The 72,089-nt window shown below is 45.4% G+C and overlaps 1 long non-coding RNA gene across 1 annotated transcript; it reads right to left on the reverse strand.

Annotated features, from left to right (window-relative positions):
• Positions 1-26,657: 26,657 nt before the first annotated feature.
• Positions 26,658-31,802, reverse strand: LOC308059831. Its single transcript, XR_013926455.1, has 2 exons — positions 30,755-31,802; positions 26,658-28,244 (listed from the first exon to the last, which is right to left on the reverse strand). It is a non-coding gene; the product is annotated as an uncharacterized lncRNA (long non-coding RNA).
• Positions 31,803-72,089: the final 40,287 nt, after the last annotated feature.

Raw genomic sequence — 72,089 nt, forward strand, 5'->3', positions numbered from 1 at the left:
ACATGCTCATGGAGCAATATGGAAAGAAAGGGGACTGTTAAACTCCCAAGGAAAAATCATCAAACATGCGGAAGAAATTTTGAAACTCCTAAATGCGGTCCAGCTTCCTGAAAGGGTGGCAATTATGCACATCAAGGCACACCAGAAAGTGAGCACAGAATTAGAAAGAGGAAATGAACTGGCGGACAGGGAAGCAAAACAGGCAGCCAGAAAAGCAATCAAGGTAGAGGGTGCGCTAATACCCGATGGACAAATATCTCTAGAAGGTAAACCAGACTATACTAAAGAAGATCGCAAACTGATTTCTGACCTAGAGGGATCATATAATGAGGAAGGGTGGGCTGTAATCTCACATGGGAGAATAGTGATTCCTTCCTACATGGTATGGTCAGTAGTTTGGGAAGAACATAGAAAAAGGCACTGGGGGGCAGAAGCAAAAGATCTCACAAAAAACATAATAGCACGAAATTTGTATACTCCTATTAGACAAGTAACCCAACAATGTGATCTTTGTCTCCAGACTAATCCTAAGATTACCAAGGGGCCAAAGTTGGGAAAAATTGGGAAAGGAAATGTTCCAGGGCAACATTGGCAGATTGATTTCTCGGAACTTCCTAAAAAAGGGGGATATCGATATTTATTGGTACTAACAGATACCTTTTCAGGTTGGCCAGAAGCCTTCCCGTGCAGAACTGCTAAAGCCCGGGAAGTGACCAAAATACTGCTCCAAGAGATAATACCTAGGTTTGGAGTCCCAGCAGTAATGTCCTCGGATAGAGGACCACATTTTGTGTCCAGAATAATGCAACAGATCAGCCACCATCTAGGAATAGATTGGCAATTACATACCCCATACCGACCACAATCGAGTGGCCAGGTGAAAAGATGAATCATCTAATCAAACAACAGATTGTCAAGTTAGGTCAAGAAACAAATCTAACTTGGCCCCAGTCTTTGCCATTAGCTCTTACACGAATTCGAACTAGACCAAGAGCAAAAGAGGGGCTTAGCCCATTTGAAATTTTATATGGACGACCCTATGGGGTACAAAAGGGGACGTCTTCACAGATTGGTGAAGAAACAATGACTTCCTATATGGTGGCACTAAACAAACAATTAATAAGAATTGAGAAGCATGTGATGGGAACACGCAGTAGGGGTCTGGATGGACCTGTTCACGATATACAACCAGGGGACTATGTATACGTTAAGTGTTTTACAGATAAAACCCTGGAACCACAGTGGACCGGACCTTTTCAAGTCCTACTCACCACCTACACTGCAATCAAGGTTGAGGGACAGAATTCTTGGATTCACCATACCCGGATCAAGAAAGCCCCTGCAACTTCATGGAAAGTAACCCCAGATAAAAAAGAACTGAAAGTCAAATTTACTCGGACAAATGGGAACAATGTGGGTGACAAGTAAGCGAACCTAAGCGGTTGTGGATCCACCATATGGGAAGGGCACCACAACAAACAATATAGAACAAAAGAGTCTGGGACTGAGCCAGTGGCCAGTCTTGCCCAACTTGTTATCAGTAAGCCCCAACTCAAACAAAGATATTTTTGATCAAAACAGATTTTATATGTATATATGAGGAACGTTTAGATTCTTAAAATGATCAATAGTAGGTTTAAACCATTTGTGGTTTTTTGTACCCTCTCTCTTGCCTACAACCAAGAGCTGATAACTGGCCTTGGAATCATGCCCAGAAAAAACACACTGGAATAATGGGAAAGGTGGACTCAAAGACGAAGCTAGCTATGGTGTTTTTTTCTGAAAATGAGGTGTACCAAAGGAATCAATGGGATCAGGAGGATGTACGCAAAGTCGACCGATTATGGGGAAAATTAGGAGATAGGATAAAAGTAGGGTGTCAAACATATAATGAAAAAGATAACACCAAGATTTCAGGAGACACCCTGATTAATGTCAGAAAGGTAGATGAGGAATTTACCCTTCTAAATACAACCATGTGCTTTAATTCACGGGAATGTTGCCACAATTTTACCTTAACCGAGCCCATCTTTATAATATGCCTAGGAAAATATCCTTTTGAACATAGAACATGGGCCAGAAAGATAGGTGACAAGTGGCAAACAGTAGATTTAGAATCTTGTATTATGCGAGAACAGCAGGGCTTCCTCTGTGAAAGCAATACTATAATAGCTCAGGATACTTGTTTAGATACAGATCAGAAAATATGTCATTTCGAGGCCAGACCAAATGCAAACTTGAAAACAGTAATTATATATGCAGGGAAGGGATGTGCGTGTTTGAGAACTAAGTGTAACACAATAACCGTAGATGGGGAGGTAAAGGAGACTGCACAATATTCAAATTACTGTATCTGTAATTTTACTACTATAACAGGATGCGATTTTAGTTACTCAGCCCCAGTAGTGTCTCATCAATTCTTAAAATCTAACTTTACCCTATCACAGACGATAATTCCTACCCCCATAGGACTAATTATAAGCAGTATAAAAGAACTATTAAAACATGCAGTTTTACAACGTATACTGGAAGAAACCAAAGAAAAGGGACACAAAACTCTTCTTATGATCCATGATGTAGATGGGATCAAGAAAGTTTTAAAAAAAAAAAAAAAAGGTAGAACAGGATGGAAAGCATAATTGGTGGAATACTCTCTTTGTCTGGTCACCTTCTGCAACAGGAATTCTTAACACTATGGTACACCCCATTGTGATCTTATTGATCAGTTGAGGAATTTCCTTAATACTAACCATCATGTTATATTTGTGGGTTTGGAGAATGTTTAAAAGGGTAACACTTATGGATGATGCTTTATATCATTCGGGAAGATTGCTTAAGTAAAAGAAATTACTTAGTTTGATAGAAAAGGGGGGATTGATATGGAGAAATAGTGTGAAATGGGGACAATGGACATCGATTGTGATTGTATATGTCTGCTCAAGGAATGTGGGTATGGTGACTAGTCATGGGTGCGGTGTCTGGTCACATAGGCACACAGATTTGAGGAGACAACTACAGTTTTGAGGAGACGCCTGCCCTTCTTCCTCTAACAAAGGGGAGACGGGGAGACGCCTGCCCTTCTTCCTCTAACAAAGGGGCTATTTAAAAGAGAATGAGAGAAGATGAGAGACATTCAAATGCTATCTAGAGGGAGGGAGTGCTAAGTCTCCTTGCTGGAGAAGATTGGATGGTCACAAGGACATGAATCACCTTTCCTTGCTGAAGAAGATCAGATGGTCACAAGAACATGAATCACCTACAAACCTGCAAGACCACCACATTCCAGGAAACGGACTGATAAGCTAATTAACATACGAAGCGGGGTTTAGGTAACAAATATGTATAGGCGCTAATTGAATATTCATTTGTTTCATTGTATAAATGTGGGATGGTTCGTCACTTCGGGTATGCACGCTTGTGGAGGAGCGATCCCCCGTGCATCTGCGCGCAATAAACATACCTACTTTATAACTTTCGAGTTATAGAGTCTAATTCCGTACGTCAAAAGTACCGTATTTCTTTAAAGGACTTCTTTTTAATAGTCGGTGCTTCTCAGGGTAGGAATTGTGCATGTCTGCATTGCTGAATAGCATCTAGCATGGTAAGGCTTTAACTGGGGTTTATTTATACTCTTGCAGTATAAATAAAAACTATGTAAAAAGCTCCAATGTAAAAATGGTTATACTGATGAATTGGTTAGGCGGCTTTCCAAAATGGAGGTTTATTAGTATTACTCAATTAATAGGCACTTAGCTTTGTTTATTTACATTGCATGGCTTCTTTATTCAAGCAAGATTTATTCCTTAATGTTGGATTAAATCTGCACTTAGGCTCATTTTTATATTTAAAGAATTATTGGCGTTATCATCAAGCTTTAGGAGAAGGCAAATCATACAGGTTTTTTGAGCTTGTTTATGGCGCCACTTGTTACTTGTCTTTCTACTCCACACCAATGTTCACATTATAGGTAGATTTTTTTTTTACCTCTTAATTTTATACCCTAATACAGACATTTCCAACAAAACCTGTAGCTGTACAGTAGTTCTAATTGTCTGTTATTCATCTTTTCCTTCTTGTGAAGGAATTGATACTATTATCAGTAACACACTCCAGGAGTAAGTGGATAGTAGTTTTACAACAGTGTATCTGTTTCTCTGACTAGTCACCTAAAGATCTGTCCCTTTCTGTGCCATTCTTAGCTTTCCCTTCCCTGCCTCAGGAATGTTGCAAGTTAAATGTTCTAGTATGAGAGTTACCTGATCTGGTTTTAGAAGTTAAAATTAAAAGCATGTGCTGCTATGTTGTGTCTAGAAATTAACAGCAAGATTTAGGTTTTAAAGCAGAGAAATACTGTGCTTAGTTCTCAGAAATATCGACAAACTTGCTTCTGTATTTTTCATTAAGTATATTTAAACATGATATGATCTGTCTTTTTATGGCCTGTCCCAAAATTGTTTGAGGATCTTCAAAAGCTATTTAAAGTAGAAGAGGGGTGGTAGAAGGTGCTTTTGAAGTATAAAGATCCTGAAGTATTGTGGGTAGGAAGGTTAAAGTAAATTAGGTACAAAACAAATGGATCTTTGTGGTTCTTCCTGCATAATGGTTTTCCATGACAATTTGCAAGTGACACATTCACAGAAAAGCACCTTGAACGTGTGCCACTTATAATAAAGAGGCAACATTAATGTCCAAGATGTAAAGTATGAGAGTGTTCCTGTTTACTCCTGTCTCTGCTTAGAACAGTTTTCTACTTAGTCCTCCTTTGTATTTTAAGTTTCTTTCTATACAATGTCTTCAGAATGCTTGTAGCATTTAAACACATTTAAAATGTAAATACATTTAAGTTCCTTGTTACACTTCACAGGATTGTCTTGTGTTTGCTGCTAATAAAAAAGTATTAAAACAAAAGAAACAAAACCAAAAACCTTCTGAGGAAAATTTTTCATGGATTAAGGTTTTGTATAATGACTTTACATGTAGAACTAAATCATTTAAGCATAAAAGTGATGTCTGCTTTTTAGTTGTTTTTATGTAACCTGAAGATGTATTGCAGTATGCTGAACAAGTGTTGCAATTCAAACTCGGATATAAAATTTGCAAGTGAAATTTTTCTACAGTAAAGAAAGAAAAATTGTACTGCAGTGACTCAGATTTTTACAGGGTACTAACCTTTTTCAAGATTGCAAGTAATATATTTGAATTAAACTTTTGTTCCTCCTTCAGATTGCTTTGTGGAGGTGAAGAGGGATATTTTAAACGCATGCTGTGTGTGACTGCTGATTTATATGTGTACATACAATTGTGTTTTGGAATGTCTTCAGTAAAGCAATTTTTACAAATGGAAGTAAATCAGTTTTAGCTGGAACAATTCTATATTAAAATTTTTAAAACAGCACTCATAGATTTGATGTTATCTTTAGGAAATACACAGGCATAAAGTCATCAAACAATATGTTCTTGTGTCCTGATGTTTTTCCATATGATAATACTGAAACATGTCAGCTTCATTTGTTGCAGGAAACAGAGGGCTTGAAGGAACAGAGCACCGAAAGCAAAATCCCATCCCATAACTCTTCAAACTTACTTTCTCCTCTCTCATCCCCACCCCGCAATCATATTTCCTGGAGTTCCCATCCATATTTGCATTCTTCTGGTCTCTCTGTTCTTTTTTCTGAATCATACTTCTGTTTTTTTGTAGAGGAAGAGAACTGCTGAGAAAATGCCAAATAAGCAAAACTACTGTTTGTTGCCCTTGCAGTTCCTTCAACAGCCTTCAAAGTACTGAAGATTTCTTGGTTAAGAAGTGTTATACTACAAGGTTTATCAGCTGTGCAGTGTTCCCTGGCCAAGTTGGGAAAGGGTTTGTCAGAGGACTACATACTCTGCCTTATTTTATCTCAAAAGAAAAGTAGCTCTTCCTTGGTACCGTATTTGAACTGCCCAAACTGATTTGGGAATGGTAGACTACTGTGATGCTTAACTCTCCTCAAATGCTGCACAGCCTGGCTTCTGTTCCCATTTGATGTTTGCAGCTGGACGCTGAGTGTAGTCTTTCAGCTTCCAATGCTATTCATTTCCTTACTCCTTCCATATGTAAATAGCAATTGTATGGGTTCTATTCTCTTGTTTTCCCTTTTCAGTTTGATGATTGTACAATCCTTTTAAGGGGCTGTTGAAGGAAAAGAGTCTCTTATGGAGCCATCCAGCAACATGACTTGGTTATTTGGTACCATCAGAGACAGCTGAAATATGACTGAAACACATTTTGCAAGTAAAAAGTGACACTGTGGTTGGTGGAGGAATTTTGAAGAACAGTGTCCTAAATTTGTCTCCTCTGGAGGTTACAAGTCCACAATTAGTTACTTAGACTATTAACAAAACGTATTCTTGGATTAATTTATCTGATCTAGTGACATACGTAAGATCATATCTAGTTGACTAGGGAGAGTTGTGGTAGGTCATAGTGATCCTCTCATTCCTACTTCATCGCTTCTCAGCTTAACTGTGGCAGTTCAGTGTACGTGGCATGAAGTTACCAGCATTAAAGAAACGTCGGTTCTGTCATAGGTGTCCTGCTGTAGCACACTGGGTATCTATACAGAAATGATGATCTGTCTCCATCTATGTGGAGTCTAGAGAACATCTCTTCCAGAAACCACTTGAGAATTCTTCAGCGCCTGGTCCAACACTCCCAGTCTGTTGACCTTTACTTCTTAAAGAGATAAACATACAGCAGAGTGTATGCGTGAGATTATACACATGTGTAAACACACATTAGGTTATTTTTTTTAAAGAAAGGAAACCTGGTGGTGTGTGATCAATGTACTTGGATGCATATGCTTCTTTTGAGGGTGAAAGGTATTAGGTGTGTTTTTAATGATGATTACTACAAGCCTAGTTTAAGAGCTTGCATTAACTAGAATTCCTGGAACTCTTCAGCCATTTTACAGAGACTGGCATGTACTCAGCCTCTGTCAGGTGTAAATTCAGCATATGCAAGTGATGCAGCTGGTAACCTCCAGCACGCCTGCTACTAGAGATTTTTCACTTACTGATGTTTGCCTAGAGTCTAAAAATCTATATGACTAAAAATGTATGTTTTCAAATATGCTAGCCTATGATGTAACCTAGAAGTCACCATTATCACCTAAATCATACCTGATTTAATCTGCTCATTAGCTGTGTTTTCTTGCTCAGAATCTCTCACTGTCTTCATTTCCATCAAAACAGGCAGTTGAGTGGGAAACCTGGGACTCCAGTGTCTGCTTATTTTTACCAAAGGAACTTCTGTCATTTCATAAAAACTCTCATTTTTTGATTCAAGTACAGTTTTATTTCTCTTACTTATAACACTTATGTGTGTTTCTAAAACAGTGTATGTAGATTTGGAAAACAGGAGGAGAAGGGACGACAAGAGGTCACCTGCTCTATACACCAGCCTAAGGACAGGCTTATCTCTCTACATGGGTGCCAATATTTTCTGTTAAAACCTCTATGATTAAGGTTTTAAAACAGCCCCGGTCAACACCACTTGCAATACTTTACTGTCCTTACTACTAAAAAGGATTCCATAAAGGCTGAGTATCTTGTTTTGATATCTTCAGTACCTAATACAAATTTCCCTTAAGCTTATTAGTTGTCCTATCCACTGTGGACATGAAAATTGCTCTAATTTTATGCAGCAACCTTTTGCACATGTGGTACACATTTGCACATCACATCTCTCTCTAATTTTTTCCTTTCTTCAGATAAACTGGTTAAATTCAATTTATTTATTTATTCCTAAAGCTAGAAACCATGATCACCACTCCTGGTATTTCCCCTACCTCTATTTTGCTCAGAACTTTCTTGAAGGATAGAGCCCAAAACTATACTGGGCTTCTTTTCTAAAGCTGCTTTATAATATTGTTTACACAGATATCACAGTCAACTCGTCTAATAATTCCTCTAGAGCCTGTGAGACTCTATGCCTCTGCTGAACTTTGTTCCAGTCTCAAAACAAGCTGTGCAGTGACACCATCTGGTTTGGTTTTGCCTATAGAGTTCTTCTGCATTTAAATTGCTGTTTCAACCTAATTCAGTTTAAGCTGCTTTATAAAAACTCTCTCCTTTCCTTGTAATAGCTTTGTGTCCTCATTCGGTGCTGCCCACACAGGACTTCTCCTGTTTTCAGGAATAGAGTTGGCGTTTCTCCCACACGAAAAGTTTGTGGGGAGGGGGCAGTATATGTTATCAAACTAATTAATTTTGAAAACGCAGACAAGCTTTTTGGTACAAAAGACCTTTAGTTCTGAAATAGCTGAAAAGTTTGAAGATAAACCTGGGTTCAGAGCAGTCATTCTGACTTGAACATAATTAATTTAGTTTAAGAGAGTCTTTCTGCTGCTGAAGTTTGAAATTATGAATAGAAGAACCATGACAAGGATTTTTTCCCTTTTTTGTTATGATTCACTTGGAGATTCTCCATGATCGTGGTTTGTTTAGAAAAGCCTTGAAAACAATTCATTAATGCAATAAACATAAAGGACAAATCAGAGACAGGGCAGCTGTCTTCTCCTTTTTGATGTTCCAGCGTAGGCACTAGAAACGGGTAAGCTCTTGCTGAATGAGGAATGGGTGAGCTGCAGTTGCCTGTATTGTCTGTGACAACCATGAAATACTACATTCTTGAAATACAAATGTGAAAATCTGGTAACTCATTTCTTTTTTTCTCTATAAACCGACACCTTCCTACTGAAGTTCATCATTTTCATATTGACCATCTTTGTGATAATAGAACCATGAACTTGACCTGTCTTTGCCGTGTTTGATCACACAGTCTTATGATTGGATGAGAAGAAAAATCACGGTTACCTCAGTCATAACCAGTGAGGATTAATGAAAGGGGAAAAGATCAGGTTATTGTATTTTCTTGAAGAGAAAACTTGGGTCGTTCTCTGCTTTCTGTTGCAATACAAAGATGCCAGGAAAAAAAAAATCTCGGGAGAGGTGGAGAGAGGAAAACTTACAGCTCATGCAGTTGGTAGGACAGCTTGACCTACATACCACTGAATACTCCATTTGAAAACTCAGGAGAACCATCTATTGCTAGAATTCACAGTTATAGTAGCTGAAATACTTCTGTATTTTGTGACTCTGAAAATTATAAAATAATTCTTGAACATAAACCAGAATTTAGCTGAGAGAAGGAAAGATTTACATAGTTAATTTACTACTTCCGTTTATGATACCTGCTTGTATATCTTTTAGCTATGTAAGGGTACCAGAATGGATTTGATTTTTACATAGCAGCTGGGGGGGAGGCAGCGGTCTGTTTTGCCAGAACATATTTTTCATTGGTAAAGCTGCTCTGCTCAGTGAGAGACTATCACCAGAACTGTCCATTGTGTTGTTTTTTTTAAAGTGATTTATTAATCAAAGATGTATTGTCTGGCAATTTTTTTATAGTTATGTGTTGAATGCAGCAAGTGCTTTTGGACAAAAAAGGAACAAGAATATTTTTTCATTCTCCATTTTATTTTCAAGACTAGAATTCTTCAAAGCAAATTTTGGTATTTTTAATTTCAAATCAACATTTTCAGAGCAAATTAAGGTGTGTAAAATTAAGCAAACAGGAAAGCAAAACTGTCTGCAGTAGTTTGCTGCTTTTCTTGGTGTGGTTTTGGCTTTGGGTAGACTCAGAACTGTTTGGGTTTGGTTTGTATTGTTCTCTACCTCTTACTTTCCCCCAGACATACTCATTGAGCTTGGACAATCAGTGACTCATACTGCTCAAAGGCTGTTGTCTTACGCTAACAGCTTCTTTCTTACAGACTTCCATGAAACTCAATTTTATCTTTTTTTCTTTGTCAGTAATCCAGATTAAAAGGTTAACAGGAACTGTAGAGTTACATATAGTTTTACAAGCAAGAACTTAAATAGTTAGGCATACTGACTTCAAGGGTGAAGTCAGGATAAAAAAAAAAAAGTAAACCAAATAATACTGTGGCTAAGAGATGAAAAACATATTACTGTTACTGCCTTTGTGAAAATGGTAGCAATTTTATTGGTAAGTAATATTTTTTTCTCAAAGTGACTACAATTGAATGTGATTTACAGAAATGAGCTGTGGTGTTTTGTTGGGGTTTTTTCCCCTTTTCCCTATTAGTGGGCAGGAAAGAATCAAAGTGCAGGGAGTTTTTTATTGCTGCATTTGAGTATGGTCTTTTTGAACAACCTGCCCGCCAAGTTTGTTAGGAATCTTACTTAGATGGCACTGTTTGCTACACTTGCTAATAAAATATTGCCAAATAATAGCTTGAAATTTGTAGGTGAAGTTGCACAGATAGCTGAGCTGATTTAACAGCTCAACAGTGCCAAACAAAAATCTTCCTTTTTTCTACCTGTGTGCCTTCCACCTCCCCTTGTATAAGCTTCATTCAGAATGCTCTAAGATGCTGCAGCTCACTAAACTATTAGACCAAAGAAAAGTTCTTTGCCAGATTGTGGAGCTGGATCAGCTTAGCGGAAGGGCTAAAGAGCACCAAAAATGGCTTAATACTGGGAGGGATCATGGAACTAAAAGTTGGTGCGTGGGGACGAAGGAGGGGTTTAGGTTTTGAAGAGGATCTGATTCTTCATCCTTTAGTGGACATGAGCTATTAAGTTGGCTCCAAGGTATGTAATTCTACCATTTGAGAAGCTGAATTGTACAACATGTTTTTCAGGAAAAAATGTTGTGCCCAGAAGTTGTAGTAAATTCTTCTGAGTCCCTATCATGTGTCCGCCTGCCCCCCAGTCAAAACTAAATGCATGATTTGAGTAGATCTGTCCTCTTTAAGACTATACATATTTTCTTCTGATATGTTTCTGATATTTTTTTAGAAAGTCTTGTCTTTTTTGTTGTTGTTGTTGTTTGAATTGCTGATGCAGTAGCTACCAGACGGTGGAAGATGACCTCACCAAAAGCCAAGAAAGGCACAGCATCCAGAAGAGGAGTCCAGAAGTAAATTATAGATGGAACAACAGATTAAGTTGCTCTTTGGCTTACCTCTGGGTTGTCTTTTTTCAGTTTTTTTTTCAGTTACTGTAGCACTGGAATCTATTTCATTCCTTTTAAAGTGATAATCCTGATAAAGTGATAAAGTGATAAAGTGATGAATCCTGAAATGATGTTTGTACCTGTTTTGAAGAATACATGTTTTATTAAAATAGATGTTTATTAAATAACCATTTTATTAAAATATTTGCACAATTTATGAATACTTCAATACAAATGCAAAGTTTTGCCAACTTTGAAGTGAGGATGTGTTTTCTTTATATACACAAATTCATATCTTAAAGGCAAACTAAAGTGCTTTTTTCTGCTTTATAATGTAGAAATAAATCTTCATTTACTTTTGTTGTGGGTACTTTATAAAGAACAGTGGTGTTGCATCTGATTTCTTCTAATTTTGAGTAAGTCCTATTGAGGGCCACTTAGATGTACACCAAGAGGAAGTCTGAAATGGTAGAGACACCTTTTAAATATTTTTCAAGTGTTTGAATTAAAAAAAGAGAATGTAAGACAAAAATCACATCCTTGCATTCCAGTTTGTTTACAAAATATGTTTAAACAATTATTTGGAGAACAGGTAGTGAATGTTAGTTATTTTTTTCATAGTATTTGTGTTTGTGTCACTTTTCTAATTATTCAGATTTTCTCTGGAAAGGAGGAGACCAGAATTTCAGATATAGGGCCCAGGGCAAAGAAGAAAACAAACCAAAACCCAAGGTCCATTCTCAACCGCCCCCTCAGGTTTTCTTTTTATGTTAGTGAAAAGCTGTAATTATTAATAATTTTGTAAAGTGTCTAGTTCCAGTGGAAGCTTGACTCACATGTGCTTCTCATAACAAAATAATGGTTTACCTTTTTTTCATAGTTGAGAAGCATGTAACCTTCCATAACCTTTCTTAAAAGTACTTCCTTGCCTGGCTTTGAGTCTTGTTTTCAGAGCTGTAAGTAAAAAAATGCAGTGTTTAATTTTGGTGTGAAATACCACTACTTTACATTTAGATACTGAAAAAAAAAACCAAACCAGTTAGGGCATGAACATTATTCTTATCAGGGAGAGTGCTTTATGAAGCTTGGCAAACCAAAACGAATGCATATGAGCCAGTGGGTGGTGTATTTGTGTGGATGTCCAGTGCTCTGCTAGCTTGATTTTATGTCTGAATCGCTACTGAAATAAATATGTTGTAGCATAAAATGTTGAATGAATGCTGAGGTTATGTTTTGAAAACAAGGGAATCCATTGTTTTGAAATAAAACTGGAATAACATATTTAAAAGTTCGTTTCTACTCTGGCTGCTATACAGACTCAATCAGCAAAGTGTGGCTGGTGACTTTAAGCATAGCATGCTTTTCATTTCAGATGCAAAAATAGGACTGCTAAAGCCTCTCTCATATTTAAAACTCCTCAAACCAAACTATCATTTTAATGACTTCATTTAATCATTTTGTTCAAAAAGTATGTCACACTATTCCGAAGAACTGTTGTCAGGAAAGCATATTGTATTCTCTTGCTGTCTTGCATACTCAAAGTTAATGTCATTCTTTTGTACTTTAGTTGTTTGACATTTTAATTGTTTTAGAAACTTATTTACCAGTAAACTTTCTCTCTTTATTTTGAAGTTTACAAGGAGTGTGTTTTCTTTTGAGACTGCCAAAGCCAAATGCAGGAAACACAGATATTTCCATATATTTGAAAAGAATGTTCTGAGGTGCAGATTTTGTAAGCCATCCCTGCCTCTTCCCACCCCAAAAAACTTCTGGAAAAAGTTTGTACTGGCAAGTGTTCTGTGAAGAAAAGGGGTGCTTTCCATCCTAGGTGAATGTTGTTTCAGGGCTTGCCTTTGCTCACAAGAGACTGCAAAACTACAGCCTTGGCAAGCAAGAATGTCTTTGGCTCACTGTGACCTGCAATGATGTTTTAAAGTGTGGGATGGTCAGGATAAGCGAAGTGGAAGGCTGTGATAATCCTGTAGTACTACTGTACATACCGCGTACTGTATGTGCTTGCACACGTGTGTGTTGTTTTGCAGAACAGGGATAGGGAAACAGTAGGATTTTGTTGCCATGCCTGTTTGAAAGTAAAGCCCCCAACACAAAAGAAGCAAGCTGCCTTTAGACTGCTTCTACTGCTCTTGATGGCTCCAGGTGTGTGTAAATATTAGAGAACAGCAGGGTCCTGCATTCCCAGAGCCACTTGAGCAGTGCCGTGAAGACAAGTGTCCTTACTGGTATTGCAGTCATACTCCCAAGCTCTCCTGCTGTTTCCAATCTGTGAGCACAGCCGTGAAAAAAACGGACTGACATTTACAGGCACAGCAGGGACACTCTTGAGTAGGGAATGTTAAAGACTCCGCTACCTATGTTTCAAAGTGGCCACTAGGAGAACTAGTCGGCACTTCAGCTGATGGTGTAATGAGGCTATTGATAATGAAGCACAGAATGCTTCTTTTAGTGCTTGAACACTTTGCAGACAAATTGTTTCTATTTTTTTTCCTTAATCTAAAATATCTGGCGAAAGAACCAAATTCAGGATGGGTATAAGATATTTTTTAGATGGTGCTGCTTTGCTAAGTTTTACAGGAATATTTCCCAATAAGTTAATATAAAATGATAATGTAATTCCCGATGTCTGTTACAGCTAGCATTAAGAAGGGGGTCAGCTGCTTTCCTGAGTAGTTTGACAGACTTTACTCACTGTTTTATCCTAGTGAGCTGCCAGATTTGGGATGCCATAATAACAGTAGTGCAATTAGGTTTTCTGCACGTTGTCTGGTTGACTTCTTAGTTAAGAGTTTCTTTCCCTTTGGGAATAAGACTAGACAGACTGTCATTTGCTATTACTAATTCTGCTTAGCATTATCACTGGAGCTTTTTTGTAATTAGCTATCTTAGTTGGCTCTTAAATTTTCATAGCCAATTGAAGCTACATTTTAGCCAAGTTCCATATCTGAATTGCATTCAGTCCATTAACAAAGTTGGTTAAAAGGCTCTTAAAACAAAAGCCAATAGATGGTGGTTAGCACTTCCATGTTTGCAGCAGTAGCAGTACCAGCCTCCAATGAATATTCTCAAGAAATGGCACTTCCTTCTAGCAAAGGAAGTGAACAAAGAATGACCAAAGTTTGTTTTGGGAACAAAGGCTGATTATGCAGAATACTTGTAGAAAAAAAATAAAATTGAAGTGTGTCTTTTCTGGAAGAAGGTGGGGGAGATGCAGAAGGGGGAATTAATGGTTCTGCTCAGACTTGACAGGTTCTGGAAAAGCCAAATAAATGAAGTTATGTTTTTCTCCATTTCAGCTGATCAAAATTATTAGCAAAACCATCTGAAGCACCTTCTGGTGGAATTGTCATCTTGCTGAGTTTAGTTTGTAAAACAACCTGCCAGACATTAAAAAACCTGTAAGCATGCCAGCACATAGGCTCAGAGCACCGCTTCTCTAGTTGATAGACCCTATAATTTTCTTTTATACTGAAGACCATGGCTGGATACCTCAGCCTCCCAAATAATTTAATGTAACATCAGTCTGAATTTTTTATCCCTAATAACACTTGTTTAAATTAGATTTTTCTCCTCTTTTCTTTCTTTAAGGTGTAGGCAGGAGATTAACAGCTTTTGAATCATCCCATGACAAATAATGGCTTTCTCAGACTTTTCTACTTTTTAAAAAATAAATAAATCTTTACTGTTGTGAAGACATCAAATATTAATACTGCTACAGTTTTAATACAGAGTCTACTAGTTGCTGATGAGTTGTTTCAAGGATGGTTTGCAATGCCCTGTATGTGTGATGATAGGTAAGTATCAGTAGATTCATTGCAGGAGGTGTGAGGCAAACCCCAGATTATGTCTGAATAATCAGTGTGTGTGTGTGTATATGTATTTTTTTATTTTTTTATATATATATATATATATATGCTTTTACCAGCATATATAGTGGGACATCTAAATTAGTTTCCAGAGTGCACTGCTTCCATTGTTAAATAAGACGTAGAGCTGGAGCTCTTTGAACATGAGTTGGATCCTGTTGCTTGTAGCTGACCTGCAGTATCAAACCAACTGGAAATGCTCTGTGGCAGTAAGTGCCAGTTCCTTCATCTCTCTTGCTGTTTTGGGGTGCTGGGCTCTCTGTGATGATGCAGTACTCGAAGGGAGAAGGAATCTTATCTGTCTGAAGGCTGATTTTCATGATGTCCTTTCTCACAGGTAGGGAGAAAGCAGGTGTGGTGGGATCAGCTTCTTTGGAAATTCCTAGAGTCCTAGTTGATCTTATGGATAGCTTTATGCAACCGCATGCTAACTCACATGCATTTCAGTTTTCTTCCCCCATATTTTCAAGACTGAGCAACTGAAGATTTAGAAAGGTGATTCTATGAATTCTTGCTTCATTTTAGGCCTTCTTTATCTCTGTAGATGATACCTCTATAGCAACAGTTTTGGGGGTTTGTGTGTCTTGTTGTCTGGGTTTTTTTTTCCTTTTCTCCTGAAGTGATACATAAAAAAGGGAATATACTATTTTTGTGAACTGTTTTGCCTGGATGCAGAGTAAGCCGGACAGCTTAGAAAAATGCAGTAGCTCTAATTGGATGCTACAGACTAGTTTTTCTCTGCACTGATGTGCCATGTTTTTAAACATGAAGTCAACCAGCAGTATTGCACTTGTACTTCTTTCTAGTTGTCTGTGTTTCATCTTATCTCAATCAAAACCTGTCTTCTTTCAGACTAGAGCATATCCTGCTCATATAGGCTTTCATGCCAGATTTTAATGCCCTTGCATTTAGGTCTACTGCATACAAATAACTGAAGCATTTTCAAATGGACCTCAAGTTCCACAACTAAGCTGCTGACAAGTGAATCCTGACAGCTTTTTCTCCATCATTGTGAATGCTGCAACAAGCCAAAATTGAGGCTTTGCATTTTCTCAGCGATATCCCAAACAGTAAAAGGGTTGTGGAGGAACTGTTATTTGATGGGAGAACGATTGCCTCCCGTATTTCTGCCCCTTGTGTTGGAAGGTCAGCTTTCCAACCCTGCAGACCTTAGCTGCTGTGATGGGTTTTCATAAGTATACCCGAAAGAAAAGTGACAAGAGTACAGTGAGACAGCTGTGAAGTGTAGTAGAAGTGAAAAGAAAATAGACGTTTATGAACTTTCCTGAACTAATTCCTTTTGCCAAACCGCTCCAGACAGGAAGAAGCTGGCACAGTGGTAATCTGCATCTGCAGCTCCTGAGAGAAGGAAAATGCTTCTTTGGCAAATGAAGCAAGAAACCTAGAAAATTAAGGATTAATATGTTCATTTATAGAGAAGCAGTGAGAACACAGTAAGATGAAATACAACCAAGGAGGATGCATTTAGAAGACAAAAGAGCCCTGGAAGGGAAGGTACTTAGCTTTATTAGAATGCAAACTATAACACGCAGTCCTTGGAACTGGTGAGTTGCACAGCTGAATGTTAAAAGAAATTAGTTCATACCACAAGAAATACACAATCTGTGCCTTGAAAACCTGAAGGTACTTTTCTTTTCTGCCAGGAGAGGAGTGGAACACTGGATCTACTTGAAAGTAAGTAACCCTCCAGCTAATTTTGTCTATCTGCTGCTAAACTTCAAGAAAAATAGTCTTATTAATAAACTGAATTCCTTTCTGAAAACAGATATATCTATAAAAATGCCTTTATTCCTGCATTCTCACTAATCTGTCATTATGGAAATGTTTGCTTTGGAATGGTGAAGGTGGATCTGCACTAGCACATCTGCAGTCCCTGACTCACTTCTAATAATGCTTGGCGATAGCCATAGTGAAAGGTATAGAGTAAACGGCACCACATTCAGAAGACAATATGGTGCTGAAAATATCTGGACATGGTCTAACAACTAGTTCCTTTTGTCACCGATGGAGCTGATGATCAGTAATTTGTAGGATTTGGGGTTTTTTTAATCAGTGTTGTCAAACCTGGGATGAGGTGGAATTTAAAACTCTCTCTTATCCAGACCAAATGTTACTTGATATACCACTTTAGAGACTGACAACATTTTTTGCCTCTGTTATCTTCATACATTAGCTGGTTCCATGTGCGGCAGTGAGTTACCTCACTGATTGCTTATTTCCTTTCCTCAGGTCAAAGCCCTCCTAAAAACAGCTTTGAAACTTGTCATCCATTTCTGGTGTAAGTGCAACACAAGGTTTTCTTTAAATCTGACCAGAATACTTTTTTCTCTGTGTGGAAACTATTCTGTTTTGGGGATGAATTCCATTGTTTCTATGGAAAGCTTGAGGTTTCTGAGGTGGTAGTGCGCAAGATATCATTTGAAGCCAGTAAGAGCTGCAGTTATCCAGTATCACTGAAAATCAGGTTTATGTTCCTCTAAAAATATACCCCTTGCCTGCAAGAAAGATGATGATATTTTTGGCTGTTTAGCACACTGCTGAATTATCTTTAAGAGCAGTGATAGAAGCAAAATTGCAAGATAGGCCCTAACAAAGAATGAGCAATTTGTTAATGAAATTGCATGCTGCAAGACTGTAACTCTTAAGCTAACTCACAGAACTTATGCTTGAACTTGACATTCTGACATTCACGGTACTGTGAGCAAGGCAATGAGGAACCACAGGCATGAGAAACAAATGTATTGAAATGTGTCGTGTTTTTGCTGTGTTCTTCACAGTTTTTGCCTGTTGGCTTTGTTTTAAGCTCTTTCAAGAGGTGGTTGTCTTCTTACCCATGTGCATAGTACCTCGTGTACTAGAATGTGAGATGTTGAGTGCTGATGGTGAAGTGAATTTTCTTTTATCAGGTATTTTGCTTACTTCATGTCAACATACTTCCTCCTTCTGCCTTCCAAGATAATTTTTTGGTTATTCTAACCAGTAGTTTAGCTTTATTAGACTAATTATTTAGCCTCATTAAGCTAATTATTAGCTTTATTGAAATTGGCATTGCCCTGAAGAGCACTGAAAATGAGAGGAGCCATAGCAGACCTGAGGCACTGGCAGGCATTGAAACAGGCCAGGGCACACCAGAGCGTTGTGCTTAGAGCTGAGGAAATGGAATTGCTTTCCTGGACAGGCTCTCTGATTCTTGCCTAGGGTTGAAGTTCCAAGGTGTGGGCCTTTCCTACAACAATGGTTGCCTTGTTGCTTCCTCTTCACCACAAAACAAGACAGAGCCATCCACCTTGGGTCTTCCCTTCATCTCTGTCAGTTCTATTCAATCTGATTTCTTCCCCCTTTAAGTGCAGACAATGTTAACTGCTATTTGATGCACTTGTGATCATACAACTGATGTCTAATCAGGGCCGTGCTTGCAATGTTCAGAGCCCTGGGACCAGAAGTAAGAGTCCTGCACAGGTACTGGGGAACCCACTAGATCACTGTGGGTCAGCTGGGTTTTGCAGCTTGACAGGGGCTAAAATGTTTTGTTGTTGTAGTTTGTTTGTTGTTGTTTTGGGTGGAGGGTTTGTTTGTTTTTGGTCCCTGTGGAGTATCAGCCCAGTCCTAACACTGAAAAAAGGTGGAGAAATTAAACTTCAATATGTCTTTGATCATTCAGACTCTGAAGAAACTCAGAACAAATCATTGCTGCATCTTTCTGTTTTCAGAACAAGGTTTTTGAGAGCAGTCAAATTCAACAATTACTGTTCTGGAAATTTAAACAGATCACTAAAATACATCAATATTTTTGCTTCCTCCTCATCAAAGTATTTGATTACCATTTGATGATTAGAGGACTTCACAGTCAGAAACCTTTTGCCTCTCACTGTTGTATCCTTTGCAAAGAAAAAGTTGAGTTCAAGACCTGCCCCAGAATTCACGCCTACTTTCTAGCTCCTTTTGAGAGGTCGAGGGGTGTTAAGAGTAGCACATAGCCTACAGAGGGCATACACATAAGTGATACCAAATGGAATGTAAACTGTTTCTGAAATGTCTAAGAGCACCTCTGATGTGGAGCACAGTTCTGAGAATTAGGGCATGCTATTCCTCTACAGTTCTTTGCTGTGGAAGAAATGGACAAGTCAGTGGATTAATTATGTAAAACTTGTATTTAGTTTTGCTTCCCATTAATGATGAGGATAGCATGCATGGGAATTTATTTTTACATTCAGGATTTCTTACAGTTAGCCTATTTTACCAAAGTTAAGATTCAGTCCATTCTCCATCTGACTTTTCAGTTCTTATCAGCGATCCTGACACTTTATTGATGAGATATAAATATGAAATGGAAGACTCTACAAGCTCAAATGCAGCAAAAGAGCTTTTTATAGGGCTGTTTTCCCCCTTAAGCTGTTCTGTTCTGCCTACCCTAAAAAACAAGCAAGCACCAGAAGAGAAGAATTAACAGCAAACAAAATGATATAAAGAAAGACATTTTTCACCTGTCCTTTTTAGAGGGGTAATTGAAAGAGACAGAAGTCAACTAAATTTAGTACACTAAACCAATGTACAGTGCTGTGAGTTCCTCAACCTAATGGATCAAATACAGTTCTTTAAATCCTTCCCATTGCAAATGCAAGGAGAGAGAATAAAAAGAGGCTTTGTTTTCAGAGTTGTTATTCAGTTAACTGTAAAATAATTTCCAAAGATAAAAAGATGTCCTTAATGCTTTACACAGTGTGGATTCAGGTTGGAATCTTTTTGTTTTGCAAAAAGTCTTCATCACCAGAATCTCTTTTCTTCCTTGTTCAGGCATTTAGAACCCACATTCAGACCTGTCAAGTCTTACACTTGGAGAATGAGACTCATTCAGTTGATTCCTGTCTCACATGTTTCTACAGATAGCCTGGATATCAGTCAGAGAGCAGACTGGCTTTACAACAAAGTTAATCTAATGGGTTCATGGGGTCAGTAGCACAGTCCTGCTTCCTTTTGCGGCTCCCTAGTTACGTGTTCCTGCCCCCTTTACTGTGCCAGTGTTGCTCATTCAAGCCTGTGGTGAGCTGGCTAAACCTGCTGAGTGTACATCCCTTTTTTTAAACAGGGGTCGGGGGGGTGGTGGTGTTTGTTTTCAGAAGGAAATTTTAAAGCCCCTTTTTATCTAAGAAATAAATATTTTTCCCTGGCCCATAATACTTTAATGTCATCTGTTACTGGACTGGATGTGAATCATTCAGGTACTGGCCAAAAGTAGTTGTTGGGCAGCTCTGAATACATGTTCTGTCCTAAGAGCCCTACACTCTCTGAGAAATTCCAGTATGCCTTCAGACAGTAGAGAATTAGCCAAATACCTGATCAAGCTGCATCGTCGGCCCTCATCACTGGTATTTTCCTATTGAGAAATACACATCATAAGTTGCATGTGAAAGTCAATTATGGAAAGCAAACTTATGCAGGACGAAAGAACAAATTAAATCCCCTCAATTACCTCCATTTTCTGGCATTGCTTCTAGTACTGGAGCCTCAAGCATCACTAGGTGTTGCCACTCTCAGCATGGTACTTGCACCACACTTTGCTGCTCTTCTGCTAAGCAGGTCACAGGGTTAACTCCAGAATGTCCATTTCAAGCTATTAACTTTGTAATCAGAAGTGTTGAGGAATATGATGAACTGGTTTAGAATAATTTCCAGGGCTGTCAAGATGCACTTGGCTTGCCCCATGACTCCAAGAGACATGCAGTGGAAGCTGAATGATTGGGAGGGACAAATTGGAACCAGTTTGCTTCTAGGCTACCCTGTATGGGTTCTTGTATTATAATAAATGTATGCTTATACAGTGGGTGGATTTGATTTTTCATGAAATGGATTACCAGTAAGTCTATGAGGTGGTCATGACATTATCTTTTACTGTAACATTGAAAGGAAACAAAATACACATCCTTTCACAGAAAAGCAGTGGTCCCCAGGAAAGTCTTTTTGTGTTGGAAGGATAATGAGATCCTTCAGAATTTTAGGCCTTCACCTCAAATGTGCATGCCTGAAGCTTTGTGTGTTATAATTATGAAGGGAAGGTGTCACAACGGAGGGAAGACACAGTCACTCAATATGAGTGATCAGCAGGCTTCGTTTATTGTCCCTTACAGTCACCTTTTATGCCTTGTTATAATTAGCTCATACATATTACAAAAGTCAATGGTTAGTTGCCTAAGTATCAAGTCCGCCCCTAGTTTCTCTTCTGTAGTTATCTGTTCCCACCTGCAACATTCTTTTCCCACCGAAATCTTCCTGATATTGTGTAACAAGAACAGCCAAGGACAGTGTATTTTTGCTTTACTTCAGATAAGCTGAGAGCGGTGTGCATTTTTGTCCAGCCAGCTGGACTATGTCTATGTGAACCTTTTCAGTTAGCCAGTTATCCACAGGAAGGCATTCTTCCCACAAGTGTACTACCTGTTTGAGAGAAAGAGAAATTACAAAGAATGTGGAGTGTAAAATCAGTCTTGATGTTTTAAATAGTATTGACTATAAAGATTTCCATGGACTGCTTGATAGAGTAGAAAGAGACAATAGAGAATTTTCTGCATGCTGGCTTTGCAGAAACATGTTCTATATTTGAGTGTTTTATTGAGTGCAGCAACAGAGTATACAAAACATTTGGAATCAATAATGATTTTGTACATCTTTCTTCCAAAGTTCCTAAGCTATTTTTCAAACATTGAGCCTTATGGCCTTAGGAGGAGGAACTCATATCTAGGTCCCAGGTACCCTCTTCCTTTTAAAGGCAGGGAAACGGGACCAGCACACTGTTCATATTGCGCAGCACTACATGCTAAGTCAAGTGGTAAACTGCATATGAAATCCCCACCCAGCACATGCCACTTCATCTCCTGGTCCTTCATACAAGTCCTGAAAAGCATTTGTTCCTTGTTCACTGACCAGCTAAATTATTTAGGAGCAAAGTTAATGCCCTGTGGAGGCCTTGTGGAGTAAAACAGCCTCAGTCTGTTCAGTCAAAGCTAAGGAGCTGTCTGTAGTGGAAGTTATACAGGTTCTTCTCTAAACTCCTTTATCTGCCACAAATGAAGAGCAGTGTGGGTATGTCCTGCATTATTTCTCTTGGTCAGTTGCTCTTAAATACCAGGGGTGGTACTGAATTCATCATTTGGCCTCCCCTGGGCTGGGAATTACATTAGTCACCTTAAGATAGTAAATGCATGTGCTGCATCAACCAAGCATTCACATGGCTGACAATTTCCCTTTACAAAAGCCCTTTAACAGTTAAAATATAATTACCTGGGCAGACATGAGATGATTGACTGACTAGGTTGTATCATCACCTTAACTGTAATTCTAGGACTCCGCTAGCGTTATGAAGGGCAGAAATTAGCACATTTCTGCCTCTTTATCTGAGGGAAACTTCCTAATGCTTACAAATTCTGATTCTTTAATTATTTGCAACAATAAGTGCAATCTCTCTCATTACATTCTTGAAACCTTCCTCTGTGTATGAGTATGGACATTGAGCTGGTATATGTTTTCTTTGCATTTTGAGGATCTAGTCTTTTCAAAATGATAGATACTATTTTATAGGAAGCTGCTAGTACATCATTAATAAAAGATCAGGTATGTTTACCTTTCGAAATATTTGTTTAAAATTTGTCAGTTTTCTAGTAATTCTATGATTGCAATCAGTTCATAAGTTTGTGGGAAGAATTCTAAATATATATTCATAGAGGATGTTTTCTCAAAAAGGGAAATAACAATGCTCAGCATAAGGTTAAAAAGCAATAAAGGTCTTCTGTTGTTTTTACAAGTCTGACTTAAATGAAAGGTGTTTTGTAATGCTAGTAAAAATAGCTGTGCTTCATTTTCTGAGGGTGGTGAGGGGAGACAAAACTGGTGCCTACACATTCAAAAATTTCAAGGGGGAAATTAGATTGTCAGGAAAGGGTTTGAAATGGATGCTCAGGTATTGTAAGGAGCAAAAATGACAGTGTCCAGCATTCCTAGATTTGGCAGTGTTGAATACAGACTCTTTGAGTAGATATTAATCTTTTGTATTAATTGTAATTAACTCATTACATAAATGTGTTCTGTCTCTGTCTCCTCACTGCTTCCTGTAGCAGTGCGGAAAGAAGTTGACCTTTCGTGTTACCTTAATAGCTGTATATGCAAAATCTCTACTGCTTGCTGGACTGCCTGCTTGAAGCCAGCTATGGCCTACCATCAAAAATTATTTATCAGGTTTCAAGAGCCTTTATAGTGAGGTGGTAAAACCAGTACAGCCACAATATTACTGTACGTGTAGCCCATATAGGGGCTAAGGTACAAGCATGCGAGGTGAGGTTTTTTCAGAAAAAGACTTCTAATGCAACTGCCAGGTACTCACAGAGCGGAGTGTGTCACTGTGTATGATTTTGCCTAAGGACAGAGCAAGGGTGGGAGCAGGAGGACCCACTGACAAGTAGCCCAGGGATGTTTGGGGTGGGATGTGGGACCAAAGCTGAGACTAAACATAAATTCTGCATCCGAGAGTAGATGGGCACTTGCTGATGCTCTATTCTCCCACCCCCCAGTGGAGTCTGCCACGATTCAGGCACAGCAAGGCCAGGGTTAAGTGATGCCAAGGGCCCTCCCACCTGGCAGAGGAAGACTGTGGTAATGGCACATGAGGCTGCTGGAGGCTAGAGAGTGGGCCAGCCCTGTAACTCAGGCTTATCATCACGTGCAAAGCAGCGTGGGCTGTAGAGGGGCCAAGGGTGTGTGAGATCTGGGGTGGCACTGAGCCTGCGTGTCCATTCAGACAGCTGTGGGGCTCTGCAGGAGTGTGCTGCCTGGGATCAGGTGAATTAAGTGGTTGCAGTGAGGCTGTCAGGAATTTGTTGTTGTAGGAAAACTTTGTTTTTAACACATGGAAGAAATCCTCCTCACTTGGGTTACAGCTTCCACTTAGCTCCACCTGCAAGTCCATTAAGGCACTTGAAATTTCCCAGTATTTTGGTACACAGCTCAGGCCCCATAAATACACACCAGACCTGCATCACAGCTCTGGCTGAGAGACTGCCAAAGTTTTTAAAACTTTATAAAGCTATAAACATATATGAACCATATATGTACACTGGAAACAATCCAGATGCAAAAATCATCTGAGAAGGGGTGGTAAACACAGTGCCAGTTACTTTTTCATTACATAAAAGCTACAGGTTTTCCTCGGAACTGCAGAGCTCTGACCACGGTGAATTTGGCAAGCGGGCTGGTGTGGCTTAAGGCAGACCTATTTCTGTGCTGGAGAAGTGATTTCACAGGTATCTGGGGGATTTGAGGGAGAGGTAGAGGAGTATCCCTTGTTAGCTAGAAGTGGCTCCATGTATCTGAGCGCCCCTTGAGATGTACCCAGTTTGAGCCTCCTTCTCCACAAGGAGCATTTACAAAAATGTAGCCGTGGGCCTTTGCCTGCATAAAGAAATTTCTGTCATTGCTGGACTACTCGCTGACCTTGTAGTCTTCTGTGCCACATTGCAGAAAAGCAGTGTGCTTATTTAATAGATCTTCACGTGTATTCAGGACTTAAAGCCAGGTCCCACCAATAAACCACAGGCCTCGACTGACTCCAGTGGGGACCAGTGGTGTAGTGGAAAGACCTTTCAGTAAGCTGAGAAGAGCCCAGAGCGGGGGTCAGGGACAAGTGGTTGTACTGATGGGAGTCTACATAAAGCTGTAGAGATGTGCCACGAGTAGTGTCTGCAGAGAACTCCACTTGCAGCCAGTTTGTGGCAACGAAGAAGAGGAATTTTGCTAGCAAGTAGTAAGAAAGGAGCTACAAACTGTTTTCAAAAGAAAAGCAAGCTTTAAGCAAGAGGTCTTAGTCTTCCGCCAGAAGGAAGAGGGCTCGGTACTGGGTTGGCCCAAGGCCTCAGGCTGGGCTGCGCCCCCCTGGCACGGCGCAGTAAGGGGGCACACAGCTGCAGTCAGGAGCTTCTCACAGGCCTGGACCTGTTGTGGTTTGAAGGTGTGTTTTTAAAAGAATATTTGTGCTCTCAATTAAACTTCTCAGCTTCTTGCTTCTCTGTTGCGTTACCTCTGAAAGGGTTAACAGGGGAAGGAGCTACACAGCTGAGAGACTTCAGAGGGAAGGGGGACCCAGGGCTGGGAAGGGCTGTGCCCCCCAGGAGGGCCTGGGAAGAGGTGGGGCTCTGCCAGCTGGGTCACTCATCTGGGAGTATGGTTCAGAGGCCCCAGGCCAGAAAGAATAACCGACTGCTCGTCCCGTACCCCCTCCTTTTGCCTTTTCAGTGGCGCTAGGGACCTGTTGAAGCCCTGGAGACTGAGGGGTGTCAGCGCAGAAGCCCGTGGGCTGAGCGACACCATAGCCGGGCAGCGTCAGAGGCCTTTCAGCCTTACCCTGCACACATCCATGGAAGAGCTCCTTCTCTGAGGCCCTCTGCACCCTCCCTGTGCCACGGGTCCTGCCACCCTGCCATCCCTGTGCCACGGGTCCTGCCACCCTGCCATCGGCCCAGGACACCGTGTGGGAGAGCCAGGCTCATGGGGGAACTGCTGCGCCCACAGCCCCTGCCAGCTGCTCACTGGTCCCTTGGCAAGCACTGCTGTTCTGGAGCTAGTTTGGGGGGGTTGGGTTTTTTTTTTCTTTTGTCTTCAAATGCCTTCAAAAGACAATTACAAGGAGTTGGGGCCATTTGCTCAAGTTACTTTTAATCCTCACAGTGGTTATAATGAAGTGAGTACTGCACATCCATTTTACTAAAATAGAGTACAAGAACACACTTGACTTTCTCTCTGCAGACGAAAAAGGACAGATCGTTAAGAAAACAGATTTCCTTTGGAAGAGCTGCAGACTGAGTCTTTTAGACCAGCTGAGATCTTCGGTAAAGGGCTTTTGGATGCTTCCTTTCCTCCAGTGCTGATCCCAGCATCATTGCAGGTTTTATCTCAAAGCAGACAGGCTTACTTCCACAAGAACACCAGTAAAAGTGTGCTAGTGAATAGGAGAGATGTCCGTAAGAGAAAAGGAGGTAGAAACATCCCTTACCATGAACAAACACTTTTCTGAAGATTTCCATTTTGTAATACTGGCAGGTGCCATTCCCTCATGGTTCAGGTGAGTGTTGGGGATTTGGGTGTTTAGGTGCTGGCTGGCTTGCCTCAAGCTGAGTGCCCAAGGTACTGGTAGAGGACAGATGTTTTCACATTCAGATCCTCCTTTCCCAGTTCTTCACTGCTCAGAAGTTGCAGCACATACGCAGATGCATACTCACTCACTATTTCCTGAAAAATTGGGTTCTCAGAGCTGCTCTTGAAAGAAGCGTTGTCGTGCAGTCTCTTACAGAGGAACCAATGACAGGGATTTAAATCAAGCCCTTCCTGTCGGAAGAGTACGTAACTCCCTATCCAGAGTGCATTTTGAAGCTGAGATTACATTGCAGCTTTCAAGCTAGATATGTTTTATATAAAATAATTATGCGGTCTTGTGTTTAAGATATTCACTCAAGTTTCAGCCTTTGGTCTAGGAAATGCTTATTTCCCAAAGTGGAACAATGTCACTAGGAGAGATTCATACCTCAAATAGCCTTACTGCTTCAGGGCTGGGGTGCTGTCCTGGGAGACTGAAAACAGGGCTGTTCCATTCCAAGTGATCTACCCAAGCATTGCAATTTGTGAATAGAAGTCAGAGGTGAAAATGGGGCAGGTTGGCATCAACACTTTTGTAACAATTTAGACTTTCATTTTCTCTGCTCTTTTTTTTTTTTTTTTTTTTTTTTAAGGGGGGGGAAGGGAAGTTACCAAAATGATTCATTTCAATCCAAACAAAATGCAGTGATTTTATCTTTGCTACAGAAAACACAAAAATATATTTGGTTCGGATGCATTTGATTTTTGTCTATTTCTTCTTTTGTTTTGGTTCACCTGGTAAATAATATTCTCAAATATGATTAGAGGAGTCTATGCAGAGATTAATTGAGCAGAAACTGGTTCATAATTTCATAAATCTTTGCTCAATGGACTTGGAATTGTCTGTCAAAGCTTTGATTGACATGACAACATTATGATGCATTTTTGTCTGTGGTGACTCATCCAACATCCTTTGCTAGGATGGAAGAGAAGTACATTGCTTTTTCATATCTACTGAGGGGTACAAACACCAGGAAGGGATAGGGATAAATTACTAATATGCATGAATCTTTTGCTTTTGTGTCATCCTGCCATTCATCATGTCTTTCCCCAAGTTTCTTAATGTCAGGACTCACTAGGATGAAAGTATTAAGTTAAAGGTAACTGGGGATTGAAGCTTTTGCATCACCTTAACACAAAAGCACCATTGATAAGGTTTTGCTTCACTGTTCTGCAATTTAAGGGGACTTTGAAGTCCACATATGTAAATGGCATAAGTAAACTCTGAATGACCACTAAAAATAAACCTGTTTGCTATTTATTATTTTATAGCACTACTGAATATGCTTGTTACTTCAGAGATGTGAAAAGAGAAGACCTCATCCTTAGTTGTCTCTGCAGAGCATTTGCAGACAAAGAAGTCAGCATGCACTGGTACGATCCTTGTTATAATCATACTACTACTCCACTACATCTTCAGAGTAATGAAAATATATTCTCCTTTTGGAATTACGGGATTCAATCCTTTGCCCTGTGTTAAACAGATAGTAGCTCAGACTAAGTGATTTTAGTAATCCTTCATCCCTTAAAAAATGTTAACCAAATCTACTACTACGAGTTACAAAAAATGCCATGGCTGTATTAAGGTGTTTCACAAAAGAACTTTTGAACTCTGGATTATAATGAAAAGCTCATTCAGAAAAGAGCAAAATAGTTAATTTTGCAGTGAGAGTGAAACACGTTCTTTGAATTTCCCAAAGAAGGTTTTCCTGTGGTAAACTCAGCCAGGTGAGATCTCAGGAGGAATAGTAACCAGAAAGTGATTCCTGTGATGTTTAGACTTGCAGTTTGCTGTTTTGAAATGTGCCACATAAACTGACTGACAGAAATGTTCATTTTCAATTAGGTGTCACTGATGGAGCATCTGTACTTCTTTGAGAGGGTGCAGTGCACTCCAGTCCTGCATTGTTAGGTTCTGCCACCGTTAATTCAGAAGTCAGTGCTGATTTCTGCTTCACATTCTCCTATGGCAGCCTTAAATGTCTTTCATTTGCCATGACAGAAGATAGGTATCAGTCTATTTTCTTTCCTTTCTCACTGTATCCCAACTTGAACTGAGCTTTTGGTGGGCTCACCCCATGCTTCCCTTATTATCACATTTAAGGCATCCAGGTGGGGAGACAGAATGGAATAAGACACCAGCCCTCCATCTGTTAAAAAACAAGAAAAAAAAAGAGAAATGAAATACAAGGTTTTATTGTTCTTTAAGTAAGAACAGATACAGTCCGTATGTCAAGGCCAAACTATATCCTACTAAATCTATCCCTTGAAGTCTTCCATTGGGCTGACCAAGGATAGATGGTAAACTGTTATCATTTGATATGGGATTAGGTCAAGTCAAAGTTCAAGTTTGAAGGTAACAGTGAGAGTCTCAGTTCAGCTGTCAAATGTATTAGTTTATATAATGAATAGCACATAGTCAGCATCTTTGCTACTGTTCTGCTAGTGGGGAGATTCATTTAGCCACAGATCTCCACACTCTTTAGAAGTCTAAAATGGCAACACGTATCTGTTCTAACTTAGTATCTGAATATCAATACAATCTTTATTCTTTTGGAGAAGAAAAGAATTTAGGTCTAGGATGTACTGGCCTAAAATATAAGACAATTATTTTTTGATGCATTTTCATCAATTGCCTCTGTGTTTCTGTTTTCTTTGCATATTTGCCAAACGCCTATCACATGAATTTATCAGGACATTTAAGCTTTTGAAGATACTTCAAGGACAAAATGCTTAAAAGTTTTTATGATGGCTGGATGAAAAGTGGGATGATGCAAAAAACAAGGGTTCCTTTTGTCACTTTGCACTAAGCTTGTAGAATGTAAGTTATACAGAGATATTATAAAATGGCACATATGCATAGCGTCTTAACCATAATGGAAAATGTGTGTCAAGGTAACACAGTTGATTTGGTAACATATCTGTAGGAAGAATGATGTTGCTGTCTGCTGGGAGAGGGGGGGAAGAGAGTAAGACATTCTGCCCCTCTACCCCTTGCCCTTAACATATTCTTATCATGTCTGAGACATATATTTTTAACCTAGGAATAAGGAGATTGAGGTCAAATCTCTATTCTGTGTGCTGCTTTTTAAATCCCTAGGGAATCTGTCCTTTTTTGAGTAAAACGGTGAGTCTAGCCTATAGCAGGTCAGGGAAAGGCTGCTGAGTACCTCCTTCCCTTCAGTTTCTCCTGCCATTTTTTACTGTGGCACCGAAGGCCGCTGCTGCTTGGGAGCCCCCATCTCTAATACAACAGCCCAACATTCTTGTTGAAGCTGAGTAAGCTTGGTTTTGGCTAGCTAACGACTATGAAGTCGTTCTCCTGAAGTAAGTAGTGGAGTCATAGTATACTACCATGTGTGGGTGAGTGTCCCGCAATCCAGGGGAAAAGTGTGTCTGAGCTGCAGCAACAGCAAACTAGTTGTCCGATATAACAGCTGAAGGGCAAGTCTGGCGTTTCCCCTGTTCCAGCCCTGCAGTCCTGCTACTTCCTTTGCTATTTGGTGAGCACAAGGACCGTTGAGCTGACTGGACTGACCAAATAGTGAGTCTCCCCTCGAAAAAGACCGTTACTATAGTCATAGAGCAAACACCCTAAAAATCATTCTTCTTGTTGAAGTTTTATAAGAAATGTATATATATATATATATATTTATTTATAAATATAAAGAAATATTTAAAGAACTGTATAGATCTGTGCTAGAAAACCTAGGACATCTACTTACAGGTAGTACAGTAGAACTCTTTCTTAGTGATTCAAAACAATCCATCCAAAACACAAGTTGAGGAAAAAATTGTGTTGTTTTTGACTCAGTTACTGTACTCTGTCAGCAGCACATTGCTGGAGACAGAAGAGAAGAATTAATGTCTTCTGGAAGCGTACAGTGTCCAAAAGAAACGCAAACCCAGCATCACTAAATTTGCACCCCAATCTAGAATGTTAACTGTGTCCTCAGCAGCATCAAAACAGGTTTGCAAATGCATGAAATTTATAACTATTGCATGTATTGTTGCGATGACATAACAAAAATAAAAGGCATACCCAGTGACTAATGTTCACTCTGATTGAATACTTATTTCTATTGAATTTTAAACTCGCTGGGGTAAAAACTTGGGAAAACAACTTCTTTCTGGAAAGGATCCCTTTAGCAAGTGTTGTGACCACTCCTTAAATGGTTTTCAGTTCATTGGTCCCCCTAAACAGTTCTCCAGTTCAGCTCATTCTATTATGCACGTGTGAAATAGGTTTTTTTTCTAGCCTGAAGTTTTCTTTTAACCTAAATGTAGATAGCTTAAATTGATATCACCTAGGCTCTTTTACCTTTATGCTACTCTGTTCCAATAGCCATGACGTTTTGTTTGCCTGTCAGATGGGCGAAGTGTGTGGTTGCAGAATAGTAGTGCTTTTTTGTCTGTGGGGCACGAAAACAAGGGTGTATTGGAACCCTGCAGTTACAGGTCTGAACATTAAAGCTTGATCTGTTCAGGCATTCCTGCTTGGCAGCATTTAATCCTGGCACAGAAAGGCAATTCTGAAGTCCCTGCATAGGTGATAGTTCAGTTGAGTAGCTTAGCAGCAGGCTACTTCTAGATCTAACAAAAAAGAGTGAACAGAATAGTGATTTGAATTTGAAAAAAAAAAGGGGCGGACACGACACACCAGAATACAGTAATATTATCCGGAAATCCTGTGTCTTTGCATCTCATGTACATTCTCATTGTTTCTTCACTCCTTTCCTGTTTGCACAGGTGAAATGGACCAGCACTTCATCTGGCAAGTTGTTTTTCTTCCCTTCCTCCTGAAGGGGAGGCAACTCCCTGAAACTCCTGGAGAGCAGACAGAGATAAGGAGCGTTAGATGCAGGAGCTGGAGCAGTATCAGAAGACTGAGGCCTATGAAGTCTTTAGCAGGAGAGCACAAGACAGACAAAAAGGCAAATCACACAGACAAGGTATTGAATGGGACAAAAATATGTGCCTGGAACAACACAAGATTCCCAGCTGGTTGTGCAGACTGACGCTCGTTTACAGCCTTTGATGTAAAGGCTTGTTAAAACGTGGATGCTCATCTCAGGGAGCTCATCTGTGGACATGAAACAGAACATTTTTCTTCCTGCAGATCCAGGTTTCATAAACGTGACATACAGCAATATACACTAGAAACAGCAATTGTCATCAGCAGTGACCAAACCATTGTTAATTGTTCTCCATTGTTCTGGTATTGCTTGTTAAAGAAAATGTGTTTTGAATTCAGAAATTTAAAGTGCTGAAGCAGTTAAAGTGGCAGAACCAGGCCTTGTCCCCAGTACAGCCCTAATCCAAGGCTGGTTTAACACCCACTCCAGTTAATCAGTGGGAGAACAGAGAAACAACAGATGATCAACTTGTGCACACAGGTGCTTGCAGAAACACAGGTGTTTCTAGAGAAATCAGTAGATGTGAATAGGAATTGCTTGTTCAAAGACTTAAGTGTGCTTGAAGGAGTGTGTGAGTTAAAGCTGGCAGAGATCACGATCCGAGGAGGAGCCTGGAACCGAGGCAGAGACTGGAACCGAATAGATCAATCAGCTGGGACAGGGTCAGGTGATGGATTTGCAGAACTGACAAGACCAAAGGAAACTTCTAAAAACTTTGGACGTTGACTAATGATTTGATAAGTGTATATACGCCGTGCTGTATCCCTTTGCTCTCTGCCACTCGCTGGGGTGGTGGCCTAGCTCTGACTTGTGATTAAAGCAAACAAATTATAACAAAGTTGTGATTATACCAAACCAATGCTGCCAGCAACTAGGTGAGATCGCCTGATGAGACTTGGACATGGGTAATTCCAGACACAGACCTGAAAGTGCTCTTGCGTTTAAATTTTTAAAATTGCATACTGGTGAGGAAGGTAATGAATTCGGTAAGAATGGAAAATACACCCAGCATTGAAAAGGAGGCACCCCTTGCTGAGTTTTTAGAGAATTGGGAAAAGATATCCCTGGCACAGGCTTTGCTGAAATGAAAATTCATTATTTTGTGCCAGGAGGAATGGCCATTCCTGACTCGTACTAGAGGAGGACCCATGGATGTGTGGCCTCCTAGAGGAACTTCTAAGCCTCATAAACAAAAACTTTGAGAATAATTTTAGAAGATTTTGGCAGCCAGGATATTGATTATTGGTATATATGGTATAATTGGGCACAGCAAAGATGTAAATCACCTAGAAGAAGGGTCCTAGCTAATGCAACTGCAAATTTATTTTTTTTTATTTGTTAGTTGTTTAACGTATTCTCACCCTCACATACCCTTCCCCTGAGTTGTTTGCCTCAGTATCATGTTTGGAGAGATTCTGTGGATTAGTTAATAAATGTTAACTAGTTATTTTGCCCCTTCCAAATCTTTCATCTTTGTGCATTATGTGCCCAAAATGTGGGTGAAAGGACAGGATAGAGGCTTTTCTATTCTAATGTACTTTATAGGCTTTCTTTCCAACTAATCACCACCAACAGAGAGAGGAACAAACTCCAAAGCAGGGAACATCTTGAGATTTGCCTGTGGCACACTGTGAGCTCACAGGAATAACTTAATCGCCACTCATCCTCTTGGCTTCACACTACTACTATAGCAATCTCTGGACAACACTGTTTTCTTATGGTACATACGCACAACTGTTCCAGTGCTTCTCATCTCTCCCCAGATCAGCATGTCCCTGACATCAAGTTAGTTTCAGTTTCCCTTCTGGAATTTGACTACTATTAATTAAACAAGGACCTCACAGATAAAGACAAACTACAAGAAGGAGTGTCAAATGCATCTATCAAAAAAAAAAAACCCAAGCCACTTTCTTGTAGAACTTTAGTCCCTTCATTTTTTAGTCACCAGGAATCAGTGTGGGATGGCACACAACGTATAGTCTAAAGCAGTAAGCATAATGCCTTCAAAGACACCATGTACTCCCAGAGGAGCACAATGTCACTTTCCTGACTCACAAGGGAGAAAATGAATTGTGGCAGCTGAACATCCAGCCTTCAGAAAAAGACGGAATGCAGCACCAGCCTGTGGACGGGGCTGGCTGACCGGTGGGACGCGTGCTGCTCTCTGTACACGAGAACAGCCAGCTCTCCCCAGCCAGCTGCGTGCAGCTGTGCAACACAGGAGAAAACCAGAAGCACTCCAGAGATGAAAACAGCAAATGGATGAAAATTTGTGATCCTATCCCAAAAAATCTGAGTAGGTAAGGCATACTTCAAGGACAAAACTCCATGCTTTTGCTTCGTTGAGAACTCTGTTACTTCATCTCCCCTCCTCAGGCTTCTGCTCAGCGTTTCCAGCAGTATCAGAGGGCTCATTCTGCAGCTGCCGAACCTGGGACAACTCCTCCGCCCAACGTGGGTTATTCACTGACTGTCAAGTTCCACCACCGAACGAGCTCGTCTGAAAAAGCCCGAACAGCAAAACCCTTGAACCGTCGATGCCCTGCCTGGCAGCCACCCTGACAGCGGCAGCTGCATTTTACCCGAAAAAAGCCTCCTGCAGCATGTGCGCTCCCGTGAGGGGCCCGTTCTCTCTAATCCCCCCCGGAGCAGTTTCCCCCGTGCCCGGCCGACCCCCCCTGCCGCGGGGGCTCCGCAGGCGCCGCTCCCTGCCCGCACCGGGGCTACCGGCACCCGCGCCAAGGCAGCGCCCGGCGCACCGGGCCCGGCTGAGCCGTCACGGCAGGGCCGGGGGCGGGGGGGCTGCGGCCCGGCTGCGGGGGAGGGGCTGGGGCGGGGGGCAGCTGCGCGGGGCGAGCGGGGCCGCGGCAGGCTCGGGGGGGCTCTGGGGAGGCGCAAGCCGCCGCCCCCCCGGCTCTCGGGACCCCCGGGCCGCCCCCCCGGGGGCGCGGCGGAAGGAGCCCCCCCTCGGGCCCGCTCGCCCCCCCCCGCCGGGCTCGCCCCCCGCAGCAAAGCGCCCCCCGCGCCGCGCCGGCAGCCCGGGCCCCGCCGCTCCGGCCCGCAGCGCCGCCAGCCCCCGGCACGGCCCGGGCAGCGCGGCCGCAGCCGAGTGCCGGCAGCCGGCACCGCCCGGCGCTCCCGGCACAGCGCGGCCGCCCCCCGGCAGCGCAGCCCCCGGCCCCCCGGCGCAGCCCCGCGCCCCCCAGCGCGGCTCCAGCCCCGCTCCCCGCCCCGGCCCGGGCCCCGCCGCCCCCCGGCGCTCTCCCCCGCGCCCGCCGCTCGCCGCCCCGGCCCCCGCTCACCTGCCCCGGTGCGGCCGCGGCCCGGCGGCGCTCAGCGGCCGCTCCGCTCCCCGCCCCGGGGTCCCCCCGCCCCGGGGTCCCCCCGCCCCTCAGCCGGAGCCCCGCGGGGAAAGGGGCCCTGGCCCGACCCCTCCCCCGGGCTCCTTCGCAGCCCCTCGCCCGGCGCCGGGGGGGCGGCGGGGGGTTACTCGGGGCACGGGGAGCGAGCCCCGGGAGCGAGCCCGCTGCGGGGCTGGGGGCCCCCGCGCCCCCCCTGCCCCGGGACGCCTCGGCCGGCGTTCCCCGAGCCGCGCTCGCCGTTCCGGGGGGCTCTGCGACGCTCCCCTCCGTGCCCGCGCCGGGACTGGCTCCCCAGGGCACGGACGCCCCCGGCCCCAGACCCGGCCCCCCCCGGCATGTGGGCACATGAAGGAGACCCCAGCGGGGCGCGGAGGGGCTGGGGCGGGTGCGGGGCAGGGGGCAGCTGAGCTGAAGGGGGCGCTGGGCGAGCGGCGCAGCTCGGAACGCGGCGCGTCCTCTCGCAGCCCGAGCGGGCTGGACTCTGAACGCCGCTGTTACGGCTGCTCGTTGCGGGTTGGCACACGTGCCTGGCACAAAAGCAAACGCTCCGGCTGGTGCTGGAAAATGTCTCATCCCTTCCGTACCGGTTCTGCCTGGGACAGTCAATTTCCCCCCGGTAGCTGGCACAGCCCTGTGATTTGCTGTGGGATGAGCCCCAGGCTGGTAACGCCGTTGCAGTCGGTGTGTGCTGCCCGGCAGCACCGGGGGCTGCAGCTTCTCGCACCACCGAGAGGGCTGGGGGCACCAGAGGCTGGGAGGGGACACGGCCGGGACAGCTGACCCACTGGCCAAAGGGCTGTGCCATACCTTATTTCATGCTCAGTGTATAAACCGGGGGAAAGCTGGCCAGGGGGCACTGCTCGGGAGCCGGCTGGGCAGCAGTTAGTGGGAGGTGAGCAACCGCGTTGTGCATCACTTGTATACTCTAATCCTTTTCTTATTCCACTTCCTTTTCTGGCCTATTAAACTGTCTTTATCTCAACACACAGATCTGACACCAGCCACACCCTGCCACCACCCCCCCAGTTCTATCCCCCAACCCGCTGGGGTGGGGTGGGAGGGGGAGTGGGTATTTAGCTGCTTGCCGGGTTCAACCACAGCACCGCCCTTGCAGCACCGCTCAGGGAGATAACCCCACGAGGCCGCAGGACGAGGCTGTACCATCATCAGAATCCAGGCTTACGGATCCACCGCAACAGCCACAGCCCTTGCGCTGCTGCTGCACGTCTTGCTCGCTTGGTCAATAAAGCCAAAAGTGTAAAACTTCAAAGAGCAAAATGAAAAATAAAGAACAAATCTCGGTAATTCACTTTCTACTAAAAAGGTGTGGGTATGTTTATGTGCATCCAATAAAAATACTTACAGTGTGGAAGTGTTTGATTTTTGTTTTGCATTAATCGAACTTGCATAGCTGTGAACTGGTACTGTTAAATTATCCATCTCCAAAATACACAGTTATAATTTGACTAGGGTATTTTTTTTTGGTTACATAATTAGGAGTGACATCTGGCCAGCTGTGCTGCCCAAGAGAGATGCTACTGATCTGCCAGGAAACGTCCCATTGCAAGACGGAGACAAACAAAGTACTTCAGAGCACTCCTTCAAAATATCGGGGAAAATCCCATAACATTCAGTTGCATCTTTTTAAACATTGATGCCAAAATGGCACAGAGTAATGGCTCAGAGACAAATTTTGTCTTTAAGCAGCAAAGGTATTTATTTTGTGCAACATTGGGGAGCTAGCCGGTTCGCACCGGACAAACTAACCCCAAAGTTTTCAGTGAAAAGTCAGGTAATTTATACAGTTTTCATGAGAGGTTACAACATCTTTACATACATACTCATTTGATTTCGACATCTAATTATTCTATTCATAATAGGTGGGATCTAGGTGGAGTAAACCTTTCAATTTTCATTGTTCAACAATCTCTTGACTCAGGGTCTCCTTGTGTCCTTCAGGTGCCCACCTTATCTTTTCTAATTATTCAGAGTACATTCCTTTAACATGGTCAGTGGAACCTTTTCTAATTATTCAGACTACATTCCTTAACTTTAACACCGTGTGGAACGGAACAGGCCATGCCCGTCATTTGTCATTTATCTTATCTCAACACAAAGTTTTTCATCTTATCTCAACACAAACAGAGCATCACCCAGAGCATTGTACCAAACCCATCCTGACTAATCTTTTTAAGTGCTTGCTCTGTTTCAACATTGAGAACAAATCCCTAACTGCTTAGAGACATCTAATAAATTATGTGCTTCAGCTATTGGGCAGTTGCAGTTTAAACAATGCAAGTCACTTTGTAAACTTTATGATTTGAAATGTCTTTTAAAGTTTCATTTATGATAGAAAATCAGTGAGGGAAGAGATCCTCCATTGTGTTCTACTTCTGGGTGGGGAAAAAATACTAATCAAATCCCCAGTGCTGCAATGCATAAGGCTACCAGAAAGGACAGGCAGATTCGCCAGCGCTTCTGGCTGTACTGAAGCGTGCAGAGGAGCACGTTTGTGGTACCTCGACTGCTACAAGTGAGAGCCCAAAGAGCAGCGATTTCATCAGCTTTTGGAAGACGGGCTGTGCTTGGGTCTTTGTAAAAAGATATTTTTTTATTATTTTTTTTAAAGAGAGTGAAAAGCCTTGCTACTGCTGACTTTTACTGCCACATGTCATCTCTGAAGATCCGCTCTGATGGGAGGTTCATAAAATGCAACTTCTTTCAATGAGCAAAATTTCTGCCTTGGAAAACCTCTTTCCATCCAGAATAAAAAATTACACGCTGTAGGTTAGGGAAAAAGGAAATAACTGAGGCGGTAACTCACGAAAACCACATCAGGACTCACTGTCACTAGTTAAGAGGCTGCTAATGCTTCTTGGGAAAGCCTGGACCACATGTGGAAGTGATACCAGTTTGTCCCGTTTTGTCCATGTCTCTTCTTTGACCCCGATTGCTTTCAGTACGAGTGCCAGTATCTCAGTAAGGTTTTTGAGTATTGCTGTAAGATATTGCCAGAGCTTATTGACTGAAAAAGCATACAGCTTTTATCATGAAAACGAAGTCTGTTTCTTCTGAACATCTGAACTCTTACAAACAGTTTCCTTTTTTAGTACAGAACTGTTTTCAGTATCATTTAGCAGTAAGCACACAGAAACAGAAGATGATGCTTTCAGGAAGAGAAATTCAATGGAGGGAAGTAAGGTTTTGTCCTGGTTTTGTTTGGGATACAGTTAATTTTCTTCTTAGTAGCTGGTACAGTGCCGTGTTCTGGATTTAGTAGGAGAATAATGCTGATAACATGCTGATGTTGTAGTTGTTGCTAAGTAGTGCTTACTCTAAACCATGGACTTTTCAAGTTTCCCACGCTTTGCCAGCAAGGAGGTGCACAAGAAGCTGGGAGGGAGCAGAGCAAAGGGATATCCCACACCACAGAACCACCGAACCACCCCATCATGCTCAGTATAGAAACCGGGGGGTTCACTGCTGGGGGACTGGCTGGGCATAGGTCAGCGGGTGGTGAGCAACTGTACTGTGCATCACTTGGGTTCTTTCCCCTTTGGGTTTTACTCCCTTCTCTTTTTCATTACAATCGTTATTATTATTGTATTTTATTTCAATTATTGTTCTTATCTCAACCCACAAGGTTTAACATTTTCCTGACGCTCCCCCCATGCCCACCTGGACACACACCTGGCTCATGCCCAGCTGTCACCCAGACCCCCCAGGCCCCTTCCCCCCAGGCCCTTCCCAGCCCCCTGCCCCAGCCCGCAGCGCTGCGGGGGGCTGGTGTGCCCCACGGGCAGGACCCAGCGCCAAGCCTTGTTGAACCTCTTACCGCTGGCCTTGGCCCATCGGCCCGGCCTGCCCAGATGCCTCTGTAGTGCTCAGTGCGTGCTCACAGCCCAGATGCCCAACCCTATCCTGGGCTGCATCAAAAGAAATGTGGCCAGCAGGTCGAGGGAGGTGACTCTGCCCCTCCGCTCTGCTGAGGCCACACGAGGAGTACTGCTGGCAGCTCTGGAGTCCTCAGCACAGGGAAGACCTGGATGGAGCTCTTGGAGCAGGTCCAGAAGAGGGCCACAGAAATGATCAGAAGGACGGAACACCTCTCCTACGGAGAACGACTGAGGGAGTTGGGATTGTTCAGCCTGGGGAAGAGAAGGCTCCGGAGAGACATTATCACTGCCTGTAATACTTAAAGCAGGCCTATAAGAAAGACAGAGAGACCTTTTACCAGGGCCTGTAGTGACAGGACGAGGGGCAATGGTTCTAAACTAAAAGACGGTAGGTTTTGCTTGGCCGTGAGGAAGAAATTCCTTACAACGAGGGTGATGAGATACTGGAACAGGTTGCCCAGAGAAGCTGTAGATGCCGCATCACTGGAAGGGTTCAAGACCAGGCTGGGCAGGGCTTTGAGCAACCTCACCTAGTTGACAATGTCCTTGCCCGTGGCAGGGTGTTTGGACTAGATTATATTTAAAGGTCCCTTCCAACCCAAACCATTCTATGATCCTGTGATCTCATGGTGTGAGTATTGGCAAGACAAAATGTGACAATGCAGTAGGTATTGCTGATGTCTGTGCAAGCAGCAAGTATGAAAGTGATTAAAATTGTACTTGGCAAGAAGGGACTTTGCGTGCATGTGTGTGCTAGGTATCTGTATTGCTTTGAAGTTGTACTTGCTGGACACACTAAAATCTGGTAACGGATTTCAACAGTAGAACAGTAGTAGCTGGTGTGGCATGATCTAACAAGATGCCCAGTTTACTCAGTATCATACTATCATGCAAAAGCTGACACAAAAATAAATTCCTCTAAAAAGGAGGGGAAAAAAATTACCTTTTTTTTTAACACTGTGGAACAGGCCACAGGCGCTCTGACTGTGATTGAAGCTGTATCTCAGCTGCAGTCTGTGAATCCTGAGTGCTTCCCAGGAAAGCTAAAGCACAGCTCCCATCCGGGCGGTAAGGCAAGGCTGTGCAATCCCACCTCTGCTCACGCAGGGTATGCCAGTGCCACCGCACACCCGAGTAGGAGAGCCGCACTCCCTGCAGCGCTCCCGCACCCCAGGGATTTGCTGCATGTACCATCTCCTGCCTACTTTGCCCCAGTTCTCGAGCAGGAATGCATGCAGGCTCTTTGCCCCAAGCTCAATAGAAAAGCATTCCACAGCGCTACTTTTTTTTTTTTTTAATACATTAGGCGATTTCTTTTTTTGTTTCTTCCTAGCAGTGCCCATGAGTGTCTTGTAGCCTGCCCCAGCCCAGCCACTCCTTGGGCTCCCCACCCCCTCGAGTGGGGGTCACCTCAAGCCTGGATGAATTTTTTTTGCCTCTAGGCAGGACGGTTAAAGGCAGTTTAGCTCCTCTTTTCCATGAATCTTCAAAGTGCTCTGTAACTTTGGGGAAGCTTTAGCAATGTCAGATAATATCTGTATGTGGAAGGAAAGAAATTCTGACCTCATTGCTCCCATATAGTCCACCGTGCTCCATCATTTGGTGTTTCAGACAGGAGGCGGCTGGAGCCCTAGTGGGTGCCCAGTACCTCATCTAATACGGGAAACCTCTTGGCCCGCAAAGGTCAAGGATGAACCATGTATTTTCTCTTTGCTTACAAGACTTGAAATAAATCAACATGGTCAGGAACCCACAACCAGAGATTTCAATCCAAACCAGGACTAAGTAAATGAAGGTAAGATCTATCTAGGATTTAGACACTAAAACTGAAACACATGAACAAGTAACCTCTATCAAACTTTCCAAACCCCTCAGGTTTTTCTCATCTCTAGCCTATCTCCACTTACAATAGTGATGCAAAGAGTTAAAAAAGCAGTGAATATTATGTATATGTTATCTGGTGTTCAATGCAAAGGTGATGGTTTCCAAGGCAGTACTGTCTCAGAATTTCAAAGTCGCTGGTGTTCATGTTACATAGAGTACCACTTGGTGGTCATTTGGAAGGCGCTTCTACTTCTGTGTAACTTTCTTCTAGGTTGGGTACAAATATTCCTGGGAGGCTAAAACAGAAATGTATTTTGTTTAGATACAAGTCTTAGGCACGCGTTAGAAAACTGTAATGAAAATATATCAGCACTTAGTAGTATCCAATAATATAAAAAATGCTATTCAGAACATCTTCAACTACATATATATGTGTGTGCGTCTATATATAGGTATAAAGGTACAATACGTACATGCATGTAAACACAGACACACAGAGGTATTCACAACTTGAACTGTATTTGTAACCAACCTGAAATACTGCAGCAAAAGTTCATTCTGGTGAACCATTAATATAGTATTTTCCAACTTTGGGCTCTAACCATAGTTACAATGTTAACACAACAAACTAAAGGTTTTGCTATCTGCTGTCCTAGCTTTTTGCTATCTTTTTTGCTACCCTCATGAACATGTCAGAACCCAGAGCTCCTATACGGGGACAGTAAGAGGACCCTGCCTAGTGTAAAGCTGTGCAGCTACTGTGCATGCTTGCAGCCGTGAGCCCTGGGTGCCCGTTGATGGTAATGCTTCCTTGGATGGAAACATTTAGCACACTGGCACAAAGGGCAGCGAACCTTCGGCGCCCAGGTGCTGAATCATTGCCGCAAGGTTCTGACTTTTGCTGGAGAGGCATTCCCTGATGAGCAGCAATAAAAAGAAGCGGACGATGTGGATGAGATCTTCACAGGGCTCATGGCATCTCCCTCCTGCAGCTTCCAGAGGAGCTCTTGGTTAGTCCTGCTCAGCTGCTACATCTCCTCCATTTCTTTCTCAATGTATTCTTGAAGATTCGCATTCTCCTCTGACAATGGCCTGGAGAGAGAAGGACAACATGGTGGCATTAACGCAGCCAGCACTACACAAGAGGCATGGCCAGGCAGGACCCCGAGCACCTCAGTCCCATCCCATCCACCTGCCCTCAGGGCTGCAACTGAGCTTGCCCCAGCTGGGGCACAGATGTCCCCAGTTCTCTTCACTGCTGGGCTAAAGAGGGATCTCCACAAGTCACAGCTGCCCCCCATGCCTGACTGCGCCTCTGGCTGTGCCTGTGTCTTTGCTCTACACCCCTCCGAGGCAGCCCAGCTGCCAAAGCTTAGATGGGCTTTTGACCCAGCAAGGGCCTGGGTCAGTGGGCACTTGTGCCCCCTGCACGTGCCGCTCCTTGGCCAGGGCTTCTGTTTCTGCTCCAAGAAGACAAGGGGCTTCAGAGATCCAACCAACGTGGTCTGCCACAGCAATGGCACCTCTGCAGGTGACCACTAAGCAGCACAAAGTGCAGGTGGGCTCCTTAAATCCTGCTTTCTCCCCAGCTTCAATGCCTGGCTCCAGCCACCTTTGCCCTGTGGCATTTCACAACCCAGAGGTGCTTGCAGTGCTGCCTCATTTTTTTCTCCAAAGCAGCACAGCAGCTAGAGCAGTCCCCAGAGGGGGACAGTCCTGAGTTTGAGGCCCTCTTCTGTCTGACTGAGGATGAAAAGCCAAAGTCCCAACTCTGTGGACAGCTGTGACTCTCACCCTTCTTTCTCAACCCTGCCACCAAAGCTGTGCCGTGAGCTGAAGAGCATTTGTGGAGTGGCAGAGCAAGAGCAAAGAGGTGAGAGAGAGCAGCTGCATCCCTGACTTTTCCAACTAGCTGCTCCTGCACAGAAAGGGAAAGGAGTATGCGCTCTCTGTGCATTTTTAGCTGATGTCCTGATGTGGGATGCAGCTCAGCTTCGAGGCCTTCCCTCTCCTCTGTCATTGAGGCTATGGGTCCTTCTGCAGCTCCTCCTTCCTTGGTCCTAACAAACCCTCTATTCCTGACTGCAGCACCAGAGAAACGTCACCAGTGAGGACCAGGGAGATGTTTTCCCCAGAATGCCCTAAAACCTGATGGTGTTTTGGGAAGAAGGGCATGGAAATCTCCTATGGGCACCACAACCTCCGTGAGTCTGTCTTATCTAACCAAGTGACTGTTTTAAAAAGAAATGGGGTGGTGCAGGCGGACTGTGGGGACGGATCGAGATGTGTTTTGGGCATGTGCTGGCACCACCACCTGCTGGAGGATGCACGCAGGAACATCTGGCTTCTGCAGCCCCATTACACTTGGGCAGGAGCCAGGTCCTGATGTGATCAGCCTGGGGCAGCTCTGGGCATGTACCTAACCTGTTTTAGAGGAAATGTAGGATTTTACAGAAATAAAGAGGGAGGCGCCTATCCTCCCCCACTAAGTATTTCCAGGGTTCAGCAGCAGCTGGGTATGGATTTTGGATGCACACATGAAATTCTGGACAACTCCTTTTCTGGCTATAGGCTGACGCCCAAGGAAGATGTCACAGACTGTTGGTCCACTCTCTTTGTGTCATCAAAAGTCTCTGAAATGATGGGGCTGGCATTTCTGATTTTGTTTAAAAATCATTTTATAAGAACATCTGCTTTTTTAGCCTCAGTTCCTATGGAAATGGAGCTCAGGTGATCAAGAGTATGCCTGTTCTACACTCCCTGAAAGTTTTCAGCCATGAAGCAGTGGCTAGCAGAGTAGAAGAACTGAAAGACACAAGCTGGCAGAAGTTTTCAGAAAGCTGCTTACCTGGTAGAGGATGAACATCCTATTCACAGTCCCATTGGGGAACCAGCTGTGGCACGAACTCATGGTCTAAGAGGCACGAGAAATTCCACATGGGAGCTCACCCTAAAGAAATAACTCCATAGAAAAAGCCTTGTCACACAGGCAGTTACTTCTTCTTCTGCAGTGTCTAACCAGACAGGCCATAAAAGTTATACACAAAGCCCTACTAGATCCTTTTCCAGCCAGCATTCACTGACGGGAGAACAAAAGACAAAAAAGCACACATGCCTTCCCTGCCTTTGTGTAGCTGTTAGTGTGTGACTGGCTGGTAAAGCTCATCTGGGTATTAGGAACAGGCTTGTCGCAGGGGCACGCAGGTCTGCAAGGGCACACCGACGTGATAAGAAGCAGGGGAAGGTGCTTGAGTCATGCCCTCAACTCACGTTAAAGCCTAAACGGCTCAGGTCAGCAGGTGCCTGGGCTATGCTGACAGAGACCAGACACCCTCCTGGTCCTCTTCATTTCGAGGGTGCTGGAAACTACCATTCCTCAAACATCCTTAGGCCAAAGGACCAAAAACACGATGACAGATTTGGAGGGAGAATCTCAGATGCTGGGAAATCAGATGATTTATTCCAGTGCTTGGGGAAGTCCAAGCAGAGGCTCTGTGGAGCTCCTGTGTCCAAAGCTGGTGCATGACCCACCTGCGAGGCTCATCTCCCTTCCTCTGCACCTGCCCTTGGCTGTGATTGCAAATACCTCTGTGGTGCATCCCTCAGCCCGCCGCTGCCTCTGGGACCCCCCTCCTGACCGTGCTGCAAAGGCTCCCTTTGCTCTGGCTCCCAGCCCTGCTGCTGCCCTCCCTCCTCCTGCTGCTGCTGGTCTGCCACAGCCGCCTGGGCACCCAAATTGCAAATCCGAATCAGCAGGAAAAGCCCTAACCTGCACCCTTCCCCAGCAAGGACAGCTCCCTAAGCTTGTTCATGCCTCTTCCCAGGCAGTGCCAGTACAACAGAAATAAGCAGTCGCGGTGGCTACTGCTGCCAGGAAACTGCATGTTGTAACGACTCTGACTTTAAAACCCTGCCTGACACTGTCCCTAGAGCTGTCCCCAAACTGTAACAGTTGAAAATAACTGTCCTCCAAGCTGACTTTCTAGGCTGACACCAAATTCAGAATTTCTCCCAAAATATGTTCTTTAAAACCAGTGCTTGCATAGTTACAAGCAAGAAGCAAAGTGCCGCAGCTGGACGCTGGCAGGACGCAGCCAGGAACAGGTAGCTGCGACGCAGAGATGCCAGGCACTGAACCAGGCACCCTGGCTGCTGTCACAAGTGTGGAGAGAGAGACTGCCCCTTCCAGGGCGCAATTCATCCAGCCCAAAAGCAGGTGTCTCAAACTGGTCTGGTGAACCAGGCCTTACAAATTCCTGGTTTTCCCTCCCCAAGCACAGAAAGGCTGTAGACGCCCACCTCAGACAGTGACAAGTGTGTTACAGGCATTTACACTCAGGTGACAGGAAACATAATCCTCACCCCAATCTACATCTTAGTACAAACAATGCTGCCTTTTGAAAATATCTACACGCAGGAGACAATAAGCCATTAATCCCAGAGACACCAGAAAGACAAAAACTAAAATTAAATCAGAGATGAGATGCTGAAGCTTTAAAAAGACAGCTAAACATTAAATTGCATTTTAGGCCAATGGCATAATCTCTGGCAACATCAGCTAGGCAGCGGGTGTGCTGGGACAAGTTCAGCTCTAGCATCTCCCCTGGTACCCCTGCTGCCTGGCTCCAGCTGTGGTCCTTTGCCTGACAGCAGATTATAAACTCTCCAGGGCAGGGACCATCCTACCCTTCTCTATTTCTATACCGCCTAACACAAGGAACCTTGTCACCTTTCTCAAGTTGTGACAAGGGCGCTAACAGACAGTGCAGATGAAAAAAACCCCACCAAAGAATAACCCCGCCTGGGTGACAGGGGCATCGTTAGGATGTCTCTCCTGAACTTGCCCCATTTCCCATCCTTGTTACCCACTGACTAACGGGTCTCAGGGCACTGACACTGAGATCAGAAGCCACTGGCAACTTGGCCCTCAGCAGCATGTCAAAATCATGGACATATGCAGACAGACATGCAGCCTTCCTTATGATAAAGTAGGCAAATCCCGATATTAAAAGGATTTTTTAACAAAACAAGCAGATCAGGACATCAATACACTTTCAGGAGGAAACAAGTTTTTCCCCTTCTGCAATAAGTGTCAGCCTCGGGCAAGTAAGATCTGCAGTCTCCTTTCAAGCTCACATAGGTTGCAAATATCGGCACAAACCTTATGATGACAGTATTTAGCTCAATCCTGGCTCTGAGTTCTTCATTCCGCTGTTGCAGCATGGTGATTTCTTCTACCAGTTTTCTAATTTTTTTGGCCTGCAACAAAGGAAGGTTGGTTAAGTCTGAAGGAAGCCCAACACTTGATCCAAGACAATTTGTTCTTTATCTCATTTGTCCCTAGACCAACTTCTAAAATTTGAGAATATATGGAGACGGTCATCTTGACTGCAGCTGACGCTTAGAGGTCTGACTCACACCACATCATGCTGGTGAAGTGGGGTCATCAGCAGAGCCTTGAGTAGGGGCAGAGCTGAACTATCCCTTACTTCTAATGGAGGAGCAGGAGGGTCTTGGTCTTGTCCAGCGCAAATAAAACATCTTCCTCGGTGGTGCCCCCACAACTTTTATCCCCCAGGAGCCAGCAGGACCAGCCGTTGTTCTTGGACAGGGAGCTAGTGGCACTTGGGGACCATGGGGATGCCCAGTATGGAAAGGGCACTGTGGTGTGAGTGGTCAGTCTAGCAACGAAGGAGGAGTGCAAGGCGGTATGATGTGCATCATCCAGCTCAACTAACCTCACCGGACACAAATCCTCTAGGACTGTGATTCCCCAGTTACGGGGAGCAAAGCGTTACCCAACAGGGCGGATTACACCCAGCAGCAGCCTTAGCCTGGTGCTGCACTCACATGAGGTGGTCTGCGCTTTGGAGACACTCCTCCCCACTGCTGACAGTGTTGGCTTAAATGACAGGCTTAAACTAGACATTTAACTATAAGCTACAATTAAGTGAATCCTATCCCAACTGTAGGTAGCTTTTACTCAGGGCAGGTCGAGGACAGAGTTTGAGGATGTCGATAGCAGCGTATTAAAACATCAGTAAGATGTTTATAGGCAGGTACCACAGCCTCAGATGCCCTGTTTTTCCCAGTTTTGAATTTGGCATACTTAATCACCTTAGTTCTTAGTTTTCCAGCAGTTTGAATTTTGCTGAATTCAACACTTGGAAGAAAACAAGATACCACAGGGTGCCCTTATCTCTGTGTGAGCTTGGTTATTGAATTTCCCAATCTTCTATAAAGAACCAAAATATTGTGCATTGGAGTTAGCAATAACTCACATCTTACAGCAGAGGCATCAGGTTTATGCAGTGGCTTCCAGTCCATGCATGTAACCATAAGGGATACTCCCGATTCTCAGACATTCTGGCCTAACCCCGTATGCTATGCTGGAGCAGGACAAGGACTCTGGCCCTGTTTTGAAATGCTCTGAGAGAGGAATCACTGTCATGGGCACCTGCTTCCCTAATAGTTTTAGCAAGTAGTAGCTATGACAGCACAAAGCGTGGGAGAAGACCTGTGCATCTCCTTCCCTCTCTGCTGCAACCCTCACCCTATACCACTCCTCTCCTGCCACCTGCATTTCCAGCCGCCCTTTCAGCAGACGAGGAGCCAAGCCTGACCCTGTGTTTGAAATGCCCTCCTCCTCCCTCATGAGGCACTCCATCTTTCAGAGCATGTGGAGATGCCTTGTAGATGTTCTGGCACTTATGGCGGTAGATCTTTCAACAGAATGCTGTTGTGCCTTTGGACCACAGTAAATTCAGTGTTTGACTGCCATAAAGGGCAGGAGCAGGACTGTGTGCTCGTATCTGGCTGATTAGCAAAAGCAGCTAAATGACCAGGAACTATTTAAGCTGTTGTTTGGGTGGGGTTTTTTCCAGTCTAACACTACGATGCGCGTTTCCGGAAGCTGGCTTAGCTCCAGGAGCGGCATGCTGGAAGGAGCACAGTTAACAAGCCGCAGTTGTAAACAGGCACTTTTCTCTACTCAAGCATCTGTTCAGCAAAATAATCACCAGAGTTCTCAAATTTCCCCATAAACGGAAACAAATCTTGCTGAATGCTGTGCTGAACCAGCTATGGTGTTGCCTCATCCTGCCCCCACACTATGCATGTGCTGTCACTGTAGGTTATGCCTTACAAAATGAATCCCCTTTCCAACAAAAAGTGTAATTGGTGGTGAACTGGGGAGTTCTTTGATATGGACCCCCACACACAAAGAATGAGAAAACAGCATAGGCTGCAGCAAAGCATTACTTTAGGGTTAGAGAGATCTTTCCTAGCACAAGCCTTGCTAGGGACTGCTTGCTGAACATTGCTAATTCATACTTGCAGCTGGGAGCGCCCTAAATGCCTGCACAAGCAGCAGCAAGACACACATGGCTCAGCCTTCCTCCAGTTGCCCTCTCCAGCCCTGAATGACTACCTGACTCCCGCAGGGACGTACAGTGCAGGCTGGTGTACAAGATGAAGCCCTGGACTACCACAAAGTTCCCCTTCCTCCATTCTTCCTACCTCACTTGCGTCACTGTCTAACATCATAGGCTGAGCAGGTATTGCATGGAGAAGTAACACGGATCAATGGATGTGTGGGAGAAAGCAAGGGTGTCATGGGTGGGTGAAGGGATGGGAAAAGATCCCAATTTCTGAGTGAAAATCTGAGACGTGGTATATTAGAAGCAACTCTGTAGGCTGACAGTGGAACACCATGCTATGTGGGCATTTATGAACTTCTTTGTGTTTCGCCCCAGCCTCTTGTGTTTTCTCACCTCTTTTAAGTTCATCTGCTGTAACCAAACTTTTACTTTATTACTTCTGTGATGCCTCCTCTGGAGGGAAAATGACAACTCACATTTGTTTCTAGCTCCATGATCATCTTTTCCTGCCAGCCAATCTGCTGGTTCTTCATTTCCAGAACACGTTTTAAGTTCTTCAAATCATTTTCTATGTGCAGATATGGAGCTCGTACAATCGAGCAAATATACCAGCAATTAGGGTATCTGTAAGCCATAAATGCATCTTCAGCCGTAAGGTACATTTTCCTCAATGCACCCAGTGGTTTAGGAGTCCCAGTGATGTGAACACCACCTGGACGTGGGCCTCCACAGCCCATCTGAACCCTGATATTCTCTCCTAGACCACCCCTCTGACTGGACAGCCTCATGGCTAGAAAGATGGGATGCCAGGTTGTCCAGCAACTTCATTCCTGCTCGTAGCGTGGGAAGAGCATGAGGTGCTTCATGCTTGTGCAGGTATTTTGGCTTGGGACAAGTACCAACATAAAGCTAAGGAAAGCAGACGAGGGGGCCGGAGGTGAAAATGAGTGTTGTGCCTTGCCTGCACCCCTGCACCACAGCACCTGTTAACAGAGATCAGATCTGCTGGGCAGAAGTTCCTCCTCTGCTCAAGAACTTCAGATGTAGGGGATATTCGGGTTCAACTCACGGGCCAAGGATGCTCTCTGAATTAGACTGATGAAATAGTGTTGCTGAGTTAAACTCTTTGGACTCTGCCGGTGTAACTCACTCCAGTGAACTGCCTGCTGGTAATTGCCATTAACATCACCATGGCACAGCAGAATTTGTCCTTTCACGTAAATTAAATGCTGTGGCAGAGGGTGAAAGGGACTGTTGCTATTTGTTTCCCATGGCCAGGCCTGTTTCAGAGATTTGCACTCCTTTCGTAAGGAGTTTTCTCACCTAAAAACTCACTGAGCCCCTTGCTTACCCCACTGTTCTCATTCTGTCCCCTTGATCATGTTGATACAACTGCCCATGGGGTTGTGCTGTGAACCAGATGAAATTCCCTGAGTTAAAAGAAAACTTTTTGGGGGTCATTTCAGGGCTGTTTCATTTCAGATAGATAACTGCAGCGTGTGTTTACTTACACACTGTAAAAAACAGCAGATCCCTAGCAGACAACAATTGAATATATACTTCATACGACAGGGCTGTTCCCTGCAAGTTCAGGAAAAAATGAAAGAACGCAGGGATACCAAAGAACTTGGTTCAGAAGGTAGAAAAAAAAAAAAAAAAAGAAATCTAAATGTGAAAAAAAATTAAGAAAAAAGAGAGGAAGAAAGGAAAAAAGAATAGACAGCAGTAAGGTCATACTAGATGGAGTTAACAAAATGTTTTGGAAACAGAGCTACAAATGCTGGATGAAAGAATAAAGAAAAAGAAATAAAATCAGAAAATGATGGCCCTAGACTAAGATTTCTGACTCCCCCTCAAAGTTCAAGATCTGGGGCGGGATCCTATTGCTATCCACTGAATCGTGTGATGTGAGTCATACTTAGTGATGGATCTTGGTGACTGTAGAGTTACAGTTGCCATTTACCTGCAGTTGTTCCTTTTTTTTTTCCTTCAGAGCCTCTTCAGATCGCTCTGCTTTGGCCTTAGGAGGTTGGTTCTGAAGGGTGAGGGTGTCTGTCTGGTCCTGGAGGGGAGACACACCAATGAACACACCAGCCATGCTATCGCCCCTCTTACACTCATACAAGTCAATCTGCGCTGAGAAACCACCAGGGGAGCTGAACAAGGCTTAGAAATCCCTGCAAGGTGGTGTGTTGTTACAGAAGGCCACTGGAACACCCAGTGTTTTGATAATCCAGTGCCTCAGGGAATCTCAAATCCCTGTAATGCCTGCAGCTGGCCGGCACTGTGTCCTGGTTTCAGCTGGGACAGAGTTAATTTTCTTAGCGGCTGGTGCAGGCTTGTGTTCTGGATGTGGTGTGAGAACCGTGTTGACAACATGCTGATGGTTTCAGGTGTTCCTAGGTAATGTTTATACCAAGTCAAGGACCTGTCAGTTTTTCAGGCCCTGTCAGCAAGAAGGCTGGAGGGGCACAAGAAATTGGGAGGGCACACAGCCAGGACAGGTGACCTGAACTGGCCAAAGGAATATTCCATACCATTGAACGTCATGCTGAGTATATAAGCTGGGGGAAGAAGAAGGGGGAGACGTTTGGCATTACGGCATTTGTCCTCCCGAGTAACCATTAGTAACCATTATGCATGACGGAGCCCTGCTTTCGTGGAGATGGCTGAGCGCCTGCCTGCCGATGGGAAGCAGCGAATGGATTCCTTGTTTTGCTTTGCTTGCGTGTGCAGCTTCTACTTTACGTATTAAACTGTCTTTATCTCAGCCCACCAGTTTTCTCACTTTTACTCTTCCGGCTCTCTCTCCCATCCCACTGGGGGGTACTGAGCAAACGGTTGTGTGGGGCTTAGTTGCTGGCTGGGGTTAAACCATGACACGCTGGCTGGCACTAGTTCATGAAATGTCTTTGATGCTGAATCACCCCAGCACCTTCGGCTGGATGAGATACAACCATGCTCTTCCTTAAGAAGCTGGTGTTTGTAACAGAGGCATGAAAGAGATTATTTGCGTGGTCCCTAGAGTCTGAATGAGGTGGCAGATATCCCATCCCTGCCTCCTTCACCTTTCTAGGCTTCTAACATGGTGACAAGCAACAATGAGTTAGCGGTGTGGACTTCATCTCAGAGTTACACACAGAAACATTATTTTAAGCAGTCCTATTTCTGTTACGATCAAAGGCATTCCTGTTAACTCTCTCTATACAACACCTGTAAACACACAGTTGCTGTGGAACTGATATTCTTATCTTTCATGTATGTCATTTCTTGGCTGTAACATTACATCAGTGCTTACTGCAAAACTGACATGCCTTGAGCTGTCACAGCAGCATGAGGAAGGCAGTGACAGTTGCTGCGTGCAACAGTATGTGCTAGTCAGGGCTTTTAAAAACTGTAATTAATGTCTGCCTACGAAATCAAACAAAGCTTGCATTATTTGCTGCAGCACCTTTACTTGTTCACACGAGATTTTTCAAACTTAGTGTGAACGCCAGGGGCATGCTTCTGCTCTCCACTTCTTGGGAATTCTTCATCTAGAGAGTGCAAACAGTATGGAGTTATCAGCAGGACTGAAAAAGCCAAGATGAGCTTGGTGTTAAATAGCGGAATGGGGGACACACGATGTGGCGGGCTGACCCTGGCTGGCCACAGCCTGACTGCACAGCAGGGCCAGCCCTGGGACATCTCTCATCAGTGACTGCACTGCTCTCCAGCAGGAGCGGAGATGTCTCTACAACGTGGGACCAGCTCCCCCACACTCAGACAGCAGGGCAGAGTTTAAAGCACAGGCACAGGGCCAGGCAAGGAGAGGTCACCATTCCTGAGCCTTGGGGTCCCTGCCGGAAGGTACCGTGCAGACAAGGTGATGCTCACAGCCACCGCAGGTGCCAGAGCCCTCCCCACCACGCAGGGAAGAGCTCAACTGTGCTCCTTGGGCTGGGCCAGCAACCAGCAGGGTCAAAAGGACATTTCCTTGCTTTATCCAGCTGCCTTTTCATCCCTTTCGGTTTGCCCTCTCTTCTCTTTCAGACAGTATCTTGCTGAACCAGACAAGGGGAAGGCAAAAGACCGAGGGGGCACCTTTGCTGCTGGATCCCAGTTTGGACAGGCAGAGGACAAGGGGTACTATAGCTGGTAAGAAGCAATAGCCTGGTGTGCTGGCAGCTGGTGAGGGGGCTGGGGCTGCCCCGGCAGCTGCTCCACCACATTGTTACAGGAGTGGGAAACAATGAAACTGCTAACCTGGAGTGACAGCGGCAGTTTTTCAAAATTCTCTTCTAATTGTGCCTTTTCCAGATGGTGAGCAGCATTCAGTTCTGGGGAAGATGCACAGACACGACACTGCTAGGTGAAGCCCAGCAAACCACGGTCCGAGAGTGCAGACACTGTGAGCCAAGCGCAATTCACGATGCAGTTCTAGGGCATGGAGGCCGAGTTGGAAACTGATAGTAATATGCCCTGTGACCTTAGGTGAATTCCTTTGAGGATCAGGATTTCCTCATCTTTCACTGGTTGCAGGTATCTCTATATCTATGTGACCAGATTCTGATTTTTCAGAACTGCACAGAATTCCTGGCTCCCAGGGCTCTGATCTGAAAAGGGTCACTTTGACCCAGCTCAGGGTGAGTATCCCCAAATCAAAGATTTTTAAGTTTTTGAATTAGATATATTTAAAAGCTTGGGTTGCAAGTTCTTTGGGGAGAGTGAGATGGGGGCCAGCAACTCAGGATGCAAAAATGTAGATGACAGTGCTTCTCCAGGAGCTGTGGCAGATGACCTGGGAGATTCATTCCGTTAGTGAGACAGACAGAGTCTGAAGGCAGAAAAGTCCTCCATTTATATTACACGATCAAAGGTTTCACTGCTAGGACAACTCACCCTGGACTTAGTAACAACCAAAAGTTTAATAACCAAAGTGGAATAAAGTTTGACCTCCAAACCAGTGACATCAAACTGTCACTCAGCACAGCAGTAGCACCTAGCTTTTTAGGATACAGGCGCTCTATTTTTTGTGTCTTTACCCTCAGTCCCATGGGGTTCTGCCTTCTGACCATTGCTCACTAGCCACAATAACAGCAGCAATAACACTCATGCTCTAGCGCTCTCCTTACAGCGCACTAGCCCATAGCTGCTGCAGCGCCTTCTCCATGCACAGGAGGGCATTTCATAGCCACGCCTGGACCAGGGAGCACAAACCGGCCACCAGACCCTTGCTAACCCACAGCCAAGTTTTATCATCAGAGAACACCCACACAAATGGAAAGGCAAGGATATCCTCAAGCAGGGAAGAGGAGCCTTTTATTATTTGCAAAACTGTGTATGTTGATTTAGAAATGGTATGCTAGATACCATCTCTGCCTACAGGAGAGGGGAATAAACTGTTCTTAGTTCACATTATGCTCCAGACTGTGTCTCTAATTAACGTAGTGCAAAGCTAAGCAGTATGGCTCGATTTAGGGAATGTTGTGGGAAAACCTAATAAAGCTATTTAAAAATTAGACCCTTAAACTTATGTGTAAAGCAAAAGAGAGAGACCGTACAGGTAACTGTTAAACGACAGCTAAAGCATGTACAAAGACATGTATTTAGATACTGAACTGATAGGGAGGAAACAGCTCTGTCTGCAGCGTCAAATCCCACGGGAAAATGTAACACAAAATAAAGACAGCAGTGCTGAGGGGCAGATTTGCACTAGCTTTGGTCTATCAGCATGGACAGACTTTAGCTACTGAAAACAATGAGTCTTGTTTTTAGAAGCAGTGTAGTAGGCATTTAAGCACCTAAATTCAGAGACGTTCAGTGAGCTCCAGCCTCCTGAGCACCCAAGGATAAGGCTCTTGAGAACAGTCTGTGTGTGAAATGAGGTGGAGTTTGGACTCTAGGTTTAGTGTTCCATGGAGAAAGCCTTATCTTTGGCCCAAAGATCTCTCAGGTAGTCTCAGTTCCAAGTCAGATGCTGTACATGCTGCACGTACCTCTCCTCCTTCCCTAGCGTGAACCTGATGTGAACCTGGTGGTCCACCCCCCATGAAAGCACTAGACCAACACAGATTTTCTGTATCATCTATTCTGGAAGAAGACAATCCAAGCTCACACAATCTAGAGCACGAATTCCTGCTCTGGAACAGCTCTGTAGCCATTGGGCTGTCTTTGGCTTACTTTGAATCTTGCAGGCTCTCTCCTCCAGCAGTTCTTCCATAATGGTTCTGTGGTTAGCTTCCAACCATAACGTTGCAGCTCTACGTGCAGCTATGATCTTCTGCATCTGTTCCAGTGACAAGGAATGGAGACATGGATGCACAATTAGACATCTTGTGGCACACTGACAGGCCGCTTACTTAAGAGCTCCAGTGAGCTGGAAACAGTAAAGGGATCTACTGAGTGTGACACCAACACTTCCAGCACCTGAGCCGTTTCTATTTATTATGGAACAGGCATGCTGAAGCCTTGAGTGGTAGTCTGTAGTCACCGCTGGTAGCGGTTTTGTTCTTTTAACTTAATGGCGATAAAAGAGGCACATAAGAAAGCAAAAAGCCAAAAAGCCCTTAAGCAAAGAAACCATTTATGATATGTTCATAAATATCAACAATTCATTAATCTAAATTATATTAATGACCTGACTCCCTCTGATGGTCAGATAAACAAACAGAGTTCTGAGCCATCCTTGGTTTTGTTTGCACGGCACTTTGCTGCAATGATCTTTATTGTAAGGTCTTGGATTAACTTCCATGAAAATTGCCTATGAATTATTCATAGTTGTAAAATATTTATTTCTAGAGAAAAATTGGAATTGTTATCAGTGGGTAGGTAAACCAAGTTGCAATGTATCACACTTTTACTTGAAAAAGAGTATCCTACACAGTCATCAATACCCAAATTCCTGAGTCCTCTGGAATCATGCATTTTTAGTCCACACCCAGTAAGCTGATGAAAGATAGGAACTGCACTTTTTTGAGTGTAGACACCAGAGTTTTCAGGTTGGTGTGAAAGTACGAAAGATAATAGTGAAGCCACAAAACCTTTTTCCAATCTCACATTGGAGGCTGAGAGAGGTCCTGCTGCCACAAACTGCCCAACAAACTGAACCACACAGCACACGGCACACACCCATCATGGGAGCAGGGGATGCCATTGGAAGAGGGCTGTGGGCAGCCTGTGTTCCTGTGCCCCTGCTAGGTTTGGGACTCCTTCAGTACATTGTTTGTTACTAGACTTGGCTAAAGGCAAAGCAAGATCCCTCATGATGGTGCTTTGACATGTTCCATTAAAGAAAATCCAGTCAGAAACAGTTAATCTGGTTAAGTCAGTGGTCCAGAGCAGTTTCCAAGTGCAATTCATAAGTTTGCTTTTCTGGGTTTTATAATCACAGTGATCTTCTTCCCTACATTCAACACATTATCTGTGATATCTGGCAATGCAGAGGATCAAACTATTTTACTTTTACAAGGAAACAGTTGTTTGTTGCAAATTGACTTGACTTTAAACAGCTTTTATTTCTCACTCTTATGTTAAATAATGGTAGAAAGTTACTGCAGCTGAGCATGTCTCGACTGGAATAAAGGGTATTTCACTGTATTTAACTGTCAAACATATGTGTTAGATGACCCACCAGAACCAAAATTTCCAGCTGTACTGGAGAAAGCGTGCTCTTAGAATGAAAGGCGGGCATTTAACATGAAATGTAAAATTATCCAAACTGTTTTTCATAATGATGCGGGAGACAACCCAGTGGTGAAGAACCCTTTGCAAAACAATGGGGACTCAGCCTGCTGCTGTACTGCATGAAAGAGCAGGGAAAGGAGGGGCTGACTCAACGGGCTACCAATGGGATAGGGACTATCACCTGACTTTTCCCAGAGCATGATCTCCTTGCCCATGATGTCTGTGTGCTGAAACCTCATCAGCATTGCCGTGTTCTTTACCTCACCCTTGCTTAGGTCTTTATTCAGACACTAATTGCTTCTCAGCTGAGCAGCACCCCAAAGGAATGATTATGCTCAACTCCAACACCTTCAGAAGGTGAAGGGGTTTCCTTTTACTGCCACCATCTTTGGCAGGTTATTTAACTATAAAGCCAATTCCATATGTTCCAATTCCATATGGTCTGCAGGGATTTTTCTGTCTTCTGTGTGTTTCATACCCGCATCCTAAATGACTCTTTCTAACATTCCAGTGTGACCTCTCGGTCTGCAGTTTTTTACAGGAGATAGTATACTTGGCACTGGGAAGCAGATCTCTTGGGTATTCATTCCAGCTTCACTCCTGACTTACCCTATAGGCTTGTTCAACTCACTTATTCTGTGTCATGGTCATTTCTGGCTGTAAGAAGAACCTCAGGTGGGATTTTGAAGGCTTGACAAAGTAAAATCAAGAGGAGGCTCTAGTGACAGAAGTTCAGTACGCTGGCACGCCAAACAGCTTGAGGTGAGCAGCTCAAGTGAGAAACGCTGGCAAGCCAGGATCACAGCCTTCACTTGGCAATTTTGCCCTTCGCTGCAAGGAGATACAAGGGAGATTGGGATGCACTGGCACACGTGACCGCTTTGTAAGGAGTTTGGCTCTCATGCTCTGCTCTGCTGGAAGAGCTGCCTCACCCCCGCGGAGACAGCCGAGCCTCCAAATCCTTTCAACCATGTAACCAAAGAAAAAAACAGCTATCTGATATTAAACTAAATGGTGACTACAGTAAAACAGGGTGCTTTCTGAATGCTTTCAAAAGCATTAGAGAGATTGGAAAATTCTGGTTTAGAACACAGAACCAGATTTGACAGCACCCTCTAACACATCTTTGAAAATCAATGCACTAACAGAAAACAGTAGGTTGTCTGGGACAAACAGCCCAGTTACATGAAGCCTTTCTGCTGCACATTACAAACTGCAAATCAGTAACAACTACAAGGCACAGCAATTAAAATAGGTAGAGTCCAGCAAGAGCTCTTCAATGCCCTGCCACTGAAGAGCCAAACCAAACTGCACGGTGGCACGCAGGGCAGCAGGCACTCTGGGGCACAGGCTGGGATGCCGTGTGTCTGTCCAACACAGCTGCCTGACCCACATGCCAGCGAGGACCACGCTGCACCCAGCCCCAGGGTACCATTGGTGTTACACAGTACATCTAACACCGGGCAGCTGTACACGAATGACATCAAACTGCCACCATCTCAGTTTGTATTTGCACTCCCATCCCAGGAGTGTCTGTGCAGAGGAGGTATTTACTGCCGCATGCACAAGAGCAACGGCAAGGGCAGGCAGCGCAGCAATCTCCTGTTACCGAACGTGCTGCTCTGGGACTCCCAAACAGGCAGTCAGTTAGATCCCTGGCAAAGTTCTCCAGCAAAGCCGCCCCTGATTTGTATCCACCTCAGCTGTACAAACATGGTGTAAACAGAAGCAGAGCAGCTCTTTACCTCCAGCACTGTATGTCCCTTTCCTTCCCATGTCACCACCACCTGCAAAAGCACTCACGGAAATGAGCAAACCCCACGCGCCAGAAAGAGGCAGGGCTTTCAAAGGAAAGGAGGGTATTCAATGGGAAGCTGCAGATGTGCCCTGCCTGAAGAAGGCACCACTGGCAACCCCTCCTCTGTGAGAGCTGTGGAGATGCAGAGGGGGCAGGAAGGCAGGCGTCTGGGAGTAACTAGAAGCCCTGGTTTGCTATTGCTGCAGTATCCCTGGCTGGGGGACAATAGAGCTCTCCATGAAATGACAATCAACCAAAAAAATTCAGAGGGGCACAGCAGGGAGCACAAGCTGCTGGGCGTCAGCAAAGGGCTGTGCTCAGCTTTTCTGCAATAGGTGAGAGCGTAAGGGCACTTTAAATCGGAATGTGTCCTGAATCATGTTAGGAAGAAGACAAAGAACATATCCTGCTGGGAAGATCATTAATGATTAGGAAAACTATATGATTAGGCTACTATATTAGGTTATTATATTAATGATTAGGCTGCTATAAATTTGTCTCAGGTTAGAAAAGGCCAGGAATCTTTAAAGGACACTACAAAAAAACTACATTTAAGAGAAAAGGCAGTGTAGTAGCAAATGGAATTAAAAGGAGTCCTAGAAAGTAAATCTTTCAGTAATAAGCAAGCAAGGCTAAAAACAATCTAGGGCATAGAAAAGATTAGTTCAGCCGCAGGACACACGGCAGATAGGAGAGCAAATTAGTTCTGTCTTTCCAAAATGTAAACAGAGAAAAAAAAACAAAAATCCAGAGCTTAACGTTTCTCTTTATTTTTCCTGCATCTAATTTTTAACTGTTAAGAGAAATAACACAAAAGCTTTATTTTTGCTAATGCAAGGAAACTGGAATCTGGAAGTTAAATTAATCCTTTACACACTGTCATTTGGGGATTATTTCTCCCAGATCCAAGGGAGACACTTTCTAGAAAGTTTTGCTGTGAATGGTGTGATTAACTGAGCTGAGTTGAGATCCTTGGGTGCCTAAGGAGGCCCAGGCAATACTGGCATCATTCTTACTGTGTTATGGGAAGAAGCCAGGCACGCAAGGCTGGGCTCCTCCAAACAGCCAGCTCTGTACTCTGCTGAGTGATGCACAGGGTGCTGTGTGCCAGGATTGCAGAGTCCCCAGCCCTGACCAGCTGCATTAGGCTCAGAATAAAATGCAGTGGATTGTTTTGTTGCTGCTTGCTAGAGTTTTTATTACTATTATTAATTAATAAAAAGTGGTGGTTTTTTAAAAAAAAAAAAAAGATGTGGATGAATATAGCCTGGTATGTTAAAAAAGAACCTAGCCCTTCACACAGATTCCCAAACCAGCTGTCTTACAGGCACAAGGTTTCCCCTTTTTGGGGAATATCACCGCATCTGCCCATGCCATCTGTTTAACTCACTGGAGCAATTTTAAGAAGTGTTCTTGACAGACTGCCAGGACTGTGGCCCTTGAAGGCGTCTGCACGGGGAGATATTGGAGACGGGGCTTGCAGAAGGAAAGCACCCACCCAGATCACCAGCTCCTACTACTTGAAACAAAAGCCACCTAAAGCAAGAGAGCTCTGTACAAATCATCACCAGCACCTACGGACCAGCAGAACTCGGTGGGGTTGTTACTGTTCTACTTACATGAGGAAAATGAAAAGCCAGTAAAAAAAATGACAACTAGGAGAAAGAAGTTGTTAAAATGTTGATCCTCCATAAGAAGTATTACAGAATCCTTTTCTTACATTCTGTTTTATCTGAGATAAGGTCTGTGCTACCCTTGAGGACACTTGGTGGCGAGACTCTCTCCAAGAGTGGGGAATCACCACAGTGCCAGCTTAAAAATGCTATCCCGTAACTCCAACTTCAGCACGGACACCACCCCACCAGGACAGCGGGCCTCCTGGCTGTCTCCCACCATGCTGGGGCCGTGGTTTCCAGAGCAGCCTCTGGGGCTACCTTGAGCAGCTGCTGCTGGCACGGCTCAGGTGGCTTCCCTGTCACTTGCCTGCCCTGCCAAGACTTCTTGCATTGTATTGTATTTTGGTTAAAGCTTTCCGACTGCTCTTCGGGACCTCATATTTATGTTTCCCGGGAGGCCAGATGTGCAAGGCTTGGCCTCAGTGCCAAGGTTCTCAAGTAGTCCCTCTTTCTCAGAGGGTTCTTCTAGGACAGCAGCAGCACATGAGTCCTGATCTTCCTCTTCTGCAAAAAAGGCAAGGTGTAGTTTTGGCGTATCATCATAGCAGCCTTATGGTCTCCTAGATGCACGGTGAACTTACAAATTCCAGACATTTTGTGTTACTGCAACCTGCTTTGTCAGTGTAACAGGTTTGGACTGGCCATGTTCCTGCTACCAATGTAAACATGACATTAGTACAAAATGAAAAAGCCCCTCCTTGTTATCATCAGTGTGGCTCTGCAGACGACCAGCACTTCAGTGTCAGGGCAGCCGGGGAAGTGGGAATGCCAGCACTGAGGGAAACCAAACGTTACAGCAGAGCAAAACTGGCTCTGATGTGAGAATGTAAAGCTATCGGGTCCAATGCCGAGATTCACACAGATACAATGTCAAAACATCAGTTAGAAAATTCAGAAGCACCTGGGGAAAAATCCCTCCAAACAAAGCTGTAAAAAACCCCAAATTAACAGGACATACCATTGAATTAATCAAGCTTAGTCAAGATTTACCTCAACTAAGTATTTGAAAGAGAAGACAGGGTAAGCAGGAATCTTTGCTGCGCACCCTCCCCCCCAGTTTTGTGTCCAAAACGTTAAACATATCAAGGGAGCTTAGCAGGTGTCCTTTTCTAGGCCACCAGCTGGAGTAAAGCCATTGAGGGTCAGTGACTAAGGGCCAAATCCAACCAAAGTCTGAAAAGACTCGGCAACTGGACAAGTGACCCAGCTGTTGCCAGTGGGTGAAAAGGACAGAGACATGTACAGATTGTGCAAATACGCAGCATTTCAGTGGGGCAGTTCAATGGCAAGTGAGAAAAAAACTGTTTTAATGTGATTTCGCATTGATTTTTTCTGACCAAAATGCGAACATAAGAACCTGGAATTTATACACACTGTTGCATTTATTTTTAAGGTACTTTTAATGAAAGGTATATTCCCCTATTGCTTAGAAAACTACATGAAACAGGTCTTCCATTGGCTGCATCCCAAGAAATGACTGTGACACTGAAGGAACTTCCTTGATCCTCCAACGGGGCGACAACGACTCCTGCGCGACGGCACAAGCATGGGCTCCTCCAGCGCAAAGCAACAAATGGCTCCTCCAGGGCGCTGCCACCATCGGCTCCTCCTCGGCAGCGTAACAAAGGGCTGCTCCACGACGAGGGGCTCCCGAGGCGCTTTGCCACCAATCGCTCCCCTGGGCCGCTGCACTACCGGGGGCTCTCCAGGATGGCTTGATGACAATAAAGCACAATTAATACCATGCTTGAAATACAATACAGAACACAACAGATTTAAAGTACCACACAAACAATGCATTACCCACAAGACAACCGAAAATGCAAGTTATACCGCAGCACACACAAGACTATACAGACCAGACCCACTATACACACGATGCATAAAACACAAGACAACACAGACAATACAATATACAATACAAAACAAACCACAGCACAAAGCGCTACCTACTGTGCTCCAACGTGGAACAGCACAAGGCTCCTACAGGGACGAGGACAACGGCTCCCAGGGAACGGTGCGACCAACAGCTCCTCCAGAACAAAGCCATCAAGGGCTCCTCTGCAGTGGTGCGATGAAGGGCCCTCCAACACACAGCAATGAAGAGCTCCTCCAGGGGAGCAAGATGCAGGGCTCCTCCAACATAATTAGACACAGGTGCCCTAGCAGACAGGGCAAGGAGCGGCACCTGCGGGACGGTGCAGCTAATGGCTCATCCAATGCGGCACAACGAAGGGCTCCTCTGCCATCGAGCCATCAGGGGCTCCTCCAATGCTGCACCACCAAGGGCCCCACCAGCATGGCACCACCAACAGCTGCTCCGCTGCACCAAAGGGGCTCCAAGAAGAGCTGGGCATCAAACAAACTGCTCCTCCGGCGCTCCCTGCTAACCACTGCTCTGCTGCGGCGGCACAAAGCCAACCTCTAGGGATGCGCCAAGACACGCTCCTCCGACGGGGTGACAACAAGGACGCCTGCGCAACGGCACAAGCACGGGCTCCTCCAGCGCAAAGCAACAAATGGCTCCTCCAGGGCGCTGCCACCATCGGCTCCTCCTCGGCAGCGCAACAAAGGGCTACTCCACTGCAGCACGACGAGGGGCTCCCGAGGCGCTTTGCCACCAATCGCTCCCCTGCGGCGCTGCGCTACAGGGCTGCTCCGGGGCGGCGCCACTGGGGGCTCTCCAGGAGCAACACTATCAGCATCTCCTCTGGGGTGGTGTGAGCGCAATGCAACACAACTCATACCACGCTGGAAAGAACAGACTTGAAATACAATACGTCATACCATGTATTACAAACAGCCCAGCAGAAAACACAAGACGCACCATAGGATACAAAATACAACCCTACGCACACCATACCCACTAGGCAGGAAATACAAGATACAACTCAAGAGACCCTCAGTACAATAAGCACTAAACCACGCAAAACCAAAACAATACATACAGCACAAAATACAGTCCAGATCAGATCATGCAATACTCAGTAGACACAGGACTGCGCAATACGGAACACAAAACCAACTACAGTACGCTCCACCATGTACCCCCCGCCCTTGCTACAACCCATCCCCGACAAAGGACATTGTACAGACCACTTAAGAGACACAGAAGAAGATGCCGTTAATCAAATACACCAAACCAAACGCCAAACAAAAGAGCAAACGCAATGATGCAGCGATGACAGGCTCCTCCGGTGACATCTGGCAAAGGGCTCCTCCGGGGTGCCGCCATTCAGGGCTCCTTCAGCGCCGGGCGACGAAAGGCTCCACAGAGACGGCCTGGGCTGTGTGATGAACATGTCGTCCTCTGGGGCTGGCACGATGCAGGGCTCCCCAGGCTAAACAACCCCAGCTCCCTCAGCCTCTCCTCGAGACACACACCACGGAAGAAATCGCAGGAGCCAGGTCATTACAAACCATAGCGCATGTCACAAGACACTTCCAGAAACAGCGCACAAAACCAGACGCAAAATACAAGACAGGAAACAGAATCTGGGCGCGAAATACCTCAAAAGACAATACGTACCAGAAAATACAGGCAAAACAAGACAAAACCCAGTAAAAGACACACAACAGAAGGTACTATGCAATACATATAACATACAACAGAAAACAAAACACGAATACATACCATCAAAACCATCCTGCACAATAAAAGACAGCACAAAGAATACACAGAATACTCAACAGACAATAAAAAATACTCTACAGAAAACAAAATCCATTCCATGCAATGTATACCATACAGCACACACTGTACAAGAACTACGACTCCATACACACAATACATATGCTACAATACAAAATACAAGTACCACAGTGGAAAAATACGGGCCAACTACAATGCAACACCATCCCAGGCCGGACAGGAGATACCACAGGCAGGGACCAGACCCAAAGTACCTACCGTAGAGTACGTACCAAATCACCAGCGTCAGGAAGATCTCCCGTGGGGCACTGCGACGCAGGGCTCCTCTGGGGCTGTGACAGCCAGGGCTCCTCCAACACAAGTTGACACAGGTGCCCTAGCAGGCAGCACGAGAAGCGGCTCCTGCGGGGCGGCACAAAGAAAGGCTCCTCCAGGGCTGCGCAACCAAGGACTCCTCCAGAGCGGAAAGACAAAAGGGCTCCTCTGCCATCGAGCCATCAGGGGCTCCTCCAATGCTGCACCACCAAGGGCCCACCAGCATGGCACCACCAACAGCTGCTCCGCTGCACCAAAGGGGCTCCAAGAAGAGCTGGGCATCAAACAAACTGCTCCTCCGGCGCTCCCTGCTAACCACTGCTCTGCTGCGGCGGCACAAAGCCAACCTCTGGGGATGCGCCAAGACACGCTCCTCCGACGGGGCGACAACAACGACTCCTGCGCAACGGCACAAGCACGGGCTCCTCCAGCGCAAAGCAACAAATGGCTCCTCCAGGGCGCTGCCACCATCGGCTCCTCCTCGGCAGCGTAACAAAGGGCTGCTCCACTGCAGCACGACGAGGGGCTCCCGAGGCGCTTTGCCACCAATCGCTCCCCTGCGGCGCTGCGCTACAGGGCTGCTCCGGGGCGGCACCACTGGGGGCTCTCCAGGAGCAACACTATCAGCATCTCCTCTGGGGTGGTGTGAGCGCAATGCAACACAACTCATACCACGCTGGAAAGAACAGACTTGAAATACAATACGTCATACCATGTATTACAAACAGCCCAGCAGAAAACACAAGACGCACCATAGGATACAAAATACAACCCTACGCACACCATACCCACTAGGCAGGAAATACAAGATACAACTCAAGAGACCCTCAGTACAATAAGCACTAAACCACGCAAAACCAAAACAATACATACAGCACAAAATACAGTCCAGATCAGATCATGCAATACTCAGTAGACACAGGACTACGCAATACGGAACACAAAACCAACTACAGTACGCTCCACCATGTACCCCCCGCCCTTGCTACAACCCATCCCCGACAAAGGACATTGTACAGACCACTTAAGAGACACAGAAGAAGATGCCATTAATCAAATACACCAAACCAAACGCCAAACAAAAGAGCAAACGCAATGATGCAGCGATGACAGGCTCCTCCGGTGACATCTGGCAAAGGGCTCCTCCGGGGTGCCGCCATTCAGGGCTCCTTCAGCGCCGGGCGACGAAAGGCTCCACAGAGACGGCCTGGGCTGTGTGATGAACATGTCGTCCTCTGGGGCTGGCACGATGCAGGGCTCCCCAGGCTAAACAACCCCAGCTCCCTCAGCCTCTCCTCGAGACACACACCACGGAAGAAATCGCAGGAGCCAGGTCATTACAAACCATAGCGCATGTCACAAGACACTTCCAGAAACAGCGCACAAAACCAGACGCAAAATACAAGACAGGAAACAGAATCTGGGCGCGAAATACCTCAAAAGACAATACGTACCAGAAAATACAGGCAAAACAAGACAAAACCCAGTAAAAGACACACAACAGAAGGTACTATGCAATACATATAACATACAACAGAAAACAAAACACGAATACATACCATCAAAACCATCCTGCACAATAAAAGACAGCACAAAGAATACACAGAATACTCAACAGACAATAAAAAATACTCTACAGAAAACAAAATCCATTCCATGCAATGTATACCATACAGCACACACTGTACAAGAACTACGACTCCATACACACAATACATATGCTACAATACAAAATACAAGTACCACAGTGGAAAAATACGGGCCAACTACAATGCAACACCATCCCAGGCCGGACAGGAGATACCACAGGCAGGGACCAGACCCAAAGTACCTACCGTAGAGTACGTACCAAATCACCAGCGTCAGGAAGATCTCCCGTGGGGCACTGCGACGCAGGGCTCCTCCAACACAAGTTGACACAGGTGCCCTAGCAGGCAGCACGAGAAGCTACCGGGGGCTCTCCAGGATGGCTTGATGACAATAAAGCACAATTAATACCATGCTTGAAATACAATACAGAACACAACAGATTTAAAGTACCACACAAACAATGCATTACCCACAAGACAACCGAAAATGCAAGTTATACCGCAGCACACACAAGACTATACAGACCAGACCCACTATACACACGATGCATAAAACACAAGACAACACAGACAATACAATATACAATACAAAACAAACCACAGCACAAAGCGCTACCTACTGTGCTCCAACGTGGAACAGCACAAGGCTCCTACAGGGACGAGGACAACGGCTCCCAGGGAACGGTGCGACCAACAGCTCCTCCAGAACAAAGCCATCAAGGGCTCCTCTGCAGTGGTGCGATGAAGGGCCCTCCAACACACAGCAATGAAGAGCTCCTCCAGGGGAGCAAGATGCAGGGCTCCTCCAACATAATTAGACACAGGTGCCCTAGCAGACAGGGCAAGGAGCGGCACCTGCGGGACGGTGCAGCTAATGGCTCATCCAATGCGGCACAACGAAGGGCTCCTCTGCCATCGAGCCATCAGGGGCTCCTCCAATGCTGCACCACCAAGGGCCCCACCAGCATGGCACCACCAACAGCTGCTCCGCTGCACCAAAGGGGCTCCAAGAAGAGCTGGGCATCAAACAAACTGCTCCTCCGGCGCTCCCTGCTAACCACTGCTCTGCTGCGGCGGCACAAAGCCAACCTCTAGGGATGCGCCAAGACACGCTCCTCCGACGGGGTGACAACAAGGACGCCTGCGCAACGGCACAAGCACGGGCTCCTCCAGCGCAAAGCAACAAATGGCTCCTCCAGGGCGCTGCCACCATCGGCTCCTCCTCGGCAGCGCAACAAAGGGCTACTCCACTGCAGCACGACGAGGGGCTCCCGAGGCGCTTTGCCACCAATCGCTCCCCTGTGGCGCTGCGCTACAGGGCTGCTCCGGGGCGGCGCCACTGGGGGCTCTCCAGGAGCAACACTATCAGCATCTCCTCTGGGGTGGTGTGAGCGCAATGCAACACAACTCATACCACGCTGGAAAGAACAGACTTGAAATACAATACGTCATACCATGTATTACAAACAGCCCAGCAGAAAACACAAGACGCACCATAGGATACAAAATACAACCCTACGCACACCATACCCACTAGGCAGGAAATACAAGATACAACTCAAGAGACCCTCAGTACAATAAGCACTAAACCACGCAAAACCAAAACAATACATACAGCACAAAATACAGTCCAGATCAGATCATGCAATACTCAGTAGACACAGGACTGCGCAATACGGAACACAAAACCAACTACAGTACGCTCCACCATGTACCCCCCGCCCTTGCTACAACCCATCCCCGACAAAGGACATTGTACAGACCACTTAAGAGACACAGAAGAAGATGCCGTTAATCAAATACACCAAACCAAACGCCAAACAAAAGAGCAAACGCAATGATGCAGCGATGACAGGCTCCTCCGGTGACATCTGGCAAAGGGCTCCTCCGGGGTGCCGCCATTCAGGGCTCCTTCAGCGCCGGGCGACGAAAGGCTCCACAGAGACGGCCTGGGCTGTGTGATGAACATGTCGTCCTCTGGGGCTGGCACGATGCAGGGCTCCCCAGGCTAAACAACCCCAGCTCCCTCAGCCTCTCCTCGAGACACACACCACGGAAGAAATCGCAGGAGCCAGGTCATTACAAACCATAGCGCATGTCACAAGACACTTCCAGAAACAGCGCACAAAACCAGACGCAAAATACAAGACAGGAAACAGAATCTGGGCGCGAAATACCTCAAAAGACAATACGTACCAGAAAATACAGGCAAAACAAGACAAAACCCAGTAAAAGACACACAACAGAAGGTACTATGCAATACATATAACATACAACAGAAAACAAAACACAAATACATACCATCAAAACCATCCTGCACAATAAAAGACAGCACAAAGAATACACAGAATACTCAACAGACAATAAAAAATACTCTACAGAAAACAAAATCCATTCCATGCAATGTATACCATACAGCACACACTGTACAAGAACTACGACTCCATACACACAATACATATGCTACAATACAAAATACAAGTACCACAGTGGAAAAATACGGGCCAACTACAATGCAACACCATCCCAGGCCGGACAGGAGATACCACAGGCAGGGACCAGACCCAAAGTACCTACCGTAGAGTACGTACCAAATCACCAGCGTCAGGAAGATCTCCCGTGGGGCACTGCGACGCAGGGCTCCTCTGGGGCTGTGACAGCCAGGGCTCCTCCAACACAAGTTGACACAGGTGCCCTAGCAGGCAGCACGAGAAGCGGCTCCTGCGGGGCGGCACAAAGAAAGGCTCCTCCAGGGCTGCGCAACCAAGGACTCCTCCAGAGCGGAAAGACAAAAGGGCTCCTCTGCCATCGAGCCATCAGGGGCTCCTCCAATGCTGCACCACCAAGGGCCCACCAGCATGGCACCACCAACAGCTGCTCCGCTGCACCAAAGGGGCTCCAAGAAGAGCTGGGCATCAAACAAACTGCTCCTCCGGCGCTCCCTGCTAACCACTGCTCTGCTGCGGCGGCACAAAGCCAACCTCTGGGGAGGCGCCAAGACATGCTCCTCCGACGGGGCGACAACAACGACTCCTGCGCGACGGCACAAGCACGGGCTCCTCCAGCGCAAAGCAACAAATGGCTCCTCCAGGGCGCTGCCACCATCGGCTCCTCCTCGGCAGCGTAACAAAGGGCTGCTCCACGACGAGGGGCTCCCGAGGCGCTTTGCCACCAATCGCTCCCCTGGGCCGCTGCACTACCGGGGGCTCTCCAGGATGGCTTGATGACAATAAGGCACAATTAATACCATGCTTGAAATACAATACAGAACACAACAGATTTAAAGTACCACACAAACAATGCATTACCCACAAGACAACCGAAAATGCAAGTTATACCGCAGCACATACAAGACTATACAGACCAGACCCACTATACACACGATGCATAAAACACAAGACAACACAGACAATACAATATACAATACAAAACAAACCACAGCACAAAGCGCTACCTACTGTGCTCCAACGTGGAACAGCACAAGGCTCCTACAGGGACGAGGACAACGGCTCCCAGGGAACGGTGCGACCAACAGCTCCTCCAGAACAAAGCCATCAAGGGCTCCTCTGCAGTGGTGCGATGAAGGGCCCTCCAACACACAGCAATGAAGAGCTCCTCCAGGGGAGCAAGATGCAGGGCTCCTCCAACATAATTAGACACAGGTGCCCTAGCAGACAGGGCAAGGAGCGGCACCTGCGGGACGGTGCAGCTAATGGCTCATCCAATGCGGCACAACGAAGGGCTCCTCTGCCATCGAGCCATCAGGGGCTCCTCCAATGCTGCACCACCAAGGGCCCCACCAGCATGGCACCACCAACAGCTGCTCCGCTGCACCAAAGGGGCTCCAAGAAGAGCTGGGCATCAAACAAACTGCTCCTCCGGCGCTCCCTGCTAACCACTGCTCTGCTGCGGCGGCACAAAGCCAACCTCTAGGGATGCGCCAAGACACGCTCCTCCGACGGGGTGACAACAAGGACGCCTGCGCAACGGCACAAGCACGGGCTCCTCCAGCGCAAAGCAACAAATGGCTCCTCCAGGGCGCTGCCACCATCGGCTCCTCCTCGGCAGCGCAACAAAGGGCTACTCCACTGCAGCACGACGAGGGGCTCCCGAGGCGCTTTGCCACCAATCGCTCCCCTGTGGCGCTGCGCTACAGGGCTGCTCCGGGGCGGCGCCACTGGGGGCTCTCCAGGAGCAACACTATCAGCATCTCCTCTGGGGTGGTGTGAGCGCAATGCAACACAACTCATACCACGCTGGAAAGAACAGACTTGAAATACAATACGTCATACCATGTATTACAAACAGCCCAGCAGAAAACACAAGACGCACCATAGGATACAAAATACAACCCTACGCACACCATACCCACTAGGCAGGAAATACAAGATACAACTCAAGAGACCCTCAGTACAATAAGCACTAAACCACGCAAAACCAAAACAATACATACAGCACAAAATACAGTCCAGATCAGATCATGCAATACTCAGTAGACACAGGACTACGCAATACGGAACACAAAACCAACTACAGTGCGCTCTACCATGTACCCCCCGCCCTTGCTACAACCCATCCCCGACAAAGGACATTGTACAGACCACTTAAGAGACACAGAAGAAGATGCCGTTAATCAAATACACCAAACCAAACGCCAAACAAAAGAGCAAACGCAATGATGCAGCGATGACAGGCTCCTCCGGTGACATCTGGCAAAGGGCTCCTCCGGGGTGCCGCCATTCAGGGCTCCTTCAGCGCCGGGCGACGAAAGGCTCCACAGAGACGGCCTGGGCTGTGTGATGAACATGTCGTCCTCTGGGGCTGGCACGATGCAGGGCTCCCCAGGCTAAACAACCCCAGCTCCCTCAGCCTCTCCTCGAGACACACACCACGGAAGAAATCGCAGGAGCCAGGTCATTACAAACCATAGCGCATGTCACAAGACACTTCCAGAAACAGCGCACAAAACCAGACGCAAAATACAAGACAGGAAACAGAATCTGGGCGCGAAATACCTCAAAAGACAATACGTACCAGAAAATACAGGCAAAACAAGACAAAACCCAGTAAAAGACACACAACAGAAGGTACTATGCAATACATATAACATACAACAGAAAACAAAACACGAATACATACCATCAAAACCATCCTGCACAATAAAAGACAGCACAAAGAATACACAGAATACTCAACAGACAATAAAAAATACTCTACAGAAAACAAAATCCATTCCATGCAATGTATACCATACAGCACACACTGTACAAGAACTACGACTCCATACACACAATACATATGCTACAATACAAAATACAAGTACCACAGTGGAAAAATACGGGCCAACTACAATGCAACACCATCCCAGGCCGGACAGGAGATACCACAGGCAGGGACCAGACCCAAAGTACCTACCGTAGAGTACATACCAAATCACCAGCGTCAGGAAGATCTCCCGTGGGGCACTGCGACGCAGGGCTCCTCTGGGGCTGTGACAGCCAGGGCTCCTCCAACACAAGTTGACACAGGTGCCCTAGCAGGCAGCACGAGAAGCGGCTCCTGCGGAGCGGCACAAAGAAAGGCTCCTCCAGGGCTGCGCAACCAAGGACTCCTCCAGAGCGGAAAGACAAAAGGGCTCCTCTGCCATCGAGCCATCAGGGGCTCCTCCAATGCTGCACCACCAAGGGCCCACCAGCATGGCACCACCAACAGCTGCTCCGCTGCACCAAAGGGGCTCCAAGAAGAGCTGGGCATCAAACAAACTGCTCCTCCGGCGCTCCCTGCTAACCACTGCTCTGCTGCGGCGGCACAAAGCCAACCTCTGGGGAGGCGCCAAGACATGCTCCTCCGACGGGGCGACAACAACGACTCCTGCGCGACGGCACAAGCACGGGCTCCTCCAGCGCAAAGCAACAAATGGCTCCTCCAGGGCGCTGCCACCATCGGCTCCTCCTCGGCAGCGTAACAAAGGGCTGCTCCACGACGAGGGGCTCCCGAGGCGCTTTGCCACCAATCGCTCCCCTGGGCCGCTGCACTACCGGGGGCTCTCCAGGATGGCTTGATGACAATAAAGCACAATTAATACCATGCTTGAAATACAATACAGAACACAACAGATTTAAAGTACCACACAAACAATGCATTACCCACAAGACAACCGAAAATGCAAGTTATACCGCAGCACACACAAGACTATACAGACCAGACCCACTATACACACGATGCATAAAACACAAGACAACACAGACAATACAATATACAATACAAAACAAACCACAGCACAAAGCGCTACCTACCGTGCTCCAACGTGGAACAGCACAAGGCTCCTACAGGGACGAGGACAACGGCTCCCAGGGAACGGTGCGACCAACAGCTCCTCCAGAACAAAGCCATCAAGGGCTCCTCTGCAGTGGTGCGATGAAGGGCCCTCCAACACACAGCAATGAAGAGCTCCTCCAGGGGAGCAAGATGCAGGGCTCCTCCAACATAATTAGACACAGGTGCCCTAGCAGACAGGGCAAGGAGCGGCACCTGCGGGACGGTGCAGCTAATGGCTCATCCAATGCGGCACAACGAAGGGCTCCTCTGCCATCGAGCCATCAGGGGCTCCTCCAATGCTGCACCACCAAGGGCCCCACCAGCATGGCACCACCAACAGCTGCTCCGCTGCACCAAAGGGGCTCCAAGAAGAGCTGGGCATCAAACAAACTGCTCCTCCGGCGCTCCCTGCTAACCACTGCTCTGCTGCGGCGGCACAAAGCCAACCTCTAGGGATGCGCCAAGACACGCTCCTCCGACGGGGTGACAACAAGGACGCCTGCGCAACGGCACAAGCACGGGCTCCTCCAGCGCAAAGCAACAAATGGCTCCTCCAGGGCGCTGCCACCATCGGCCCCTCCTCGGCAGCGCAACAAAGGGCTACTCCACTGCAGCACGACGAGGGGCTCCCGAGGCGCTTTGCCACCAATCGCTCCCCTGTGGCGCTGCGCTACAGGGCTGCTCCGGGGCGGCGCCACTGGGGGCTCTCCAGGAGCAACACTATCAGCATCTCCTCTGGGGTGGTGTGAGCGCAATGCAACACAACTCATACCACGCTGGAAAGAACAGACTTGAAATACAATACGTCATACCATGTATTACAAACAGCCCAGCAGAAAACACAAGACGCACCATAGGATACAAAATACAACCCTACGCACACCATACCCACTAGGCAGGAAATACAAGATACAACTCAAGAGACCCTCAGTACAATAAGCACTAAACCACGCAAAACCAAAACAATACATACAGCACAAAATCCAGATCAGATCATGCAATACTCAGTAGACACAGGACTGCGCAATACGGAACACAAAACCAACTACAGTACGCTCCACCATGTACCCCCCGCCCTTGCTACAACCCATCCCCGACAAAGGACATTGTACAGACCACTTAAGAGACACAGAAGAAGATGCCGTTAATCAAATACACCAAACCAAACGCCAAACAAAAGAGCAAACGCAATGATGCAGCGATGACAGGCTCCTCCGGTGACATCTGGCAAAGGGCTCCTCCGGGGTGCCGCCATTCAGGGCTCCTTCAGCGCCGGGCGACGAAAGGCTCCACAGAGACGGCCTGGGCTGTGTGATGAACATGTCGTCCTCTGGGGCTGGCACGATGCAGGGCTCCCCAGGCTAAACAACCCCAGCTCCCTCAGCCTCTCCTCGAGACACACACCACGGAAGAAATCGCAGGAGCCAGGTCATTACAAACCATAGCGCATGTCACAAGACACTTCCAGAAACAGCGCACAAAACCAGACGCAAAATACAAGACAGGAAACAGAATCTGGGCGCGAAATACCTCAAAAGACAATACGTACCAGAAAATACAGGCAAAACAAGACAAAACCCAGTAAAAGACACACAACAGAAGGTA

This window comes from Falco punctatus (genome assembly GCF_963210335.1).
Source record: "Falco punctatus genome assembly, contig: scaffold_48, whole genome shotgun sequence".
NCBI classification, from domain to species: domain Eukaryota; kingdom Metazoa; phylum Chordata; class Aves; order Falconiformes; family Falconidae; genus Falco; species Falco punctatus.